Source organism: Heptranchias perlo, chromosome 43 (assembly GCF_035084215.1).
Source record: "Heptranchias perlo isolate sHepPer1 chromosome 43, sHepPer1.hap1, whole genome shotgun sequence".
Lineage (NCBI taxonomy): Eukaryota > Metazoa > Chordata > Chondrichthyes > Hexanchiformes > Hexanchidae > Heptranchias > Heptranchias perlo.
Window position 1 is genome coordinate 4,670,111 of NC_090367.1, and position 60,948 is coordinate 4,731,058.

Genomic DNA, 60,948 nt, shown 5'->3' on the forward strand with positions numbered 1-60,948 from the left:
GTGGGGAGCACAAAAAGGCCGTTTGATCCATGAGGCTCCCTCCATTCAGAGTCCACGGATGGTGATTCTGTCAGAGCCTTCCTTCCCCCCCCACCTCGCATTAAGGACACTATGGTCTTTCTCCTCGCATTAAGGACACTATGGTCTTTCTCCTCACATTAAGGACACTATGGTCTTTCTCCTCACATTAAGGACACTATGGTCTTTCTCCTCACATTAAGGACACTATGGTCTTTCTCCTCACATTAAGGACACTATGGTCTTTCTCCTCACATTAAGGACACTATGGTCTTTCTCCTCACATTAAGGACACTATGGTCTTTCTCCTCACATTAAGGACACTATGGTCTTTCTCCTCACATTAAGGACACTATGGTCTTTCTCCTCACATTAAGGACACTATGGTCTTTCTCCTCACATTAAGGACACTATGGTCTTTCTCCGACCCGCTCCTTGCAAAGACATCAAGCAGTGCTGTTCATATCTCTCGAACCCTCAATCCCTCCACCTCAGCACACGTCGATCCAGCTCCTGTTTGAAAGGTTCGGGCTGATCTCGAGTCAGGGCCGCATGGCCTGCTCCTTCTCCTATTTCTGACGTTCTTTGGGAGTTGATGTGGGATGTGTGTCTAACCTTGCTCTAGGCTTGTGCCTATTGTCTAAGTTACTATGTTTACCCCCACCTCCTGATGCTTTCAATGGCCATGCCCCTCCCAGCAGCAATTAGATTAACCGCTAGAGCCTCTCTTCATAATTCGGTCCCCTCAGGTCAGGAATCACCCTGCTCTCTCCTCGCTGAATCCTTTCCAATCCAAGTGTCCTTTGTAAAGTTGGGTGACCAAAGCCAGACTCCAGAATTGGCCTCTCCATTGATCTGCACCATTTCTGATTTGTAGCCCAGTGCCCACACACCATACCCACTTGGCCTTATTAATAACTGCTTCACACTGACACCCAATGCTTTCAGCGTATGATTAATGATCACTGCCAAATCCGCTGCCAGTAGAAACCCTTTTGTAGAATCATACAGCGTAGCAGGAGGCCATTCGGCCCATCATGCCTGTGCCAGCTCTTTGAAAGAGCTATCTAATTAGCCCCACTCCCTTGCTCTTTCCCCTACAAATTTTCCCTCTTCAAGTATTTATCCAATTCCCTTTTGAAGGTTGTTATTGAATCTGCTTCCACCGCCCTTTCAGGCAGCGCATTCCAGATCAGAACAACTCGCTGCGTAAAATATGTCAGCTAACGGAGCAATGCCAGATACTCGTTTATAATCTATATCATAGAAGATCCAAACTTTTCTTCCTTCACTTTCACCGCCTCAGGACGTCCCAAAGCGCTTTACAGCCAATGAAGTACTTTCGAAGTGTAGTCACTGTTGTGATGTAGGAAACGCAGCAGCCGATTTGCGCACAGCAAGTGTAATAAATTGTATGGCCAGGAGGTGAAGGATAAAATACCAGAGCCTGATCTTCAGTTGCTTCCAAGCCTTTATTCACAGAGCTCCACGTTACATACACCACACCCTCGATAAGCTCTTATAAATGGCTGCGAGAGAGTCCCCAATTAATACCATTAACACTAATTGATATAAATCATATGGATACAATTAACAGCAAGCTCCTACAATCAGCAATATGATAATGACCAGATAATTGAGGGATAAATATTGGCCCCCGGACACCGGGCAGAACTCCCCTTCTCTTCGGAATATTGGCCGTGGGATCTTTAACATCCACCTGAGGGGGCAGTCGGGGGCCTCGGTTTAACATCTCGTCCAAAAGACGGCACCTCCGACAGTGCAGCACTCCCTCAGTACTGCACTGGGAGCGTTGGCCTGGATTTTGTGCTCGAATGTCTCGAGTGGGTCTCGAACTCACGACCTCCGAGACTCCAAGTGCTGCCCACTGAGCCACGGCTGGCACCTGCTGGGTATCGTGCCAGGGGTGGCGGGGTTCTGATTCTCTGCTTTTCTTCGTACAGTACACTCCGACGATCGGGGCCGTGATCGAGATCCAGACTAAACGCATCGAAATCTACAAGGCGCAGTTACAGATCCGCGCGTACTTTACGGGAATAAGGTAAAGTTTTGGCACTGTCTATCGTACTTGCCGACGAGCGAGTTGGCAGATGTGGGGCTGTACGGCACTGCAGATTGACGGGGAGTCCGTGGAAAGGTGGTTGAGCAGGTTCACTGAACACTGTGTGTGTGTGTGTGTGTGTGTGTGTGTGTGCGCGCGCGTGTGTGTGTGTGTGTGTGTGTGTGTGTGTGTGTGTGTGTGTGCGTGCGCGCGCGCAAGAAAGAGGGAGGCAGTTAGCCTCGGCAACCCTGGGCTAGGGAGGAGGGAACGCGACGATTTGTGGCTATTCGACCACGCAGGGCACTGCAGCCAAGCCTGAACCTGCTCTTGCCTGAGCCCGAGATCCAGGTGCGCTGTCCACCTGGCAGGAATCGCTGGCTGGCAATCGGGGGGGGGGGGGTTCCTTGGATATTTGCTCTGTGGGGAAGTGGGGTGCGGGGGGAGGAGGAGTAATTGTGGATGAACACAGAGAGAGCAGGATAGATAGAGCTGAGAATACACTCAGCCACGGCAATCCCAGGAAGACCTGGGATCACCACAGCAAGAGACGAAATATATTCTCCTTACGACTTCTTGCCTCGATCGCGGCCCTGTGTTCGCCCGCAAGTCCAGATCCTTCCCCTCCTACGGTGACTCCCTCCACAAAATGTGCGTCCAGAGCTCAGCAAGGGCCGGTTTGGGCTGGGCCGTGGGGCCCCACACGGTCAAATAGCCCGCCCACGTCGTTTCAGCTCGCGCACCGTGGGATGGGGTGCCGGAGGGCAGTCGGTTACCCCAGCGATGGCCGTCTCCTTCGGGAGATCGGGGGGCGGGGGGGATGGAGGCTGATTTAAAGGATTATCTTGAAGCGCAGGCGACCGCAGCAGCAGCCACTTGGTGCACAGCAAGATCCCACAGATAGCAGAGAGGTTAATGACTGGTTACTCTCTCTCATTTTAAAATCGGTGGAAGCAGGAATGTCGGCCCCAGGACACCGGGGAGAACCGCCGCTGCTCTCCCTCGAACAGTGCTGAGGGGGCAGAAGGTTTTACCCTGACTGCCAGTTGGGTGAGGGCCCCTCTCCAGGCCTCTGCTCGTACTGCTCCAGAGCACCCAGCTGTGAAGCCAAATGCTCCAAGGTGACTCCTTGAACGGTTTTAACCGCTGCCCTCACCAATGGGCTCTGCGCCTGGGCTGTGGCACGTGGAGGATTGAGTGAGGTGATGGCCGACCACTGCCTGTGGAACCCACACCCCAGGGAGAGGGAGGGAGGGAGGGGAAAATAAGGACGTGAATTGTGTTGCTGAAATCTCTCTCTCCCCCGTCTCTGATTGTCTGTGTCCCTCTCTCCCTCTCCCACAGGTACCTCCTGTACAGCTTCCCAGTGACTTCGGCCATTATCGGAGTGGCCACTAACTTCACCTTCCTGTGTGTCACCGTGCTGGTCAGCTACCTGCAGTGGGTCTGGGGAGGCTTCTGGCCTCGGCCATCGAGACCACCCGCAAATCAGCAGCCAGTCAGGGAGCTGGAAGGGGTGAGTAAACTCGGGCTGAGGGCAGGGGATGGGAAGGGGACACAGGCTGGTGAGTGAGTGTCTGGCCATCGCTGCTAATGGGGTTAATCGAAGTGACTAGTACATAGAGTTTACAGAAACAGGCCATTCGGCCCATCTGGTCCATGCCGGTGTTTATGCTCCACACGAGCCTCTTCCCTCCCTGCTTCATCTCACCCTATCAGCATATCCTTCTATTCCTTTCTCCCTCATGTGTTTATCGAGCTTCCCCTTAAATGTATCTATTCTATTCACCTCAACTACTCCTTGTGGGAGCGAGTTCCACATTCTCACCACTCTCTGGGTAAAGAAGTTTCTCCTGAATTCCCTATTGGATTTATCAGTGACTATCTTATATTTATGGCCCCCTAGTTCTGGTCTCCCCCCACAAGTGGAAACACCTTCTCTCCGTCTACCCTATCGAACCCCTTCATTATTTTAAAGACCTCTATCAGGTCACCCCTCAGCCTTCTCTTTTCTAGAGAAAAGAGCCCCAGTCTGTTCAGCCTTTCCTGATAGTTATAACCTCTCAGTTCTGGTATCATCCTTATGAATCTTTTTTGCACCTTCTCCAGTGCCTCTCTATCCTTTCTATAATATGGAGACCAGAACTGTTCACAATACTCCAAGTGTGGTCTAACCAAGGTTCTATACAAGTTTAACATAACTTCTCTGCTTTTCAATTCTATCCCTCTAGAAATGAACCCCAGTGCTTGATTTGTCTTTTTTGTGACCTTATTAACCTGCGTCACTACTTTTAGTGATTTGTGAATCTGTACTCAGAGATCCCTCTGCTCCTCCATCCCATTCAGACTCTTATTATCCGAGCAGTATGTGGTCTCCTTATTCTTCCTACCAAAACACACCATCTCACACTGATCTATATTGAAATTCATTTGCTGATTACAAGCCCATTCTGCGAGTTTATTAACAATGTTTATTAAAAATGGCTGCTGAAGTTTGCCTACATAGTGAGGACTGCACTGAAGTAGAAGGGTACCTAATATAGTGTGAAATGTTTGAGATGTTCAAACAATATGGGAATGCACGGTGGAAAACGGAGTGTTTCTCCCCGTTTGCCCTGAGATTTGTGGGGCTGTCCTAATATCTCCTTATGCGGCTCGGTGCCAAATTTAGTCTGAAGCACCTCTGTATTAACTATAACCCCCTCCAAATACAGGGCCTGCTCTCCCTTTTCCCATCCTAACTCTTTCTGGGCTACGATTACACAGGAGCCCGAGTGCCTGTTCTTCACATGTGAACGCAGCCTATTCTACCCTGGAGGGAATCACAGCCCAGCCCAATATCCTCAGGCTCACCTTTTTGAACAGGGGTCACTGGACAGCGATCGGGTATCCTGGCTGATTTTGATCTCTGTCCCCCCTTCTCCCCGCCCCCCCCTCCCCGGGGCACTGATGCCAATCGCACCCCCTGTCGGCTGAGGTCAGCTCACAACGCAGACGAGTTGAAACCCAGGGCCTTTGGACCTGTGTAGCTCAGTACCAGATGGGGTGGTGCATGAATCCACTGAGCCATCAAAGGGGGTGGGGGGGCACGTTGGGGCAGCTAAGGGACTTGCAAATTTAGCCACTCAGCACCAAGATCTCAATTAAAGCCTGTGCACCCTGCGTAGCCCCAACCCGATCACCCCCAAAACCTCAGCCTATTTGCCGTTCTATGTCCCACTCGCTGGTTCGCCCCGTTTGAATTCTGTGGGCCGGGAGGTTTGGAGTTCTCGTTTTCAAATCCCTCCGTGGCCCTCGCCCCCCCTCCCTATCTCTGTAACCTCCTCCAGCCCCTACAACTCTCCGAGATCTCTGCGCTCCTCCAATTCTGGCCTCTCGCCCATCCCCCGATTTCCATCGCTCCGCCATTGGCGGCCGTGCCTTCAGCTGCCTGGGCCCTAAGCTCTGGAATTCCCTCCCTAAACCTCTCCGCCTCTCTCTCCTCCTTTTAAGACGCCCCTTAAAACCTACCTCTTTGACCGAGCTTTTGGTCACCTGTCCTAATATCTCCTTATGCGGCTCGGTGCCAAATTTAGTCTGAAGCACCTCGGGACGTTTTACATTAAAGGTGCAAGTTGTTGTTGTTGACGCCTCATTATAAATCCAAAATCAGAACACTCCAATCAGAGATACCTGGGAATTACTGGGGACGGGGATTGAAACGTTACATGGGGCCCAACTCCACACCAACCCAGGGAGATACAAGGCTTGGCCACTGCTGTCATTCGGGGTTACAGTCAGGGCCCTCGGATAACCGGGGACAGGTCTATCATTCCGATTTGGTTAAACCCTCCCCCAAATTCTCCTGAAAGGGGGTCTGCTCCCTCACTGGTGTACGCCCCAAGCGGCCCACCCTCACGCGATGGAGGGATATTCGACCACGTGGGGCATCGCGGCCGATTTCCCCCCCCTCGGCGCGGAGACCCCAGCCGGGACCTCCATGGTCCGTATTGGTCGGAGGCGGCGGAGGCATTACCTCAGGGCCACTGGCGGGGGGTGGGGGCAGTGCAGGGGAGGAGATGTGGGGGCTACAGTGGATGTGTATTTGATAAACGGCCGAACCTCGCGTACCCTCCCACATCACCGCGAGAAAGTTTCCCAGAAATGCTTTTGGTCCAGTGCAATTAAACTGTGTCTCTCTCCTCTGATGCAGTCCGTATTCTCATACCGGATGCAGCAACACAGCCCACGGAGACGGCCCAACATGTCTCGTAACACGACGCCTTACTACATGTACTCCAGCACCCCACGCCAGTCACCAGCCTCCAGCCCACACCATTCGCCCATAACAACGCCATACCAGTCGGTGCTAAGGACACTCCAGACCAGTCAAGAGGATGCTGGTAAATACTCACATTGATTCAGTTTTGTGTTCAAAAAATTCTGGTGAATGAAACGCTTTCCATTTAATTCACCAAATGTCAGCATCAAACACTCCCAGGGCAGGTACAGCACGGGTTAGATACAGGGTAAAGCTCCCTCTACACTGTCCCATCAAACACTCCCAGAGCAGGTACAGCACGGGTTAGATACAGAGTAAAGCTCCCTCTGCACTGTCTCATCAAACACTCCCAGGGCAGGTACAGCACGGGTTAGATACAGGGTAAAGCTCCCTCTACACTGTCCCATCAAACACTCCCAGAGCAGGTACAGCACGGGTTAGATACAGAGTAAAGCTCCCTCTACACTGTCCCGTCAAACACTCCCAGGGCAAGTACAGCACGGGTTAGATACAGGGTAAAGCTCCCTCTACACTGTCCTGTCAAACACTCCCAGGGCAGGTACAGGGTTAGATACAGAGTAAAGCTCCCTCTACACTGTCCCGTCAAACACTCCCGGGGCAGGTACAGGGTTAGATACAGAGTAAAGCTCCCTCTACACTGTCCCATCAAACACTCCCAGGGCAGGTACAGGGTTAGATACAGAGTAAAGCTCCCTCTACACTGTCCCATCAAACACTCCCAGGGCAGGTACAGCACAGGTTAGATACAGAGTAAAGCTCCCTCTGCTAAGTCAGAACCTCAGAAGAGCAGCCCCTGCTGTATCACTGTGACACTTGAACATATTCCACACCAGCCAAAATGGCTGCTGAAGTTTGCCTACATAGTGAGGACTGCACTGAAGTCGAAGGGTACCTAATATAGTGTGAAATGTTTGAGATGTTCAAACAATATGGGAATGCACGGTGGAAATCGGAGTGTTTCTCCCCGTTTGCCCTGAGATTTGTGGGGCTGACAATGTGAAGGGTCCGAGGCTCGAGGGACCTCTCTCTAATTTGGGTTATGATTTGTTTGTTAAATGTTCTGGCCTCGCAGAAAGCTTCCTGACGTGTGAAACATCGGGGACTTGTCCACCTGGCCAAAGCCATGAGCCAGGACTAACTGAGCACACGTCCAAACTGTCTGAATGTGATTTGACAGGTATGGATGGGTTCCTGTCATCTAAATATTGTCCATAATTTTCAGGCAAGCCATTGGAAACCAGTGGAATAACTGATCGCTCCTCCCTCATGTCTGAACAACAGTCGAGAATTACAGGTTTGTATCATAGTATGTTACAGCACAGAAGGAGGCCATTCGGCCCATCGTGCCTGTGCCGGCTCTCCAATTAGTCCCACTCCCCCGCTCTTTCCCCGTAGCCCTGTAAACTTTTTCCCTTCAAGTATTTATCCAGTTCCCTTTTTGAAAGTCACGATTGAATCTGCTTCCACCGCCCTTTCAGGCAGCGCATTCCAGATCATGACTACCCGCTGTGTAAAAAAGTTTTTCCTCATGTCGCCTTTGGTTCTTTTGCCAATCACCTTAAATCTGTGTCCACTGGTTACCGACCCTTCTGTCACTGGAAACAGAGTACATAAGAAGCAGTATTGAGCTCTCAGTATCTGACATAAGCTTCCCTTTTTTGCCTTATCTTACTCTGTATGCTCCTTGTCATCCAGGGGGCTCTCGATTTGGGAGTCTTTGTGGGAACATGTTCACTCTGAACCCTCACTCTCTTCCCCCTTGAATGCCTCCCACTGTTCTGACACTGATTTACCTTCAGGTAGCTGTTTCCAGTCCACTTTTGCTAAATTGTTTCTCGTGATGTGGAGATGCCGGTGATGGACTGGGGTTGACAATTGTAAACAATTTTACAACACCAAGTTATAGTCCAGCAATAAAATAAAATTTAAAATAAAATTGCTGGACTATAACTTGGTGTTGTAAAATTGTTTAAAATTGTTTCTCAGCTTAGTAAAATTGGCCTTTCCCCAATTGAGAACTTTTACTCCTGGTCTATCTTTGTCCTTTTCCATAACTACTCTAAATCTAACTGAATTATGATCACTATCACCAAAATGCTCTCCCACTGATACTCCTTCCACCTGCCCAGCTTCATTCCCTGAACTGCCCCCCCTCTTATTGGGCTTGCTACATACTGGCTAAAAAAGTTCTCCTGAATGCATTTTAAGAATTCTGCTCCCTCTGTACCTTTTATACTGATTGTATCCCAGTTAATATTCGGGTAGTTGAAATCCCCTACTATTACTGTCCTATTGTTTTTGCACTTCTCAGAAATTTGCCTCCATATTTGCTCTTCTATCTCCCTCTGACTGTTTGGGGGTCTATAGTACACTCCCAGCAGTGTGACTGCCCCTTTTTTTGTTCTTCAGTTCAACCCATACGGCCTCATTTGATGATCCTTCCAACATATCATCCCTCACAGCTGTAATTGTTTCTTCAACCAATATTGCCCTCTCTATCTCGTCTGAAAACCCTGTAACCAGGAACGTTGAGCTGCCATTCCTGCCCCTCTTTAAGCCATGTTTCAGTAATAGCTGAGATATCTGCCTTATTCACTAGACCCCTTGCACTGAGGTATTTACCATTAAGCGCTGCCAAACTCCTTTGTTGTCTATTTTCTAACCTTTGTATCCTCTGCCTTCCAAACTCACTTACTAATTTTCTGCCTTCCTTTTCCAACTCTGCTTTTCTCCCTTCTGAATCTACGCTCAGGTTCCCACCCAAGCTAGTTTAAACCCTCCCCAACAGCACCAGCAAACCTCCCCGCGAGGATATTGGTCCCAGCCCTGTTGAGGTGCAACCCGTCTGGCTTGTACAGGTCCCCCCCAAAAAAAAACGGTCCCAATGCCCCAGGAATCTAAAACCCTCCCTCTTGCACCATCTTTCCAGCAACGCATTCATCTTCGATTTCTGTACTCGGCCCCCTTTTTCTGTTTCATTTTAATCTCTCTATCTTTAGTCATCCAGGGAGCTCTAGCTTTGGGTGCCCTTCTCTTCCCCCTCGTAGGGATGTGTCTACTCTGTACTCGAACCAACTCCTCCTTGAGGGCCTCCCACTGTTCAATTCCTGTTTTGCCTACCAATTTATGATTCCAATCCACCTGGGCAAGGTCCCTTTTTAACTCGCTGAAATTAGCCCTTCTCCAGTTAAGTATTTTTACACTTGATTTTTCTATAACTATTCGAAACTTAATATTATGATCACTGTTCCCCAAATGCTCCCCCACTGAAACATGCTCCACCTTCCCCACTTCATTCCCCAAAACTAGATCCAGCACTGTTTCCTTCCTGATTGGGCTGGAAACTCACTGATCAAGAAAGCTCTTTTGTATATATTTCAGGAATTCCTGCCCCTCTTTGCCTTTTACACTGTTACTATCCCCTATAGTGGTAAGCCCGAAGATTGGGAAAACTTTGAAAACCAGCAAAGGATGACTGAAAGAATAATAAAGAGGGAGAAAATAAATTGAGAGTAAACAGCAAGAAATATAAAAACTGAGAGTAAAAGCTTCTACAAGTATATAAAAAGGAAGAGGATAGCTAAAGTAAACATTGGTCCGTTAGAGGATGAGACTGGGGAAATAATAATGGAAAACAAGGGAATGTCAGAGGAATTGAACAGATATTTTGTATCTGTCTTCACAGTAGAAGACACTAATAACACACCAATAATAGTAGAAAATCAAGGGGCAAAGGGGAGGGAGGAACTAAAAACAATCACTATCACTAGAGAAAAAGTACTAGGTGAACTAATGGGTCTAAAGGCTGACAAGTCCCCTGGACCTGATGGCTTACATCCGAGGGTCTTAAAGGAAGTGGCTACAGAGATAGTGGATGCATTGGTTGTAATCTTCCAGAATTCACTCGATTCTGGAAAGGTCCCAGCGGATTGGAAAACTGCAAACGTAACACCCCTATTCAAGAAGGGAGTGAGACAGAAAGCAGGTAACTATAGACCAGTTAGCCTAACATCTGTCATTGGGAAAATGCTAGAATCCATTATTAAGGAAGTAGTAGCAGGACATTTGGAGACTCATAATACAATCAAGGAGAGTCCAGATGGTTTTATGAAGGGGAAATCATGTCTGACAAATTTATTAGAGTTTTTTGAGGAAGTAATGGGCAGGGTGGATAAAGGGGAACCAATGGATGCAGTATATTTGGATTTCCAAAAGGCATTCGATAAGGTGCCACATAAAAGATTACTGCACAAGATAAGAGCTCATGGTGTTGGGGGTAATATACTGGCATGGATAGAGGATTGGCTAACTAACAGAAAACAAAGAGTCGGGATAAAAGGGTCTTTTTCAAAATGGCAATCTGTAACTAGTGAGGTGCTGCAAGGCTCAGTGCTGGGGCCTCAACTATTTACAATATATATCAATGACTTGGATGAAGGAACAGAGTGTCTTGTGGCCAAATTTGCTGATGATACAAAGATAGGTGGAAAAGCAAGTTGTGAGGAGGACACAAAGTGTCTGCAAAGGAATATTGACAGGTTAAGCGAATGGGCAAAAATTTGGCAGGTGGAATATAATGTGGGAAAATGTGAAGTCGTCCACTTTGGGAAGAAGAATAAAAAAGCAAAATATTATTTGAATGGAGAAATACTACAAAATGCTGCGGTACAGAGGGATCTGGGTGTCCTCGTACATGAAACACAAAAAGTCAACATACAGGTGCAGCAGGTAATCCGGAAGGCAAACGGAATATTGGCCTTTATTTCTAGGGGGATGGAGTATAAAAGCAGGGAAGTCATGCTACAACTGTACAGGGTGCTGGTGAGACCACACCTGGAGTACTCCATACAGTTCTGGTGCCCTTATTTAAGGGAGGACGTACTTGCATTGGAGGCAGTTCAGAGAAGGTTCACTAGGTTGATTCCGGGTATGGAAGGGTTGTCATATGAGGAAAGATTGAACAGGTTGGGTCTATACTCATTGGAGTTTAGAAGATTGAGAGGAGATCTTATTGAAACATACAAGATTCTGAAGGGACTCGATAGGGTAGATGCTGAGAGGATGTTACCCCTCGGGGGAATCTAAAACAAGGGGGCATAGTCTCAGAATAAGGGGTCGCCCGTTTAAGACGGAAATGAGGAGGAATTTCTTCTCCCAGAGGGTCGTGAATCTTTGGAATTCTTTACCCCAAAAAGCTGTGGAGGCTGAGACATTGAATACATTCAAGGCTGAGTTAGAGAAATTTTTGATCAGCAAGGGAGTCAAAGGATATGGGGAAAGGGCGGGAAAGTGGAGTTGAGGGAAAAATCAGATCAGCCATGATCTCATTGAATGGTGGAGCAGGCTCGAGGGGCCGAATGGCCTACTCCTGCTCCTATTTCTTATGGTCTTATAGAACTACCCTATTGTCTAAATATTGTCCATATATTTCAGGCCTGTCGTTCGACACCACTGGAGAAACTGAACACTCCTCCCTGATGTCAGTACAAGATTCAAGAGGTATGGGCTCCTATCATTGACATATTGTCCATATTATTTATTCAGGCATGTCTTTCACCACCATTGGAGGAATCGATTGCTCCTCCCTCATGTCTGTACAAGATTCAAAAGGTACGGGCTCCTATCATTGACATATTGTCCATGTTTTTCAGTCCTGTCGTTGGACACCACTGGAGGAACTGAACACTCCTCCATCATGTCTGTTCAGGATTCAAAAGGTACGGGTTCCGATCGTCGAAATGTTGCCCGTGTATTTCAGGCGTGTCTTGGCACTCCTATTGGCTGATAGACTGAATCGCGTTGATGGTCTGCGGACCCAGAATGCATCTGAGGGGCTGTGATGTCACCGCTTCGGGTCTGCGGAGGGCCCTGTAACTCGCATATGCTTTGCAGCGACTCCCTGCTTCCAGTAAATTTGGGCGGGAGGGGGAAGGCAGGATGTCCCCTTGGTTTGTTGGGGCAGGGGGGGGGAGAAAGACGGGGGTTCCCCTTGGTTTGGGGGGGGGGTGGAGAAAGACAGGGGTTCCCCTTGGTTTGTGGGGGGGGGGGAGAAAGACGGAGGTTCCCCTTGGTTTGGTGGGGGGGAGAAAGACGGGGGTTCCCCTTGGTTTGTGGGGGGGGGAGAAAGACGGGGGTTCCCCTTGGTTTGGGGGGGGAGAAAGACGGGGGTTCCCCTTGGTTTGGGGGGGGAGAAAGACGGGGGTTCCCCTTGGTTTGTGGGGGGGGGAGAAAGACGGGGGTTCCCCTTTGCTGGGGGGGGGGGGGGGGGAGAAAGACGGTGGTAGCCCTTTGCTGGGGGGGGGGGGGTAGTGGAGGGAGTTCCCCTGGTCTTTGGGGGGGGGGTGGAGGGGGAGCGGAAAGAGGAGGATTCCCCTTGTCTGTGCAGGGGGATGGGGAGAAGAGGGGAGTTCCCTTTGTCATCTGTGACCATTTTTGAAATACCCCGAGTGTCCCTCCCACAGCTTCTACCCCCAGACTGACTGAGCGTCTGCTCTCTTACAGCTCAGCCTGAGCCCATGGACGGATTGGACTCCCTCAGTATTAGGAGTCGAGCACCACAACAGAGCGGGGTAAATGATAATGCAGGTAATTTTCAAGGTGGCTGCTGCCCCCTCTTTCCGCCCACCCACCCCCCCACCCAAGTCAGATGCCAGATCCCGGATGGGTAAGGGTCTCTGGTCCCGTTTTCCCTCCCGCCACCCCCCCCCAAAAAAAAACTTATAAAAAGTGATGGAATCTCCCCAGCATCTCCTGCCGGAAAGCAAACGCCAAGAGCGGGGGGACAGAACCGGGGCTCGGCTGTGATGGGATGCCCCCCAAGGTCGAACAGCTCCCTGCCTAGCCTCGTGCGTGGGTTTGGGGCGGGCGGAGAGAAGTGGGACCCTGAGCTTTTTGGGGGAGGGAGAAAAAGAGAGAGGGTGGGTTCACGAACTATACAGACAACCTCATTAATTTGAAATTTTGATTTTTGTTTTTTTTTCCCCCTCTTTGATTTTTGCAGTTTTTGATCCTGTGATTGGAGACGTCCAAACTCAACCAAACGTCCCGAATGAAGCTCCGTCCAGTCCCACCGATTTGCAGCAACGCTCACCGCCACCGCCACCGCCGCTGATCCCATAGTGCCTCTCGCTCGGGGGCAGAAATGGCTGGGTGGGATTTACTTTTTTTTTTAAATTTTAAGTAAATAATTAAATTTAAAGAAAAAAAAATGGGGAGGGTTAGGATTGTGAATAGTCAGTGCCAGTGACCTGGAGTCAGGGGTAAAGCGTCCCTGCTCTCTGCTGTCGCCCACTTTGCCTATTGGTGGTTCTTTTTTGTACTCAGAATTAAAGAGAGATTGTACAGCTTTCAGCATCCGATTTATTTTCAGGCTTGAGACTGTTACTAGGGCCACCGCTCGAGTGAGAGAGAGCGGGACGATGCAGACCCCCACCGGCCTTGTCGAATATCCCTGGATTCCCCCGCAGTTACCAGACAAAACTTGACTTGGTCATGAGGGGTCAGCTACACTGCCCATCTCACTCTCCCACCCCAGCCTGGTCTATACAGCCTTGGTTAAACACCGTCCCCTTGGTCAAACATTCCTGACCTGACCACCATAAGCTACGTCCCTATCATCCCCACCCAGCACGTCCTCTGCACCTACAATCTACCTCCCTGATGTCTTTCTCCCTGTCCTGTGCACCCTTACTTAGTCAAATAGTCCCCCACTTCTCCACACAAAATACTAAGTTACAGAGAGACCGGGTGTGTGGGGCCACCTTCTGTAGGCTTCTAGCTGTTAATTGCCCCTCAGATATGTTGATTGTCCTCTTCCCTTCAACTAAAGGGCCGGTTCAGAGTGGGGCATTGTCGCATCGTCCTGGGAAACCTGCCTGTAGCTTCCTCCACCACCCTCCAAACAGATCAGCTAGTGTACTGTACCTGCCCTGGGAGTGTTTGATGGGACAGTGTGGAGGGAGTTTTACTCTGTATCTAACCCTGTACCTGCCCTGGGAGTGTTTGACGGGACAGTGTAGAGGGAGCTTTACTCTGTATCTAACCCTGTACCTGCCCTGGGAGTGTTTGATGGGACAGTGTAGAGGGAGCTTTACTCTGTATCTAACCCTGTACCTGCTCTGGGAGTGTTTGACGGGACAGTGTAGAGGGAGCTTTACTCTGTATCTAACCTGTGCTGTACCTGTCCTGGGGGTGTTTGATGGGACAGTGTAGAGGGAGCTTTACTCTGTATCTAACCTGTGCTGTACCTGTCCTGGGGGTGTTTGATGGGACAGTGTAGAGGGAGCTTTACTCTGTATCTAACCCATGCTGTACCTGCCCTGGGAGTGTTTGATGGGACAGTGTAGAGGGAGCTTTACTCTGTATCTAACCCGTGCTGTACCTGCCCTGGGAGTGTTTGATGGGACAGTGTAGAGGGAGCTTTACTCTGTATCTAACCCTGTACCTGCCCTGGGAGTGTTTGATGGGACAGTGTGGAGGGAGCTTTACCATCTACTTGAACAGGGCTTCAGTTTTACATCTCATCAGAAAGACGGCACTTCTGATTGCACTCTCAGTCCTGCGTTAGCCTAAATTGTGAGCTCGGGGCCTGAACCCACGATCTCCTGTGAGTGTAAAGCATCTGTTGTAAACGGTCTGCCCTTTTCTCAAGCTGCTGAACTTGTACCCATTCAGCATTTCCTGCACTTCATTTCAGGTTTCCCCTTAAACAGGTCAAGCTGGCCCAGTTTGAAAGCATGTGTTGATTAGATGCTGCCTGCCCCTCTTGTGGGGCCCAGCCATTTACACCCACACAGCTCTTTTCCCCACAAATGTCTCCTTTCTGCTCTTCTCCCCCCACCCAAAAAACCTACACCCACGTCTCTTCCCCACCTCCATTTAGTGTAAAATGTGGAAGTATCTTCAGAGCATTAGATGCCACTGGCAGTAGAAATGTAGTTGAACCTTGAATATTCAAGATCTTAAGGGCCATCAGTTGACCTTTATAAAAAGGAGCTTGTGTAAAAATAAAACTGTCCCCCACCTTCACCTCTCCTTCCGCTTTTACACTCAGGTTAAAAATTAGATTTGTTTCCCCAATAAGATTCGATGGACTTGGTTCATAGACGTGTCCGGGAGCAGTCAGAGCTCCTTCAGTGCATCCTCGACCCGCGTCACGGCCAAATTCCTCTCCCCCTTCGGATCCTCAGCCCCCACTTCAGAAGCTGCACCGGGGGGGCGGGGGGGCCTGACAATCGATATCATCCTAGAGCTGCTGGTACTTAATAAAATATTTCCCCCACACAATCTCCTAACGAGCCCACCCTGGTTACAAGCACACCACCGCCCGATATAGGTGTGTAGTTAATTATCAACTTTAAACAAACAGTGTAGAAGGCATCATCCCCAAGGGGCTGTCAGGCACATGTTTAACTGCCACTTCAGACATTTTGTCACCATAGATGTGTGTGGTTGGGGGCCATATAAGGGGAAAGTGTATGGAGGGGGTGGGCACAGTAAAAAGACAGAACAGAAAGGAGGGCAAATCAAACCACTGTCTTAGTGTCAGCATCTCTCAAGACATGTTTAAGACCCTGGCCCTCAAGAAACGGCCATCTTCAGGCCTTCACGCAGCGGAGCCCGAACATCTCCTGAGAGGCATAAGTCATGTAGAGGAAGCCGTCGTCCTCCTTGAACTCGGCGTGAATCTCTGCCATGGTCAGGGACACACTGGCCAGGCTCCGGTTGTTCACCATCAGGTAAAAGGCTTGGCTCGAAGTGAGAGACATTCGGTTCCTGAGGGGGTACAGAGAGAGGGAGATCGCCAGTTTAAAGTTCATACACTAGCTGGAGTGACACCAGAAATAGCCTCCCCTAATTTCAAAACCAGCCTGAAACTTCATAGTCAATGGGATGAGGCCAGGTTGTTTGACCTGAAAATTAATCAGGATACAGGGGTGTGTCTAGTTAAATGGTCAAAAGTATTAACTGCGTTATCCTTAAAGCAGACAGTGGAGGACTATCATTTTATGCAACAATCCTCATTGTGGTGTTCAGTGGACTGAAGGCTTTTTGTCCTTCAGAGTTCTCCCATTGCCCAGATTACACAATGAACTACAATTTTGATCATTCACATCAATTGTTGCATCATGAAGGTTTACAAAATAACATTTCACCCAACAATCCCATTGCTTATCCACCAGTGCAAGAGACATCTAATTTTTAAAAAAATGGTGGGGGAGCATTATTATAACCTTGTGGTCCGATTTCAAAAATCATTGCACTAATTCAGTCTCTGCTTCTGTGTAGTTTGTTTTGTAAATAAATCTGACCTACAGTTTTAGCCTGCATGTTTTGGTCTGAGATTTTTCACTCATCAGGAGAGACAGTGGGGAATCCTACGTGACTGCCAGCATAGCACATACTTCGTTCACCAACCCATACACAGTATGTACGAAAGCACAGGTGTCAGATTGTGGGAACGGCCAACTCCAGGCATCCAACAGGGCTGGAATGGACCCAGTCATTCCCAAGGAGGACTCAACATTCAGGGATGTGGCCTTTTCACAGCCGATTAACGACCGATCAAGTACGTTACTACATCCTCAGCACCCGAATCGGTGACACTGCTTGATCGTAGCGAGCATTTCCAGCTAATGATCAAGGCAGATCATCCATCCAGAGACCCTACTCATCCCCTCTTCCCCCATTGCAGCATCCAAAGCTCGAATGTCATTGTGTCTTGAAGACCAGAAGTGGACACGACAGTCAACGTGTGGTCTGACCAGAACCCTGTAGAGTTTGATCACAACCTCTTGGACATGTTGAATTGTCTGTTCCATTCAGGTAGAGACCAGGCTTGACGCACAGTAATCTCTACACCATCCCAACTTCTGGCATTCTAACAGTCTGGGCAAGATTGGCAATTTAGTCCCAAATCAAGGTGCAGTGGTGTCATGGTTCCCACACCCAACAGGAATTGGTTGGAGACTGGCCAAGCTGGATTCCCGTAGGACTCTTGACAACCACTGGGATAGAGTCACAGGGGAGGTGGTAGAGGGGAGGGGGAAATCCAGCTTGGACCCTTGGACAGACGCCCAGTATTTACCCAACACCAGGCGCTAGACTTGCATTTATACAGCACCTGTCATGACCTCAGGACATCCCAAATTACATGTATTTAATTGGCTGTACTGTGGTCACATAGGAAACAGCCAATTTGCACACAGCTTTTTTTTTATAAAGTGATTTGGTTGAGGGATAAATATCAGCCCAGGACACCAGGGAGAACTCCCCTGCTGTTCCTCGAAATAGTGGCCGTGGGATCTTTCACATCCACCCGAGGGGCAGACGGAACTGCACTCCCTCGGTACTGGGGGGGGGCGACAGCCTGGATTGTGTCTGGAGTGGGGCTCAAACCCACAATCTTCTAGTTTCGAGGTGCAAGTGCTACCACTGAGTCAAGGCCGACACCTACACTATATAATGAAGGTGGAGAGAGCGTACACCAGGGTGATGCCAGTGATGGGACACTATAGTTAGGAGGAGAGACTGGAGATGGCTATCGGGAGATTTAGTAAGAGTTTGCAAATGATGAGTTTTGATAAAGTGAATAGGGAAAGATGAGGGAGAGTCGGTGACCTGAGGCCACCAATTTAAAATAGTCACTAAAAAAGTGAGGAGAGAAAATTCTTGAGGGTTACGGAGCACAGAATGGTCTAGCTCCGATTGGTTGAGGCAGGGACCTTTGCAAATTTAAAAAGGGAAATTTGGATAAATATTTGAAGCAGAGGAAGATACAGAGCGATTGGGGGAGAGAGGGGCATTAGTTTTGAATTGTTTTAGCAAAAGAGCCGGCACAGATACAATGGGCTGAATGGCCTCCTTCTGTGCTGCAAACTTCTACATTGAACAAGTAACAGATTAACAAGAGCCCTCCTGTGTAAGGTCAGAAGCCTCTCAGTGGATTACTGTCCATAACTCACTCCCACCCCATCCACAAGCCCAACTCCTGTGCTACTCCCACAGGGTTAGTTGGGTGGGGAGAGAGGAGGGAAAGAGAGGGGTGGGGGGGGAGGTATTTGCTTCAGACTAAATATTGAAGGGATTCCCAGCACTAACCCGGCCTCATTCTTCAGCTTTTCTTCCTTATTCCAGCAGGCACCAACTTGCTGGGGGGAGGGGTGCAAATGTCATTATCGGCAGCGTATTCGACCCAGGGGGGCATCACCCAGCGTCAATAATACACCCTGTTTATCATGGAGGAACACTGAAGGATAGGGACCCCAATCTATTTAGCATCCCCCCCCAAAATAAGAGCTACCAGGGAGCCCAGTGGTCCCAGGGATGATGGCTAGATTTCAGTTCGAGGTCAACTCACCTGATAATGATCATAAATTGGCACAGGCTGAGCTCCCGGGGTACGAGGTACTTTGATTTATCTAACTGAGGCAGGGACCTCTCCCTCATGTAGCGTTCCACAATTACCTGGGGAGGAGACAGTAACCAGTTCATCTGCTTCATGTCACGACAATACTCAACCCACTTCCTCAGGCCAAGTCACAGGGACGGGGAGCTGCAGCGAGTCGGCCCCCTCCCCCTCCCCCTCCCCCTCCCCGTTCATCCACCTCAGGCTCCCGAGCACTGACGGGACGAGCGTCTTTCCCCTCTCGGTGGCAGGGCTCCTTGTGTGGAGAGAGAGTGTTTGGTCGTCTCGGCCTACTCCCACCAGTCAGCGCAAACCTGCTCCTAACTCAGTCAAGAGGCCACAGGATGGCTGGTGTGTGTGGGGGAGAAATGTGTCACACATTGTGCCCGGGGGGGTGGGGAGAATTGTTGGGGCAGTCGGAGGGAGTCACTTATGCTGCACCCAGCCCCGGGCTTACCTGATGTCGACACTGGGTGCCCGAAATGGGAATCGTTCCCCTCCCAGCACAAACATCCTTCATCTCGATCAGCACAACACAGTTCAGAAAGTCTGAGCCAACTCAGGTCCTGTTTTCAGTGGCATTTTGAGGTGAAACTTGTTCTGCCATTGCATCCATTCCCCCCCCTATAAAAAAGTGGTCTTTCCTGTTTATTAATAGAGGAACTGCAGTCAGGGCATACCAACCAGCCAGGGGGAGGGGGTGGCCTGGTTCACCATCTCTTTTTAAACAAAGGATGAAATCAGAACCTTTACGAATAGTGATTCTAACTCAGTTTTCTGTTAGACGTTTGTTCAAAACCCAAATAATGCCAAAAGCAAATCCCCGGCTTTGGGGGGGCGGAGAGAAAGGAGTTCTCCAGTTTACAGCCCTTTCAAAACTGGACCGGTCGTCACCCCAGCATCAGGGACAAGATGGTGGGACCTGCGTTGCTGCTCGACCGTGGGATGGGGGGGGGGGGGGGGGGGGGGAAAGAACAAGCTCAGCTCCCAACCCCCCCCCCCCCCCCCACGGCCAGATCGTAGCCAGTGGGGCTACAGCAGCCCCGCTCTGCTCCCTCGATCAGCTGCCTTCACAATATAGGCACTTGGTGCTGGAGGGAGAGAGAGTGGCCTCCGGAGAGCAGGGCCTTCAGGTCAAGGCCTCCAGTGAATCTCCACCCCCCGCAAAAATAAAACACACGGCCTCTCAGCTCTAATCTCAAACCTCCAGCATCTCAAGCCAGCGAAAATCTCACTTTTTTGACCCTGCCTCCAGTCAGTGAGGTGACTCGCCCGCTAAGTAGGAACAAACTTGCAATTATAAAAGCATCTTTCACTACTTCAGCCAATTAATTACTTTTGAAGTGTAGTCACTGTTGTGATGTAGGAAAAATGTAAGGAATCTTACAACACCAGGTTATAGTCCAACAGTTTTATTTGAAAATCACAAGCTTTCGGAGGCTTTCTCCTTTGTCAGGTGAGTGTGTCTGTTGGACTATAACCTGGTGTTGTAAGATTCCTTACATTTGTCCACCCCAGTCCATCACCGGCATCTCCACACGATGTAGGAAAGGCAGCAGCTAATTTGCACACAGCAAGATCCCACAATGTGATAATGACCAGGTCATCTGTTTTAATGATGTTGGTTGAGGGATAAAATATTGGCCCCAGGACACCGGGGAGAACTCCCCCCCTGCTCTTGTTCCAATAGCGGCCGTGGGATCTTTTACGTCCACCCGAGAGGGGCAGACGGGGCCCTCGGTTTAACGTCTCATCCGGAAGTCGGCACCTCCGACAGTGCAGCACTCCCTCAGTACTGGCACTGGGGAGTGTGGGCCTGGATTTTGTGCTCGAGTCTCTGGAGTGGGGGCTCGAACCCACGACCTTCTGACTCAGAGGCCAGAGAGAGAGCCTCACTGAGCCACAGGCTGGTGCTTTGCAACAAAGCAGTGAGGGAGAGTTGCTCCCTCCCATCTGCAGAGTCCAGGCTTTAAGCAAGGTCGAATCAACCAACTGAGCATCACTGATAGCTGCCAGTTATGTTACATTTAGAAGTACAGATCATACTTGTTGAAGTTAAATTAAAATGCACATTTAAAAACACAGACCTCAGAATAAATTTAATATTTGAGCAAGGCCACTTGCAGGAAACTCAATAAATGTTAAATTTGTCTGCAACACAAAGCTAAAAATGACTTCTATATTTTAAAAAAAAAGGCAGAATTAAGACTCCAACAGGTTTTAAAAGCGATTAATTAATTAATTAATTAAAGCACCATTTATATCCACCCAGGGCTGCGTTTCACAGGTGGCACATCTCACCGCAGGTTTACATTCAGTGGCAAAATATCGGAGTTTTAGGATCTGAGCAAGTTATTTCTAAATCATTTTAGAAACAGGCCTGAAGTCCAATCTAGAATAGGGACAATAGACCAAAATACACAATCCCCTCCACCATACACACCCCTCATACCCCCACCTCCAAATCAACAATTCTACTCCGGATGACGCTCACCGGTAGTTTGTTGGGGAACTTGCTGCGGATATTGGCTACTTCACTTTGCCTTAAAGCTGGGGGGGGGGAAAAAGAATTAATTTTTCTTAAATAAGTTCTGTGAAATTTCCAAGAAACAAGTTTGTAGAAAAATTCTGAAATTTTAGAAAGAAAAAAAAGTTTGAGGAGTTAGAAAGTTTTAGAACTGCGTTAAAAAAAAAGTTCTGAAACGTACAGAGAAAGTTGTAGAAAGTTTGAAACGTACAGAAAAGTTCCAGGAAGTTTTGAAAAGTACAAAGGCTCCAGTTAGAGGAGAGCACCTCACCCAGACTGCGCCGCTCCTTGAAGGGTCTGTGGTCCAGGGACCGCTCGGATGGAGCCATGGTTGGACTGGGATGTTATGGGCTTGTATTTTTTTAACCGGTTTCAACTCTATTAGTCTCTCACTAGAAAGCTCAAGCCGGCGGCCTCTCTTAATAAAATGGTCCTGTCCGGTTCGGCTCGACCTGATCAGACCGGCCACCTGGGCACATCCATCACGGGGTGGGGTCAGCACGATTGGCCCGTGTCTCACCTCACTGACCATTAACCTCATCCTCCACCTGTTAACCCTTTGAGAATGGCCAGTGCTGATTTACCCCGGCTCAATCCGAGGGTTTTAATCCACACTGTGAGGCAGATATTCAGTAATTACACAGAGAGTGTCTGGTACAGGGCTCACCCTGCACTGCACATGTTATCTGCAAAATTGGTGCAGGAAAGGCCATGCTACATCCCTGGCTTGTGCTGAGTTAGACTGACCTCAGCCTGGCCTGTGGTTGGGGTCCTACAGTTGGCTTCAGTTACCCTGCGATAGGGAGGGGCACAGATCAGGTACGAGGCACGGTCGCTGCCCAGTCTACACCCCCGGCCCTCTCCCACTGGGTACGGTTAAAATCCCCTTCCCCTCACTCCTGCTCGCAGGGGAAAGACGGGCCACCTGGGTGAGGTGCCGACTCCCAGGGAACCAGCAAAGGCGGAGGGCGTACACAGGAGCGATTATCAAATAGAATCTGACACCGAGCCACATAAGGAGATATTAGGACGGTGACCAAAAGCTCGGTCAAAGAGGGAGGTTTTAAGGAGCGTCTTAAAGGAGAGAGAGAGAGAGGCGGAGAGGTTTAGGGAGGGAATTCCAGAGCTTAGGGCCCGGGCAGCTGAAGGCACGGCCGCCAATGGTGGAGCGATTAAAATCGGGGATGGGCGAGAGGCCAGAATTGGAGGAGGGCAGAGATCTCGGAGGGTTGTAGGGGCTGGAGGAGGTTACAGAGATAGGGAGGGGGGAGGGCGAGGGCCATGGAGGGATTTGAAAACAAGGATGGAGAATTTTAAAATTGAGGCATTCCTGGACAGGGAGCCGATGTCGGTCAGCGAGCACTGGGGGTGAACGGGACTCGGTGCGAGTTAGGATACGGGGGAGGGGGGGGGCAGAGAGAGTGCTCCTTTAAGGGCACAACCATTATAATAAGTGAACAATTGGTCCAATTAAAGGAACCCGGTTAAATAAAGTAACCTTAACAATTAATATTAGTATCTGTAAAACACTCTATACCCTACAGTACTCACTGGTTACAGAAAGGGATCCAATTCCCGGAGCTTCTAGGTCTGTGTGATTCTGTATTGTAGCTCGTGTTCGCACAGTGCCAGCAGGCTGTGAACGAGGCAAGAATGTGTGAGTCTAAATTATGTATGTTTTGCCAGTGGGGTGAGCAGGGCAGTTCTCAAAGGCTTCACAAGGTGGTGCTCTATTGCAGTGCCTGGAGTTTATTCACAAATCCCTTTTTCCCCTGAAAGAATCAACTGACTCCCTTTTCCTGGGGCACAGTTCTGGTCACCGCAGAGCAGAAAAGGAGGCAATGCAGAAAAGGACAACTGAAATGGTGATATCTGAGCTCTGAGAGGTTATTTTTGTTACGCAAGGGGGGGGGTGAAGGGTTAGGGAATCTAGGCGGGTAAGATGGAGTTAAGGTGCAGATCGGCCACAATCTCATTGAATGGCGGAACAGGCTCGAGGGGCTGAATGGCCTCCTCTATGTTCCTAAGAGTCTGAGATTCTGGAGACGAGATGCTCAGCAGAGAATTTAGAAAGAACAAACTTGCATTTATTCAGCGCCTTTCACATCCACAGGACGTCCCACAGTGCTTTACAGCCAATGAAGTATTTTTGAAGTGCAGTCACTGTTGTAATGTAGGAAACACGGCAGCCAATTTACGCACAGCAAGATCCCACAAACAGCGATGTGATAATGACCAGATCATCTGTTTTTAGATGTTAATTAAGGGATAAATATTGGCCCAGGACACCTGCTCTACTTCCAATGGTGCCATGGGATCTTTTACATACAATATTTATTCCTCAATCAACATCTTTTAAAAAAAAAAAATTGTCTGGTCATTTATCTCATTGCTGTTTGTGGGATCTTGCTGTGCGCAAATTGGCTGCTGCGTTTCCCACGTTACAACAGTGACTACACTTCAAAAGTACTTCATTAACTGTAAAACACTTTTTTTTTTTACCTGAGAGGGGCAGACAGGGTTTAATGTCTCATCCGAAAGACGGCACCTCCGACAGTGCAGCACTCCCTCAGTACTGGCACCGGGAGTGTCGGCTTAGATTTTGTGCTCAAGTCTCTGGAGTGGGGCTCGAACCCACGATCTTCTGACTCAGATGTTCTGGGGGCTTTGCTTAAAATGCAGAATGAGGAAACTTATTTGACAAGGTTTGCACAGTGACCCACAGTCTCATCAGCTCGAGGTTGTGAACGGAGATAACAAGATAGCTTTTTTTTGTCCTTTTTCTCTCTCTCATTGTCGTATTTTTTTAAATCTTGTATTATTTTTGTCGTCTTTCGGTTAATTACTTTGTCATTTTTTAAATTCAATTAGGTGTTGAATGACTTTAACAGGAAACGTCCCAAGATGCTTCAAATCAGACCGAAGTGGAGGCTGAGGAAAAGAAGGAGCGCTGTGGGCCAGAGAGATGGGTCCGATGAGGAAGAGGAGGTAGAGGAGGTGCAGAGGTTCAGGGAGGGAATTCCAGAGCGGGGTCCTGGGCAGCTGAAGGCACGGCCGCCAATAAAAGGACTCCCATGACCTCAGGACGTCCCAAAGCGTTTACAGCCAATGAAGCACTTTTTGAAGTGTAGTCACTGTTGTGATGTAGGAAACGTGGCAGCCAATTTGTGCACAGCAAGATCCCACAAACAGCAATGAGATGATCAGATAATCTGTTTTTCTTAGTGATGTTGGTTGAGGGATAAATATTGGTCAGGACACTGGGGAGAACTCCCCCTGCTCTTCTTCCAATAGTGACCGTGGGATCTTTAACAAACAACCCGAGCGGGCAGACGGGGCCTTGGTTTAATGTCTCATCCGAAAGACGGCACCTCTGACAGTGCAGCACTCCCTCAGTACTGGCCCTCCAGTAGTGCAGCACTCTCTCTAGCTTCAGCCTAGGTTATGTGTTTAAGTCTCTGGAGTGGGGCTCAAACCCACGACCTTCTGACTCCGAGGCAAGTGTGCTGCCCACTGACACCAATAGTGGGGCAAAGTGGGGGTGAGGGGCTGCACAATGCTCAAGAAGCCAGAATTGGAGGAACAGAGAGATCGGGGTGGGGTTGTAGGGGCTGGAGGAGGTTACAGAGACAGGACGGGGTGAGGCCATGGGGGGATTTAAACATGAAGGGGTTCCTTTTAAATCGCAGTCCCAGACTCAATCTCCAGTCTATGCCTGAGCTAGGGATAGGATAAATGAGCCGGGGTTCTCTCTCGCTATCCTGCCACCCTGCCCCTCGTTGGGGAAACGTGATGCCCCTACCGGTCAAATAGCCTATCAACTCTCAGACTCTGGGGTCACACATGACGAGTCACCACTTAGTGAGGTACCAACAGTGCCTGTGGGCTCACGCCCCAGGGTGGGGGCAGAGAGGGCAGCAAAACGGAGCAGGGGAACAGTGATCGGGGCTGATTTTCTGCTCCTTTGCCCAAGGGCACTGAGGGCAAACTGTAGCCACCCTCCACTCCACCCCTTGGTGCTGCCCCGGCCTGAGATCAGCTGCTCCAGTGATCGAGCCTGGGCCCGTCTTGGGTCTGTGTAGGTCGATGCCCCACCGAGCCAATGGCTAGCTCCCACCGTTAACCTCTGACCTCTACACTGTGGGGTGGTGGAATGTGCGAGCACATTCCTCGGGCGCCATGTTGGATTGTGCCAAGACGACTGTCGCCATGGCAACCAAAGCACCTTTAGTCCCAGTAAACACTGGGGGGGGTTAGAAGGTTGTGACAAGTAGCTTAGCCCTTAACTCCTCCTGGATTTCAGTGGCACAGAATCTTTACCCATTGAAATTCCACTTGACGGGTGGTATAGTTGACCTTTGGCCCCTTATCAGCCTGGAACTTTCTGGAATGTGCAGCGCTGCGGTGTCCAGAGTCCGGAGTCCTCCTTCAATGTCCTCCCCTCCTTGCCCGAAAGCGCCGACTCTCCATGGGGTACGGGTTCTATGGGTACCGCGGCCATGGCGTGAGCCCAGACCCGTGAAATCTCAGCAGGCCGTTCAACTGCGCAAGGCATCGCGGTCCGCCCCGATCCTGTCCGCAGACCCAGGTCAGGGCCGGGAAACCTTCGGCTGACTTTCCCTCTTCTCCTAGCCCAGGGAAAGCCGCTGACCGGCCAGCCAGCTGGAGCTCAGTGCAGACCTGGGATCTTCCTGTGTGCTACAGCTCAGTCCAACCAGCCTTCTGTTCTGACCCCATAGACTGAACCACCTCTTCCCCTTCCCTATGCCAGTGTTCTCTACCTGTAATTATATTGTGGAGATGCCGGTGATGGACTGGGGTTGACAATTGTAAACAATTTTACAACACCAAGTTATAGTCCAACAATTTTATTGTGAATTTCAAATAAAATTGTTGGACTATAACTTGGTGTTGTAAAATTGTTTACAATTGTAATTATATTGCCAGTAACTTGCCTATGGCGGTACCTACGGTCACTTGATCAGTTTTTTTTAGTATTCAAGATGGCGGCAGAGTCAGGAGAAACTCACTCCAACGCACCACCTAGTGGCCAGAGCCCGCAACTACACCGTGACCGTTGACATAGCAAAATTGAATGGGAAATGTTGACATGGCTATTTACAATGGGAAATGTCTGCACAAAAGCGTGACCAAAAAGCGTGACCAACTGGAAGTAAGTTTTGTGGACAGGGAGACTTTTAATAGTATATAGATGTGCTTTTCCAAGCACAAAGGGTCAGGGAGCTGCTCCAACAAAGGTTTGTGACAGGGATTTTCACAGAGCAAAGTTGTGATGTTCAGCTGCTAAGATGAGCCGTCTGTAAAATGGCCTCCTCCTTGGAAGTAGGGATGAAGAAAGAGAAAAAGATTGTGCATTTATATAGAGCCTTTCACGACCTCAGGAACTCCCAAAATGCTTTACGGCCAATGAAGTACTTTTGAAGTGTAGTCACTGTTGTAATATAGGAAACACGGCAGCCAATTTGTACACAGCAAGATCCCACAAACTGCGATGTGATAATGAGCAGGTAATGTTTTTAGTGATGTTGGTTGAGGGATAAATATTGGCCCCAGGACCCCGGGGAGAACTCCCCCCTGCTCTTCTTCCAATAGAGGCCGTGGGATCTTTTACATCCACCTGAGAGGGGCAGACGGGGCCTCGGTTTAACGTCTCATCCGAAAGACGCCACCTCCGACAGTGCGGCGCTCCCTCGGTTACTGGAAACCGGGAGTGTCGGCCTGGGTTATGGGGCTCAAGTCTCTGGAGTGGGATATGGGAATGGGAGCAGGCCATTCAGCCCCTCGAGCCATTCGCTTAGTTAGAACTGTAGCTGAACTCCATCTGCCCAATGCTGACCCACAATCAGGGCGCACTGGAGGGGGAGCCTGTACCCCATCAACTGCAGCAAAAAAAACCAAACCAAAAAAAAGAGAGACCCTTTGATCCTCTCCCAGGAGTACACTTCTCATCTCTCCCGCTTCCCCCAGGGGACAATTCACTTCAAACAATGAATTTTTTCCCATCCAAGAAAAAAAGAAAGCGGTGGTTTTTTTGTTGTCTGGCTCTGTCTGTGGGCCGGGGCTGATAATAATGAGATCATTTGAAAAGTCTCCCCAGCCAATTGCAACTTACCTGCTCTCAGGAATCAAAGGGCTGCCAGGCCCCGCCCCTCTCGGGGCACCATGTGATCGGCCCAGCCTATCGCCAGCTGCCTGCCTGTTACATTGTTTCCATTCCTCCCTGAAACTGACTCGATACATTTCACGATTCGTTACATTGTGTCCATTTCCCTCCGTGATACCGACTCGATACATTTCACGACTTGATACATTTCTGATTCGATACATTTCACGACTCGATACATTGTGTCCCGGTTCTTGTTACTTTGGCTGGAGGAGCGAGGTGAAGAAGGGGAGGACCCGGGGCTCATCATGGCTCGGAAGGCGGGCGCCAGCGCCCCCAACCCCGGCTTCGATAGGAACCGGATCGGGGAGAGGCTGGAAGCCAGCCTGGCCGGGCTGCAAGAACTCCGGCTGCTCCGGGAGAAGCACGGGGAGACGGTGAGGCGGGTGCTGGGAGACGCCGGCCAGGGACGGGACGATGCAGCCGGGAGAGAAAGCAGGAGCTGCCCGGGTGGTCTCCAGCCCGTAGGAAGAGCCGGCATCGAGCAGGTAGGAGAGGGGGGCCGGCAGGGGTGCACTGAGCGGCAGAGGGCAGGTTTGGATCATCCCCGGGTTGGGAACAGGGAGTCTGGGGGATGGGATCAGATCAGACTGGGGTTAATGGAAGGAATAGGATGTAGAGTAAAAGTCCTTCTATCCCTCAACAAAGTGCCACTCTTCCAGCTAAGGCGGGTAGATGGAGTTGAGGTACGGATCAGCCATGATCTGACTGAATGCCGGAACAGGCTTGAGGGGCTGAATGGCCTCCTTCTGTTCCAATGTTCCCTCCGCAGCCAGCGACAGACCTAGGAGGTTTGCCAGTCTGGGCTGGATTTGAACCCAGGTCCCGAAGATGTACGGGCAGCGCCTAACCCAGTGGCCCGGCCAAGGCTCCTGAACCTCAATATTGGTTGTATCTGAGATTTTGCGGAGCTCCCCTCGGAGTCGTGGGTTCGAGACCCACTCCAGAGACTTGAGCACGTAATCCAGGCGAGCTCACCAGGGGAGTGCCGCACTGTCGAAGGTGTCGTCTTTCGGGTGAAATGTTCAACTGAGGCTCCGTCTGCCTGTTCAGGTGGATGTCAAAGATCCCAAATAACTAGTCTTTCATCATTGTGGGATCTTGCAGTGCACAAAATGGCTGCCGTGTTTGCGCACGGTTCAAAGTAATTGGTATATTAACGGGATAGAAAAGATAATCCCGGGGAAATACTTCTGGGATAACGGGACATGATGGGTGGTCTTGAGGGGAAGTTTGGAACAGACGCCGGGAAGTACTCCTTTACCTGGTCAACAGCTGGAAAGGGGGCTGGTCGAGACGGGGGCGCTGGGCTCCTTTAAGAACCAGCTCCACGCTGCGATGGGGAGACCAGGGCGCTGGGCTCCTTTAAGAACCAGCTGCATGCTGCGATGGGGAGACCGGGGCGCTGGGCTCCTTTAAGAACCGGCTCCTTTAAGAACCAGCTCCACGCTGCGATGGGGAGACCAGGGCGCTGGGCTCCTTTAAGAACCAGCTGCATGCTGCGATGGGGAGACCGGGGCGCTGGGCTCCTTTAAGAACCGGCTCCTTTAAGAACCGGCTCCACGCTGCGATGGGGAGACCAGGGCGCTGGGCTCCTTTAAGAACCAGCTGCATGCTGCGATGGGGAGACCAGGGCGCTGGGCTCCTTTAAGAACCGGCTCCTTTAAGAACCAGCTCCACGCTGCGATGGGGAGACCAGGGCGCTGGGCTCCTTTAAGAACCAGCTGCATGCTGCGATGGGGAGACCAGGGCGCTGGGCTCCTTTAAGAACCAGCTGCATGCTGCGATGGGGAGACCGGGGCGCTGGGCTCCTTTAAGAACCGGCTCCTTTAAGAACCAGCTGCACACTGCGATGGGGAGACCAGGGCGCTGGGCTCCTTTAAGAACCAGCTCCACGCTGCGATGGGGAGACCAGGGCGCTGGGCTCCTTTAAGAACCAGCTGCACACTGTGATGGGGAGACCAGGAAGAGTCACAATAGACTGAAGGACCTTTTTCATCCAAACCAACCTTGTGGAGTGTCACACCCACAGTGTCGGCCAATCTTTGGCTTTCAAATGCTGATTAGACTCTCTGCCTGTGCCTTTGATTCTATGGCCCAGGGTCGCTGGTTAATCTGCCTGGAACCTGTCCTGGAGAGTGTTTGAATGGGACTGAAACAAGCCACCTGCCCCCCCAGAGGGGAGATTACTTTGCACCTTGGCTGCCTTTGAAAGAGTGGAATTCAACCCGGCTACATCCTCTGGAGGGGGTTCTTCCTGTGCCCACCGATGGTCCATGTAAAGCAGGGACCCCCCACCAATCAGCGTGGGGGGTGTGTGGTTGCTTTGCACGAGGCAGACTGGCTCAGCATCATTCAGTTCTGGGCACTGCCCCTCGGGAAGGATATATTGGCCTTGGAGGGGGTGCAGAGCAGATTCACCAGAATGATACCGGGGCTAAAAGGGTTAAATTATGAGGACAGGTTGCAGAGACCGGGCTTGTATTCCCTCGAGATTAAGGGGTGATCTAATCGAGGTGTTTACATTGATTAAAGGATTTGATAGGGTCGATAGAGAGAAACTATTTCCTCTGGTGGGGGGAGTCCAGAACGAGGGGGCAGAACCTTAAAATTAGAGCCAGGCCGTTCAGGGGTGATGTCAGGAAGCACTTCTTCACACAAAGGGGAGTGGAAATCTGGAACTCTCTCCCCCCAAAAAGGCTGTGGATGCTGGGGGTCCATTGGAGCTTTCAAGATTTGAGATGGATTGATCTTTATTGGGGGAGGGTATGAACAGAAATGGAGCAAAGGCGGGAAAATGGAGTTCAGGTGCAGAACAGCCATGACTGGACTGAATGGCGGAGCAGGCTTGAGGGGCTGAATGGCCTCCTCCTGTTCCTATCAGAAGCAGGGCTATCCCAGTGTTCATAGAGTGGATCACTCGGATACCCCCCACTCCAGTGTGATTCTAAATCAATCCCTCCTGGGGCCAGCCCATAGGACAACCTTTGTGGTGTTTCTCTAACAAGACACTGCTGCCTCCAGACCTCAGTAAATATTTTTCGTCCCGTGTCCATTTGAACTGTGAAAACCCCCCATCCCTGCTCAAGTGTTAGCCGTGACTCAGTGGGCAGCACTCTCTCCCCTCTGAGTCAGAAGGTCGTGGGTTCGAGTCCCACTCCAGAGACTTGAGCCCATAATCCAGGCCAACGCTCCCCGTGCAGTGAGTGCAAAAGACAAGGCTGAAGTGTTCGCAAAGCATTCAGCCAGAAGTGTCGAGTGGATGATCCATCTCGGCCTCCTCCCGATATCCCCACCATCGCAGAAGCCAGTCTTCAGCCAATTCGATTCACTCCACGTGATATCAAGAAACGGCTGAGTGCACTGGATACAGCAAAGGCTATGGGCCCCGACAACATCCCAGCTGTAGTGCTGAAGACTTGTGCTCCAGAACTAGCTGCGCCTCGAGCCAAGCTGTTCCAGTACAGCTACAACACTGGCATCTACCCGACAATGTGGAAAATTGCCCAGGTGTGTCCTGTTCACAAAAAGCAGGACAAATCCAATCCGGCCAATTACCGCCCCATCAGTCTACTCTCAATCATCAGCAAAGTGATGGAAGGTATATTCGACAGTGCTATCAAGCGGCACTTACTCACCAATAACCTGCTCACCGATGCTCAGTTTGGGTTCCGCCAGGACCACTCGGCTCCAGGCCTCATTACAGCCTTGGTCCAAACATGGACAAAAGAGCTGAATTCCAGAGGTGAGGTGAGAGTGACTGCCCTTGACATCAAGGCAGCATTTGACCGAGTGTGGCACCAAGGAGCCCTAGTAAAATTGAAGTCAATGGGAATCAGGGGGAAATCTCTCCAGTGGCTGGAGTCATACCTAGCACAAAGGAAGATGGTAGTGGTTGTTGGAGGCCAATCATCTCAGCCCCAGGACATTGCTGCAGGAGTTCCTCAGGGCAGTGTCCTAGGCCCAACCATCTTCAGCTGCTTCATCAATGACCTTCCCTCCATCATAAGGTCAGAAGTGGGGATGTTCGCTGATGATTGCACAGTGTACAGTTCCATTCGCAACCCCTCAAATAATGAAGCAGTCCGAGCCCGCATGCAGCAAGACCTGGACAACATCCAGGCTTGGGCTCATAAGTGGCAAGTAACATTCGCACCAGACAAGTGCCAGGTAATGACCATCTCCAACAAGAGAGAGTCTAACCACCTCCCCTTGACATTCAACGGCATTACCATCACCGAATTTCCCCACCCTATGGGTCACCATTGACCAGAAACTCAACTGGACCAACCACATAAATACTGTGGCAACTAGAGCAGGTCAGAGGCTGGGTATTCTGTGGTGAGTGACTCACCTCCTGACTCCCCAAAGCCTTTCCACCACCTACAAGGCACAAGTCAGGAGTGTGATGGATTACTCTCCACTTGCCTGGAGAGGTGCAGCTGCAACAACAACTCAAGAAGCTCGACACCATCCAGGACAAAGCAGTCCGTTCCATCGGCAGCCCATCCACCACCTTAAACATCCACTCCCTCCACCACAGGCACACCATGACTGCTGTACTATCCACAGGATGCACTGCAGCAATTTAAAGCTTCTTCGACAGCACCTCCCAGACCCGTGACCTCCACCACCGAGAAGGACAAGGGCAGCAGGTACATGGGAACAACACCACCTGCACGTTCCCCTCCAAGTCACACACCATCCCGACTTGGAAATATATCGGCCGTTCCTTCATCGTCGCTGGGTCAAAATCCTGGAACTCCCTTCCTAACAGCGCTGTGGGAGAACCTTCACCACACGGACTGCAGCGGTTCAAGAAGGAACCTTGGTTAGACCACACTTGGAGCACTGTACGCACCATATTACAAAATGATGTAGAGGCACAGGGGAAAGTACAAAACTGATTTACTAGGATGACACCAGAACTGAGAGGATATCCTGAAAGACTGAACAGGCTGGGGCTCTTTTCTCGAGAAAAGAGAAGGCTGAGGGGTGACCTGATGGAGGTCTTTAAAATTATGAAGGGGTTCGATAGGGTAGACGTAGAGAAGATGTTTCCACTTGTGGGGGAGACCAGAACTAGGGGGCCATAAATATAAGATAGTCACTAATAAATCCAATAGGGAATTCAGGAGAAACTTTTTCACCCAGAGAGTGGTGAGAATGTGGAACTCGCTCCCACAAGGAATGGTTGAGGCGAATAACACAGATGGATTTAAGGGGAAGCTCGATAAACACATGAGGGAGAAAGGAATAGAAGGATATGCTGATAGGGTGAGATGAAGTAGGGAGGGAGGGAGGGAGGGAGGAGGCTGGTGTGGAGCATAAACCTGTTGGGCCGAATGGCCTGTTTCTGTGCTGTTAATACAATGTAACTATTTAAGGCCCACCACCAGCACCTTCTCGAGGGCAGCTGGAGATGGGCAATAAATGCCCACATCCCGAGAAATGAACATAAAAAGAAAAACTCAGCAATCTCACCCCAGGGCCTTCGGGCTCTGACTGCACGACTGAAGTGTGCACATAGCCTGTGGTTTCCCATTCCACAGCCGGCCTGGCTGTGCAGAGCGCGAGGTGGGGGGAGGAGGGAGGGAGTTCTCTCTTAAGTATAGGGTGCCGAGTGACACACCCATCAGGCCTCGATAGATGCTAATCTCTTAATTGTTCGCATGTCTGGTGTTGTCTAGTCAAACATTGATCTGATCGCAGAACCTCAGCCCTCGAGCAAACCTGTGACTGTAAATATAAATTAGGATTTGTGCTGCAGTGCGCTGGGAACTTAAGTATATATTATGAACGCAAGTCTTGAGTCCCCTTGGTGTCGGAGAGGGTGGGGGGGGGGGGGGTCTTTGCCAGTCGGTTGTACGTGCCAGGACGATTCCATTAGGTGTTAGCTGTGGCTCAGTGGGTAGTGCACTCCTCTAGTCTCTGAGTCAGAAGGTCGTGGGTTCGAGCCCCGTTCCAGAGGCTTGAGCGTTAAAACTAGGTCGGCGGTACTGAGGGAGTCGGAGGGGCCGTCTTTCCGGTGAGACGTTAAACCGAGGCCCCGTCTGCCTCCTCTCGGGTGGACGTCAAAGATCCCACGGCCGCTATTTGAAGAAGAGCAGGGGGCCAATATTTATCCCTCGAACCAACATCGCAGATGATCTGGTCGTTATCACGTTGCTGTTCGTGGGATCTTGCTGTGCGCAAATTGGCTGCTTCAAGAAAGTACTTTGTTGGCTGAAAAGCGATTTGGGACGTCCTGAGGTGGGGGAAGGTGCTATATGAATGCAAGTTGTTTCTTTCTTTGCTCCAGGTCTGGGCTGAACGTACCCAGACCGTCACTCCTTACACACGTGCCTTCCATCGTGTCGACCGTTTTGTAGCAGGCGAAATCGTTCGAAAACCGCCCCCCACCCCACCCCGCATTTCACGGCCCTCCGTGACAATCCAGAGGCGCGGTGAGAGTGTCTGTGCAGTTCGATACGCGCTCCACCGAAGCGGGAGTGGGGGGGGGGGGTGTTTGTACCCGTTTCCCCCCACCCCGCCCCGAGGGGCCTGCGCTCAGCCCGAAGAATGAGGCTCATCGCAAACCTGCTGCGCCATCGTATTCCATTGTGAAAGGGACAATGGACTGAGACTGGGACAAAACAAACAGTATCCTTCGAGGGAGAGAGAGCTAAAGTCAACAGCAGGCCGTCCTCGCTCCTGCTGATGTGTTAGCGGGCTGTTGTCGGAGCAGCCTCGGCACATGCTCTGGCAGTTCACCTGTTCCCAGCAGAGACCCGCTTGCTCTGGGAAAGGGGGCGATCGTAGATGGGAACCAGGCTCCTTGCTTGTTCTCGGCGCGCTGTTTCCCGCTCGTTCAGCCCGCCAGAGCTTGTGTACGGCCCCTTTAATTAAGGCCGCACCGACACATGGGTGCAGTGTGTCTCTTCCGGCAAGCCCCTCGTCTGCCCCCTCGTCTGGGTGTCGAAGATATCACTGGACTGTTGGGAGATGAGCAGAGGGACCTCTCTCTGGCGTTCTGGGGGTCGATCTTCCTTCCTCGACCAGCACCAGAGATTGGGTGGGGGGGGGGGGGAAAGAGACATGTGGTAGAATAGGCCTGGAAGTTGTGAATTGGGACGTGGGGAGGTGAAGTCAAAGGCGGTGAAGGGTAAGTCCACGGTGGGCTTTCGAGATAGGGGGCCTGGATTTATAGGAGAGGGGGTGGGGGGGTGTGCAGAGTTCTGGGTGGGTCGGAGTTTGTGTTGGGTGCCGGGGAGGAGCGTGCTGGAGAAACTGAGCCTCGAGGGGGTGATTTCAGCCCCAGTGGGGGTGAGGTAGGGGCTGAGGCCAGAGGTGGGGGCCCCGGTGACTCCCTACTCTAGGCAAGCAGCCCTTTTGGAATCGGGCGCCCAAGCGGAGTGCTATCCCAGCATGCGTTTGGCAGGGCGCAATAGGCCCTGATCGCAGCCCGGTGCTGACCCCACGACCCTGGCTGGACAGTATCGGGCCTGGCGGTGATGCCTTCCACAGTCGAATTGCCCAAACACGTGGGAAGAACGGAAACTTGCGGGGGTGGGGGGGTTTACCGAAGCCTATGAAAAACTGTGCCCTCGTAGGGGGGGGCAGAACGAAGGGGATACAATGGGGTCTGCCAATCTGATTGAGCGAAAAGGACAGGCGAAGGGTTAAAGCATTTAAGTTGTTTAAAAAAAAAATCATGATCTTGGTTGTTGCATGGAGCTAATTTGCAGATAAGAGGTTTCCCATGCTGGAGCAGATGCTGATGAAATAATTACTGCTCTCTATCACGGGGCCCTGTGTTTGTTAAAGCTGCGCCAGTCTGCACTCAACCTCTCACAGGTAAATAAGTGACGATCAGATAAGGGCCCATGAAACTCGGCCGGGGCTGGGCTCGGAGCACCTGACACCACAGAACGATGTGTACCTGGCATCAGATTCAGGCTGGAATTTAATCATTGGTTTCGCATGACTGCTGTAAGTTGCACTCTCCGGCTCTATATATAAACCCCCCGAACCCCTCGATTAGATTCCAGTCTGTAACTCACCCCCGGGTATCTGTTATTCTATATATAAACTCCCCCGAACCCCTCGATTAGATTCCAGTCTGTAACTCACTCCCGGGTATCTGTTATTCTATATATAAACCCCCCGAACCCCTCGATTAGATTCCAGTCTGTAACTCACTCCCGGGTATCTGTTATTCTATATATAAACCCCCTGAACCCCTCGATTAGATTCCAGCCTGTAACTCACTCCCGGGTATCTGTTATTCTATATATAAACCCCCCGAACCCCTCAATTAGATTCCAGCCTGTAACTCACCCCCTGGTATCTGTTATTCTATATATAAACCCCCCCGAACCCCTCGATTAGATTCCAGCCTGTAACTCACTCCCGGGTATCTGTTATTCTATATATAAACCCCCCGAACCCCTCAATTAGATTCCAGCCTGTAACTCACTCCCGGGTATCTGTTATTCTATATATAAACCCCCTGAACCCCTCGATTAGATTCCAGCCTGTAACTCATTCCCGGGTATCTGTTATTCTATATATAAACCCCCTGAACCCCTCGATTAGATTCCAGCCTGTAACTCACTCCTGGGTATCTGTTATTCTATATATAAACCCCCCGAACCCCTCAATTAGATTCCAGCCTGTAACTCACTCCCGGGTATCTGTTATTCTATATATAAACCCCCTGAACCCCTCGATTAGATTCCAGCCTGTAACTCATTCCCGGGTATCTGTTATTCTATATATAAACTCCCCTGAACCCCTCGATTAGATTCCAGCCTGTAACTCACTCCCGGGTATCTGTTATTCTATATATAAACCCCCCTGAACCCCTCGATTAGATTCCAGTCTGTAACTCACTCCCGGGTATCTGTTATTCTATATATAAACCCCCCTGAACCCCTCGATTAGATTCCAGTCTGTAACTCACTCCCGGGTATCTGTTATTCTATATATAAACCCCCCCAAACCCCTCGATTAGATTCCAGTCTGTAACTCACTCCCGGGTATCTGTTATTCTATATATAAACTCCCCTGAACCCCTCGATTAGATTCTAGCCTGTAACTCACTCCCGGGTATGTTATTCTATATATAAACTCCCCTGAACCCCTCGATTAGATTCTAGCCTGTAACTCACTCCCGGGTATCTGTTATTCTATATATAAACCCCCCTGAACCCCTCGATTAGATTCTAGCCTGTAACTCACCCCCGGGTATCTGTTATTCTATATATAAACCCCCCTGAACCCCTCGATTAGATTCTAGCCTGTAACTCACCCCCGGGTATCTGTTATTCTATATATAAACCCCCCTGAACCGCTTGATTAGATTCTAGCCTGTAACTCATTCCCGGGTATCTGTTATTCTATATATAAACCCCCCTGAACCCCTCGATTAGATTCTAGCCTGTAACTCACCCCCGGGTATCTGTTATTCTATATATAAACCCCCCTGAACCCCTCGATTAGATTCTAGCCTGTAACTCACCCCCGGGTATCTGTTATTCTATATATAAACCCCCCTGGACCCCTCGATTAGATTCTAGCCTGTAACTCATTCCCGGGTATCGGGGGGGGGGGGGGGGTGGGGACAGACCCTCCCCCGGTCTGTGCAGCTCATTCTCCTGCCTTAATCTTGCCCCCTCAACGTTGCTCCCACCAATAGTGACCGATCTGTAATCGCCAGTAATCTTGTGCTCAAAGTTCTCTCTCCTGACAATCTGTCGTTATCTGCTGAATGTTTTTTTTAAACCGTTTATCACAGTATGTGCACCCACCAGAACCCTTTAGCGAAATCTATTGCACAAATGCTCAGCGCTCCATCTGTTCCCCTGTTTGTTGAGGTGTGTGTTATACAAAGCTCACCCCACCCCCCAAACCATACCTCACCTCTGGTGGGAGTTTAGTGCTGCAATTATATCTGCACAGAGAAAAACATGGCAGGAAATGAGATTTAGACTTCAGGGCTAATTCTTTTTAACCAGGAGTTTTGTGCATTTATATAGCGCCTTTAACGTCCCGAGGCGCTTCACAGGAGCGATTATCAGACAAAATTTGACACCGAGCCCCATAAGGAGATATTAGGACAGGTGACCAAAAGCTTGGTCAAAGAGGAAGGTTTTAAGGAGCGTCTTAAAGGAGGAGTGAGAGGGGGAGAGGTTTAGGGAGGGAATTCCAGAGCTTAGGGCCCAGGCAGCTGAAGGCACGGCCGCCATTGGTGGAGCGATTAAAATCGGGGATGTGCAAGAGGCCAGAATTGGAGGAGCGCAGAGATCTCGGAGGGTTGTAGGGGCTGGAGGAGGTTACAGAGATAGGGAGAGGTGAGGGCCCTGGAGGGATTTGACAACCAGGCAGCAGTTCCAGCACCTTTTATGGCTGATATTCACAGTGGATCCTCGTCTGTGCCTGTTGGCCGATCGACCGAGGGGGGCATCGCGGCTGAGCTCGATCTTTTCCCAACACCCTCGCACACTTTCTTCCAGCAGGTGTTACTGGATGGTACCCAGGAACCTGAGCTCTTTTCTGCACCCACCACCCACCCCCCCACCCCAACCCAGGGGCACTGAGGCCAACTCTAACACCCCAACTGCTGCCCCGTCTGAGATCGACACTGACAGTGGAGGGAGGGATGGAGTTCGGAACCTTGGACCTGATTGTGAATTAACGAGCTGCTCCTCCGCTATTTTTGTCCCAATCAATCTGCTCCGTTTGCACACTGGTAACTGCACCTTTCACGACCTCAGGACATCCCAAAGCGCGTCACAGCCAATGAAGTGTAATGTAGGGAAATGTAGCGGCCAATTTGTGCACAAACGAGTTAAATGACCAGTTAATCTGCTTTTTGGTGTTGGTTAAGGAATGCTGGTCCCCCCAGGACACCGCGAGGACTCGCCTGCTCGTCCCTTGGGCGGGGTACGGTACTGCGGTGGTTATAGCACTGGACTAATAAAGACCATACGAACAGGAAGAGGCCATTCAGCCCCTCGAGCCTGTTCTGCCATTCAGTAAGATAACGGGTGAGGTGTTAACTCCATCTACCCTTGGTTCGAACACCCTTAACACCCTCGCCTAACAAAAACCGATCAATCTCAGTTCTGAAATTTTCAATTGACGCTCCCAGCCTCAACAGGTTTTACGGGGGGCGGGGGGGGGGGGGGGGTGGGGGGGAGAGTTCCAGATTTCCACTCCCCAAGATTTCCAAGAAGGTGAGTTCAAATCCCACCCTAGCAGTTTGAGAATTTGTTTTCAGTTTTAAAAAATCCCGATTTAAAGATAAAGAGCTGGTATCAGTTAAAGTGAAGCTGTCCGATTGTATTAAAAGCCCGACTGGGTCACTGATGTCCTTTTGGGGGAAGGAAACCTGCCGTCCTCACCCGGTCTGGGCCTATAGGTGACTCCAGTCCCCACACCCGACGTGATTGATTCTTAACCGCCCTCTGAGGGTATCAAACTGAGTTACTACACGGACCGCAGGAAATGCCGGCCTCGCTAGCGACTCCCACCTCCTGAGAATGAATGAAACCAAGCCCTGTCTGCCTTTCTTTTTGTATAAACGTCCCATCCAGAAAACGGCACCTGGGACAGTGCTGCACTCCCTCAGTACTGCACCGGGAGTGTCAGTCTGGATTACGTGCTCAAGTGATGGGAGTGGGACTCGAACCTGTGACCTCAGGATTCGGGAGCGAGAGTGCTACTGACAGAGCCAAGCTGGCACTACTCGTTTGTCTTGCCCCCTGCTTCTAACACAGCTTGTTCTTTTTAAATTGCAGTGTTTCTCAGTGGGACCTGCTGAATTGGAAGGACAGCGCCTTAACCAACAGGTGGCCGAGCTTCACCTGGGCGGCAGAGGGACCCTTGGCTGCATCGGGCACGGCGATGGGCAACACAGCTACGGGGCAGCGACCTCTACCCTGGCTACTGAGCCCCTCGTCCCGGCACCGAACCTCAGCCACCCAGAGACTGCCTGTGGGCCGAGGGGGGCTTCGTGCGCCAACAGGACCTCCGCAGAAGGGGCAGGGGTCGGCTGCCCGCCTATTGCCAAGGGCGACGCCGCTCCGCGTCCCACAGGAGGTCCCGCTGCTCCGGGCTCGGCCCCCGACGCGACTGAAAGCGCCCAAGGGGGGCTGGCGAAGGCGGAGTCCAGCAGCGACGAGCGGACCGCCATGGGCCAGAGCAAGGAGCGCACGGTCCCCGTCGCCAAGGCTCCGAGTCCCCAGGGGGGGCCCAGATCCACGGCCGCATCCGGACAACATCTGGACCTGGAGCGTGGCTCGGGGGAGCTGAAGAGGGCGGGATCGGGGACGCAGCTCGCCGAGGGGCCTCTGGACAATCTGGACTGCGACTCGAGGCCCAGCTCAGGTGACGAAGGGCCGTGGTGTCGACTGTTGGCTCCGCTGCTGATGCTTTTGGCTGAGTTAGGAAATAAAAAGGGCGCCTTGGAGGGGGTGCAGCGCAGATTCACCAGAATGATACCGGGGCTAAAAGGGTTAAATTACGAGGACAGGTTGCAGAGACCGGGCTCGTATTCCCTCGAGTGTAGAAGATTAAGGGGTGATCTAATCGAGGGGTTTAAGATGATTAAAGGATTTGATAGGGTTGATAGAGAGAAACTATTTCCTCTGGTGGGGGGGGAGTCCAGAACAAGGGGGCAGAACCTTAAAATTAGAGCCAGGCCGTTCAGGGGTGATGTCAGGAAGCACTTCTTCACACAAAGGGGAGTGGGAATCTGGAACTCTCTCCCCCCAAAAAGCTGTCGAGGCCGGGGGTCAATTGGAAAACTCAAAACTGAGATTGATCGATTTTTGTCGGTAAGGGTATTATGGGATACTGAACCAAGGTAAATGGAGTTGAGATACAGATCAGCCGTGATCTAATTGAATGGAGGTACAGGCTCGTGGGGCTGAATGGCCTCCTCCTGTTCCTATCTCTGGGCCATGCATCAGTTCTTGGCCTCAAGGTCGCGACCTGTTCCCCGGGGTGGGTGTGGCCTAGGTGTGAGAGGTCGTCTCCTGCCTTTTCCTACCCGCCCGGCAGCCCCGAAGGTGCTCTCACCTGATCCAATCTCACTCTGGTACCCGGAATATTACATCAGAATAAAAGCCAGAGAACTGAGGCCGGAGTTAGGGGACTGGAGATCTGGAGCGTTGGGGGTAAATTTGTGGCTAGAGGCTAACGTACTGGGACGTGTGGCTGATTGGGAATCCAGATGTGGCTGATTGGGAATCCAGATGTAATGAAGGAATCCAGATGTGGTAATTGCTTGTCTAATTAGCATATAAAAATGAGTAATAGACACGGTCGTTGGACATGTGAGAGGGACTGGAGGGGTGGGATAGTGGGGGAGTGAGAGGGACTGGAGGGGTGGGATAGTGGGGGAGGGGGAGTGGGAGGGAGAGGGGGAGTGGGAGGGACTCGAGGGGTGGGGGGGGAATTATTGACCCCTGTTTCAATGTGTGAATCGATTTTCTTTTTCCCGTCCTTCTGTTCTGTTCTCAGGTTTTTACGATGTCAGTGAGAGCACCTCCTGCTCCCTCTCGAACTCCTGCTGCTCCGTGTACAGTGAGTGTCCCTCTAGCTCGCGATGGAGCATGCAGTCACTCTCTCAGCTGCCCCGGGGGAGCGGCAACTGGAGCAGGCCCAGGTCGACCGACGAGGCCACCGTCCGCCTAATGGACCTGCGGTCGCAGAGGTTCCTGTGCAGCCTGGGGGCCCGGGCCAGCGACGAGTCAGCGGGGAGCGGGGCTGACAAGAGGTCAAAGGTCTCACAGCGACCAGTTTCAACCGGTAAGTTTTAAAAAAGAACCACCACCCCATAATTTGCACGGCTGTGGTTATACTGCTAGATTGTGGTCTCTCCTCTCCCAGTGTTGTGGGCACCTGAATGGCATCAGCGACCTCCCCCCAAACCTGTTGCGAATTGAAGCCAAGATGCAGCCTGCCTGCGATGCCCTCTGCAGTAGAACAGCCCGCAGGCCCGGACAGACCACACCTTGATTACCGCGTCCAGCTCCGGTCGCCGGGGGGAGAGACGCTGAAGGAGTCAGGGGCAGCGCAGAGAAGGGCCGTGAAGCTGACCCCGACTGTCAGAGGTCTGAGTTCATGAGGGAGAGACTCGGGCCATTGAAAAGAAATAACCTGCATTGATATATCACCTTTCCCCACCTCAGAACGTCCCAAAGCGCTTTACAGCCAATGAAGTACTTTTTTTGAAGTGTAGTCACTGTTGCAATGTAGGGAACACGGCAGCCAATTTTGCACAGCAAGATCCCACAAACAGCAGAGAGATAACGGCCAGATAATAATCTGTTTTATTAACGTTGGAGGCATGAACATCGGGGAAAATTTACCTGCTCTTCTTTGAAATATTGGCCTTGGGATCTTTTACATCTACCCTGAGAGGGCAGGCGGGGCCTCGGTTTAACGTCTCATCTGAAAGACGGCACCTCCGGCGGTGCTGCACTCCCTCGGTACTGGCACCAGGGGTGAAAGGAAGAGTCTGAAGGGGTTATAAGATGGCATGGAAAAGATGAAAACAGATTAAACAGTGGGAGTAGGACAGGGGAACACCGGTTCATATTCAGGAATGGGTCATTTCAGGACTGATGTCAGGAGGTTCTTCAGGGTTTAGGGAATGGATTCCCAGATAGGGCAACGGGTGGGGGGACCCCTGGAAGAACCAACTGGATGGGTGTTGGGGATGTGATGGGGTTTGGGATGGGATGGACTCGGGATTGGGGGGGGGGGGGTGGGTAAGGACTGAGTTGGGATTGGGGTGAGAATTGGGATGGGCTGGAAGTGAAGATTGAGTTGGATTGGGGAGAAGATGAGGGTGAGGATTGAAGATGGGGAATGGGAGTGAGGATTGGGGTGGAGAGTGGGAGTGAGGATTGGGGTGGAGATTGGGAATGGGAGTGAGGATTGGGGTGGGGTTTGGGAATGGGAGTGAGGATTGGGGTGGGGATTGGGAATGGGAGTGAGGATTGGGATGGGGAGTGAGGATTGGGGTGAGGTTTGGGAATGGGAGTTGGGATTGGGAGTGGGGAGTGAGGATTGGGAATGGGAGTGAGGATTGGGGTGGAGATTGGGAATGGGAGTAAGGATTGGGGTGGGGATTGGGAACGGGAGTGAGGATTGGGGTGAGGTTTGGGAATGGGAGTTGGGAATGGGAGTGGGGAGTGAGGATTGGGAATAGGAGTGAGGATTGGGGTGGAGATTGGGAATGGGAGTAAGGATTGGGGTGGGGATTGGAAACGGGATTGGGAGTGGGGAGTGAGGATTGGGAGTGGGGAGTGAGGATTGGGAGTGGGGAGTGAGGATTGGGAGTGGGGAGTGAGGATTGGGAGTGGGGAGTGAGGATTGGGAGTGGGGAGTGAGGATTGGGAGTGGGGAGTGAGGATTGGGAGTGGGGAGTGAGGATTGGGAGTGGGGAGTGAGGATTGGGAGTGGGGAGTGAGGATTGGGAGTGGGGAGTGAGGATTGGGAGTGGGGAGTGAGGATTGGGAGTGGGGAGTGAGGATTGGGAGTGGGGAGTGAGGATTGGGAGTGGGGAGTGAGGATTGGGAGTGGGGAGTGAGGATTGGGAGTGGGGAGTGGGGATTGGGAATGGGAGTGAGGATTGGGGTGGGGATTGGGAATGGGAGTGAGGATTGGGGTGGAGATTGGGAATGGGAGTGAGGATTGGGGTGGGGATTGGGAATGGGAGTGAGGATTGGGGTGGAGATTGGGAATGGGAGTGAGGATTGGGGTGGAGATTGGGAATGGGAGTGAGGATTGGGGTGGGGATTGGGAATGGGAGTGAGGATTGGGGTGGGGATTGGGAATGGGAGTGAGGATTGGGGTGGGGATTGGGAATGGGAGTGAGGATTGGGGTGGGGAGTGGGGGTGGGAGTGGGTGTGGGGATGGGCCCACCTCGGTCAGGTCAATATTCCCTAACCTTCTTGCCTCTGTATTTCAGGCGACCTGAATTTCCTAAGTCGTTACCTGAGTGTGGACCCTGTCAGCTCCCAGCTCTCCTGCTGCCGCGGCCCCTGGAACCCCGAGCGTCCCGGGCCGGGCCCCGACCCCAAGTACCAGTGCGACCTGGTCTCCAGGAACAGCAACGAGGTTTACCACTACCCGAGCCCGCTGCACGCCGTCGCTCTGCAGAGCCCCCTCTTCACCGCCTCGTCCTGCCGCCGAAGCCCCTCGAAGGAGGACCTGACCAGCCGGGCCGCTGGGGTCAAAACAGCGGCGGGCCTCCCGCCCGAGGCCGTCCCGCTGCCGAGCCAAGGGAGGCTGGACAAGTACATCTGCGGCCTGGTGCTCCGTTTCAAGTGCAGGCCGGCGCCCAGGAGGTCCGAGCTGGCCTCTCACCCCAAGAGCCTGTCCATGTCCTCCGTCTACAGCCAGAGCTCTTCGGCCTTGGGGGCCGCGCCGCTGGTCAGCCCGGCCGGCGGCTGGAAGGTCCGCCGGAGGATCTCCACCTGCTGCCAGGCGGCCGACCGGGCCCGCTCGCCGGACTGGAGCGGCAGCGGCAGCGACGCCTCCTCCTCCTTGGAAGCCTGCCCGCTGTCGGGGCCCGGCCCGAGCGTCGAAGGCCTCTTCCCCCCGCCCGAGGCCTCGGACTCGCCCGCGGCCGCCGACCCCGAGGGCCTGCTGTACCGAGGGAAGCACCTGAGCCGCGAGCTGGTGAGGTGCCCGGCGTCGGGCCTAGACCGGGACACGGGTCGGGAGGGCGGCCGCAGGACGGACCTCTTCAAGCGGATGAGCGCCAGGGGGAAGTCGGGCGGCCGCTCGAGCTCCGAGATGAACCTCCACTCGGCGGCCTGCCAGAGGCCCGAGGCCTTGTGCGGCTTCGAGTGCCGGCCGAGCCCGGCCAAGGGGAAGCAGAAGTGGACGTCGGTGCTCGAGATCCCGGGCCGCTGCAAGCCGAAGAGACCCGGCCTGCTGGGCCAGGCCCAGGCTTTCCTCAGCCGGCGCCACCGGGCCTTCTCGGCGGACTCGCCCGCCTCCTCGCTCCGGGCCGGGGTGCTGGAGGCGAGCCGCGAGGATCTCCGGGCCTGCGGTTGCCAGGGCGACGGTTGCCACGGCCGGGCCGACTGGGCCGAGACGCTGCCCCGGGCCTCCGTTGCCATGGAGACCAGGTTCCACCGCTCCAAGTCCTTCAAGGAGCTGAGGAAGAAGGTGCAGCTCTCCATTAGGCCGTGGTCCCTCAAGGTGAACAACGCCTCCAAATGACCGTGGAGGGAGGGACGAGGCTGCCCAGAGTGGAGTGTGTGTGTGGGGGGGGGGGGGGGGGGTTGCTAAGGGCGGGGGGTGGGGGGAGGAAGAGAGGGGGTGTGTGTGTGTGTGTTTGGGGGGGCGGTAAGGGGAGGGGGGAGCCCACAGATTGCGACCGAATTACTCTTGACAGTAATTAAAATGGTAGTTGTCCTTCTAGAAGGACGTGACCCCCTCAGGTGAGGCAGACCACGGCCTAGTGACGACGGCTGGCCACGAGCTATACCGCTTGAGGAATAGCGTCGGCGAGTCCTGCCCTCGGGGACCCCAATCAGCCCTACGGCTCGACTTTGCTTTTGGGGTACGGTTGCGCGCAAATCAACGGTCGAGGGGACCGTTCTTTGCGGGCGAGCCCGGACGGTGAGCGTCGGCGGGCTATTCGACCAAGGGGGGGGGGGCGCCCTCACCCATTTTCCGATCCGGTGAGGGGGGGAGAGAGACGGCGGACCGGCTTGGCGCCGAGCCCAATTGTAACTGTACGCACGCACCCCCTTCCCCGCTCGTCGCCTCCCCAGCTAACAAAGCACGGTTTGGGCCCAGGAGGAGTGGGCTGCTAGTGTGAGATTGCCTCTCGACGCCCGTGGAATCGGACCCCAGCAACGAGGACAAAAAAAAAACAAACTGGAAATGTTTGGGAGAAAAAAAGAAAGACAAAACTGGGAGATTCTCAGAGGAGGAATTGATGTGAACTGGGACCTAGTGCCTTAAACAGTCCGAATCGGATACTAATCATTTTAGTAAAAAAAAAATTATTTAAAGTATCTTAATGCTGGGATATAATATTTTTGGATGGTGAATGTAGTGTCCAATTAAAGCTATTGGCTGACATGCAGTGCACTTGTTTCCTTTTGAGTAAATTTGTTTGTCAGGATTCAGAGTGTTTTGGGATCAGGAGGAGGAGGAGGAGGATGGCGATGGGAATCTCTCTGCAACATGCTCCGCTGGACGAGGCAGGCATGAGATATTCGGCCGTGGCAGGCATGCAGAAACTAATGGCCGCAGAGAAATAGTGTTTCATATCCACGTCGAGCAAGTGGGGACACTCCTACTGGTGCCGTTAGAACTGTGGGCGGACCTGACTCACTAAAGGCCGGGCGATTGTTCATATTATACAATTTTTTCGCTCGTTCTTTGAAGCTCCTGGGCTGAGAGTTTGTAAAAGGGCCCTCCTTGACTCTGTCACCTCAACAACAACGTGCATTTATATAGCGCCTTTGACATGGTAAAACATCTCGAGGTGCTTCACGGGAACGATTATAAAACAAAATTTGACTCCGCGCTTCGTAAGGAGACATTAGGACAGGTGACCAAAAGTTTGGTCAAAGAGGTTGGTTTTAAGGAGCGTCTTAAAGGAGGAGAGAGAGGCGGAGAGGTTTAGGGAGGGAATTCCAGAGCTTAGGGCCCGGGCAGCTGAAGGCACGGCCGCCAATGGTGGAACGATGGAAATCAGGGATGCGCAAGAGGCTAGAACTGGAGGAGCGCGGAGATCTTGGAGGGCTGTCGGGCTGGAGGCCATAGAGGGATTTGAACACGAGGATGAGAATTTTTTTTTAAAAATTCAGCCTCGTTGCTGGATAAACCCTAGATCAGAACTCCGAGGTCGGTTATTAACAGCGACTTGAGATAAATTAATGGGAGCAGGATTTTAAAATTTCATGACCTCCCAAAGTGCTTTACAGCCAATGAAGTACTTTTAAAGTGTAGTCACTGTTGTAATGTAGGAAACGTGGCAGCTAATTTGCGCACAGCAAGATCCCACAAACAGCAATGTGATAATGACCAGATCATCTGTTTTAGTGACATTGGTTGAAGGATAAATATTGGGAACATCGGAACAGGAGTAGGCCATTCAGCCCCTCGTGCCTGCTCCGCCATTTGATAAGATCATGGCTGATCTGTGATCTAACTCCATATACCTGCCTTTGGCCCATATCCCTTAATACCTTTGGTTGCCAAAAAGCTATCTATCTCACATTTAAATTTAGCAATTGAGCTAGTATCAATTGCCGTCTGCGGAAGAGAGTTCCAAACTTCTACCACCCTTTGTGTGGAGAACTGTTTTCTAATCTCACTCCTGAAAGGTCTGGCTCTAATTTTTAGACTGTGCCCCCTACTCCTAGAATCTCCAACCAGCGGAAATAGTTTCTCTCTATCCACCCTATCTGTTCCCCTTAATATCTTATAAACTTCGATCAGATCACCCCTTAACCTTCGAAACTCTAGAGAATACAACCCCAATTTGTGTAATCTCTCCTCGTAACTTAACCCTTGAAGTCCGGGTATCATTCTAGTAAACCTACGCTGCACTTCCTCCAAGGCCAATATGTCTTTCCGAAGGTGCGGTGCCCAGAACTGCTCACAGTACTCCAGGTGCGGTCTAACCAGGGTTTTGTATAGCTGCAGCATAACTTCTGCCCCCTTGTACTCCAGTCCTCTCGATATAAAGGCCAGCATTCCATTAGCCTTCTTGATTATTTTCTGCACCTGTTCATGACACTTCAATGATCGATGTACCCGAACCCCTAAGTCCCTTTGGACATTCACTGTTTTTAACTTTTTACCATTTAGAAAGTACCCTGTTCTATCCTTTTTTGATCCAAAGTGGATGACCTCACATTTGTCTACATTGAATTCCATTTGCCACAGTTTTGCCCATTCACCTAATCTATCAATATCGCTTTGTAATTTTATGTCTCCCCTGCTCTTCTTCCAATAGTGGCCGTGGGATCTTTTACATCCACCTGAGAGGGCAGACGGGGCCTCAGTTTAACGTCTCATCCGAAAGACGGTTCCCGCGGTACTGCACCGGGTGGGTCGGCCTGGGTTATGGGCTCAAGTCCCTGGAGTGAGACTCAAACCCACGACCTTCTGACTCCGAGGCGAGAGTGCTGCCCTCTGAACCTCTGACTAACGCCGTCAATGCCCTCGGGAGAGGAGAGTGGAAATTAGCGAGAGGAAGGAAACACACGTTCCCCAGACACGGTCACTGATTGTATCCCAGACACCCGGTCCACTCACTGCGTGGAAGAGTTTATTTAACGAGATCTTAGTAACAGAAAAATAGGATACTCCCAGATGTATCGTGCCCTCTCCCCGGTTGGTAAATGAAGCCCTCGTTGTAACAACAGCCCGCAATCGATCTCTGAGCTGTGCTGAGTTAGCTTCGGCGCGGGGGGGGGTTCCTGCTCTTGCTCACCGTGCGGGGACCCCCACTCGTAAAGTGGCCGCGTACGTAGTCCCGTGTGTGAGGACGGGACCGGGTTCAGCTCTGTTGCCCGTCCTGCCGTCACTCACTCCCGAGGTTAGCATGTGGAGAATGGCCACTTTGGGACAGGTATTTTGTGGGGGGGGGGAAGTGGTGATTTGTGAAACCCAGCGAGGGAGTGGTGCCATTTTGTGGGGGGGGGAAGAGAGAGGGACTGGGAAATCCCAAAATCAATAAAAACACTCAACACGCACCATCTCTATATTCAGAAAACATCAGGTGTAGCTTTAAAGTTTAAAAAAAAATCTTTCAACTGGATTAATGAACATCACACACACACACACTCACTCACACACACAAGTGGCATTGGGTGAGGATTTCGAGACGCTCCCTTCCAAAGCTCTCACTAAGGGAGCGTCATCGGGTTAACTTAGAAAAAAACGTGAACCAGGCCCGTCCGCTTTCTCCCGGTGGGAGTAAGTGGGGGAAAATCCAACAGCAGCAAACTCATGGAAAGAGACGGGCGGGCGTGGGGCGTCCGAGAGAGCGGCAGAAGGTCCGATGGGGGGGGGCTCCGTGCGGAGGCGCTGCCGGTCACTTGCCAAACATCCCCTTGTACATCATCTTCTCCCTCTGGTGGTAACGGTTGAGCCTCAGCTCCGTCTCCTGGACGTACCGCTTCACGTTCGCGTCTGCGGAGAGAAAGGGGCTTTTGTTTCAAATTTTATTTTTATTCCCCCCTCTCCTGCCTCGGCCCCGAAGTCGCTGCTGAACCGGGTGCTGGCGTGCTATTCGACCATGTCCGGCGTCGGCAGGGGTCACGGCACGGCGATCGGGAGCGGGAATCTCGGCCGATTTTCCTCCTCCCTGCTCCAGAGGGGACCGAGGCTAGTTGAAGGGTCAGCCCAACAGGTCAGTGCCCTCGGCGTAGAGTGGGAGCTGGTTGAACCTGGGGAATTTCCTGTTCTGCGCAGCTCACCCAATAGGGGGTCTGAGATATGCATCACGTTACATCGAAACTACAGCACAGAAACAGGCCATTCGGCCCAACTGGTCCATGCCGTTTATGCTCCACACGAGCCTCCTCCCTCCCTACTTCATCTCACCCTATCAGCATATCCTTCTATTCCTTTCTCCCTCATGTGATTATCGAGCTTCCCCTTAAATGTATCAATTCTATTCGTCTCAACTGCTCCTTGTGGGAGCGAGTTCCACATTCTCACCACTCTCTGGGTAAAGAAGTTTCTCCTGAATTCCCTATTGGATTTATTAGTGACTATCTTATATTTACGACCTCCAGTTTTGGTCTCCACCAGATGTGGAAACATCTTCTCTATGTCTACCCTATCGAACCCCTTCATTATTTTAAAGACCTCGATCAGGTCACCCCTCAGCCTTCTCTTTTCTAGAGAAAAGAGCCCCAGTCTGTTCAGCCTTTCCTGATAGTTATAACCTCTCAGTTCTGGTATCATCCTTATGAATCTTTTTTGCACCTTCTCCAATGCCTCTCTATCCTTTCTACAATATGGAGAGCAGAACTGTTCACAATACTCCAAGTGTGGTCTAACCAAGGTTCGATACAGGTTTAACAAAACTTCTTTGCTTTTCAATTCTATCCCTCTAGAAATGAACCCCAGAGCTTGATTTGTCTTTTTTAATAGCCTTATTAACCTGCGTTGCTACTTTTAGTGATTTGTGTATCTGTACCCCCAGATCCCTCTGCTCCTCCATCCCATTCAGACTCTTATTATCCGAGCAGTATGTGGTCTCCTTATTCTTCCTACCAAAATGCACCATCTCACACTGATCTATATTGAAATTCATTTGCAATTACACGCCCATTCTGCAATATGCATTTTGACGCATTCTTCCTTTGTATTAACTACAATACCCACCCACCCCTACAATACCCACCCACCCACCCCTACAATTTATGAGGGAAGAATGGAGAATTGAGACACCAGGGTTAATCGGCCTGGAAAGGAGGCGCCTGAGAGATGATCTTATATAAGAGAGAAAGTACTTGCATTTATATAGCGCCTTTCACTACCTCAGGACATCCCAAAGCGCTTTACAGCCAATGAAGTACTTTTGAAGTGTAGTCACTGTTGTAATGTAGGAAACATGGCAGCCAATTTGCGCACAGCAAGATCCCACAAACAGCAACGTGAGAACAACCAGATAATCTGTTTTTAGGTCTTGGTTGAGAGATTAATATTGCCCCAGGACACCGGGGAGAACTCACCTGCTCGAAAAGTGCCGTGAGATATTTTATGAGGGCAGACAGGGCCTCGGTTTAACGTCTCACCCAAAAGACGGCACCTCCGGCAGCGCGGCACTCCCTCAGTACTGGCACTGGATCCGTCGGCCTAAATTTCGAGCTCAAGTCTCTGGAGTGGGGCTCGAACCCAGGAACTTCTACCGCAGAGGCAAGGGTGCTATTCACCGATGGATGGATGGATGAGATTAAGTTATGGTCAGCTTACCGTGCGGGCAGATCTTGGCAGCCTCCGCGAGGTAGTGTTGTGCTCGGTCATAGTCCCCGATGTTGTAAAGTGCCACCCCGGCTCGGTACAGAGCCTTGATGTTGTCGGCCTGCCTCTCCAACACCTTCAGGCAGTAGTCCCTCACCCGCTCGTAGTTCACCTTTTCAGACAGGAGGAGACACGCTGGAGGGGAGGAACGCAACATGCGAATTAAACCGTTTCCGTCCAAGGCCGAGGGGGTCGGGGGGGGGGGGAAGGCAATACACTATTGAGCCGCAGAGATCAGAAATGCTCCAGGTTCCTTCCCTGGTCCTAGATGGGGGATGCGAGGGGGGGGGGGCCTAGAAATGGCCTCAACGCCTCCTGGGGTAGGGATGTGGGGGTGAAAGAAGAAAAAAAAAATCGGGCTCCTGATTGCCCCCTGCTGCTAAGTGTACGGTCGGACGGTGGACGGGGCTTCGCTACGACGTGCACCCACCACCCCCCCCACGGTTGAACAGCCGGTCGGCACCCGCACGTACGGAATGAGCGCAGTATCGGAGGGTGGTCAGTGCCTGAGAGAGAATGGCATGGAATTTGCAGCACAGGTTCAGGCCATTCGGCCCAACTGGTCCGTGCTGGCGTATATGCTCCACACGAGCCTCCTCCCACCCTACAAGCGGAAACATCTTCTCCCAGAGCACCTTTAGTTGGGGGGGGGGGGGATAAGGGAAGGGGAACCAGGCGGGAAAGCTCAGCCAAACGTGGAAACGAGCCCAGTGCAGTTCAGTAGGGCGCCGTTCAAAGGCAAGTGTGACCCTCCTTCCAGTTGGTCCTAGCATCGGGCCACTGCGGAAGATCAGGACGTGCGTTACGCCCTCGGGTTTGCTGTGGATATCTGTACACGTCGCCCTGTATCCAGTTGTACGGCAGGGGGACCCGGGGGGGGGGGGCGGGGAGTAACGGTGGAACCTCCTCGTGACCCGAACCAGACGCCCGTGTCCGCGGAACGTGCGTCTCGCTCCGAAAGACGGGCTGAGCTAAACAGGGTTAGGTGAAGCTCGATTCGAATCGTTAAGCTGCTTCATTCCACAGTTCGGTGAAACACACAGAGCAACGGGTACGGTCGGAGTCACTCGGTCCACATAACGATACCAAAAGAAAGAACGTGCCACACTATCCCACATCAGTGTCTTACTTGACTCTATCAGAATAACTTCTCTGCATTATCAGAACCTCTTCTCCCTGCAGTCTCCGGTCTTTTGCTGCCCGACTCTGTCCTGGGTCCTGCCTTTTTGGATGATGACGTTCTGGTTTATTCCTGACTGCTCACGAGGATAGACCACGGTCCACCTAGTGTGCCTTTTACCATCCTGGTAGTCGTGCGATACAATAATAATGGATTTGTTGATTAATCAATCTCCATCAATGAGTCTACAACAGACCCAGACATGAGGCGAGGTAAACCCCCACAGTGGTGGAGAGATTTGGGAGCCACAGGCCCGAAGTCCTCTGTTCCTCCCATGGATTCTACACTTAACACACATCATGTCTCCAATTACTCATATACTGTGTCCCAAAATATTTTACGAAGGAAATCTATCTCATTTGCTTTTGAACGAATCAACACTATCTGTTTCCGCTGTCTGCCTAGGGAGCTTGTTCCATAGATTGACCAATAATAAAAAAAAAACAGTAAAATGCTGGTCAGACGGCATCAGTGGCGAGAGAGAAACAGAGCTAGAGTTTACGGGCGATGACCTTTCATCAGGACTTCCACTGACCTGAAACATTAACTCGTGTTTCTCTCTCCACAGATGCCGCCCGACCTGCTGAGTGTTTTCCAGCATTTTGCTGTTTTTATTTCAGATTTCCACCATCCGCAGTATTCTGCTTTTGCCATAGATTCACCGCTCGTTCGGTGAAATAATCTTAAAAGAGAATTTTTTTTCCTTCTTACACAACGGCTGTGAGGTTTTTATCAATTGCAGAATCAAGCCTTCAAATTGATTATTGCTTATCTGAGGAAAGATAACTTCCGATTAACATGGCAAGTGCCTTACTTTGGATTCACATTCCAATCTGAGGCTGTGCTGAGAAACTCAGCCCTTTTAAAGCAAGCTTTAACTAACTTAAAGGCACATTTTAAAATCGCTCCTATCTGGATCCTTTCTGTGGTCAGAACAGCCCAGTAGTGTGGACTGCGGTCATACAGCATCGATCACGCAAACGTCTGGGCAAGGCGAAGAAATTTTAGATGTGCAGTGTTTTGCATGTGGGCAGGACAATTGCTCAACATACATACATACACCCTTCAGGGAAAAGCTTTAAAGCAGGTGGAGAAAGAGCGAGATCTGGGCGTTCGAATGCACAGATTGCTAAAGGTTCACGAACAACGCCATGAAGCAATAGCTGGAGCGAATGGGGTGTTGGGGTGCATTTATAGGACAATTAACTACAAGACAAAACATACTATTTTGTCCTTGTATGAGACCTTGGTCAGGCCTCAGTTGGAATATTGTGTCCAGTTTTGGTCTCCTCACATGGTGGGTGATATTGAGGCTTTGGAAAGGGTGCAGAGGAGGGCCATGGACTAATTCCCAGCTTAAAGCACCTTAGTTATCAAGATAGGCTAAAAGTGCTGGGACTCGACACTTCAGAGCAGCGTAGACTATGGGGTGATCTGACCAAGGTTTATAAGATGATGACGGGAATAGATTGTGTTCCAGTTGAGAGTTTGTTCCAATTAAACAGGTTAGGGAGGACCAGGGGTCACAAGGTCAGATCGAGGTTAGATGTCAGGAGGTGGTTCTTTCCCCCAGAGAATAGTGGGTCTCTGGAACAGGCTGCCGACTCGAGCGGTGGACGCCGATTCTCTGAATTCCTTCAAGCGAGAGCTGGACCTGCTTCTGGCTGGGGCGGAGATCACCTCCTACAAAAGGTGGGTAATGAATAGAATTATCGGGGCCAGAGTGACCTCCTGGACTAGTTTCGGAGAGGGGTCGGAGAGGAATTTCCCAGATTTTTTCCCCCCCCAAACCGGCCTGGGTTTTTGTCTGATTTTGCGCCTCTCCCAAGAGATCACATGGTTTCGGGGTGGGGTGGGGAGCGTATATATTGTGATACATGAGGTATCATGATTGTGGGGGACAGGTTGGATGGACCAAAGGGTCTTTTCCTGTCCGTCATTGTCTCATAAAAACAAGACAGAGGACAGAAAACAGCGGCAAATGCAGAATCGCTCCGTACCAGCCAGGTTGTTGTAACAGTCGCACTCGGTGCTGTGCAGTAACTCCATCTGCTCAGGGCTGAGTTTAATCTTCTCGCCCCCAAACGCCTGCAGGGGGTTGGGCTCGTTGGGGTCCAGGCCCCGCAGGTGCATGAGCGCCCAGTGGTACCTGCTGATGGCGTCTCGCACTCTCTTCTGCTTGTAGTGCTGGTTCCCCTCCGTCTTGTACTGGATGGCCTGCTGGATTCGCGTCTCGAACTGCTCTTCCGGGCGATTCTAGGCAAGGAACAAGGAAAGAGGTAGCTTGGAGCGGTGGCAGAGATCTCAGAAACAGTCTGCCCCCGCCTCCCCCCGCTCTGCCATTGAATGGCGGAACAGGCTCGAGGGGCTGAATGGCCTACTCCGGTTCCTACGTAGCCCCCTACCAATTTATCGCCCCCTCCTGATTCCTTGCTGGGTTACGGGTCCCTGTGGGTGCCAACAGCCAGCCAGTACCTCGCTCAGTGGCCATCAGTCACGTGCGAGCCCAGAGGGCCAACGCCGACAGTTTATTCGACCGTGGGGGTCATCACAACTGGGACCAATGTTGTCCTCACCCAACCTGCACTTTCCAGCAGGAGGCAGCGGATAGCGATTGGGGGCGCAAGTCGGCTGCTGCGTTTCCTACATCACAACAGTGACTACACTTCAAAAAGTACTTCATTGGCTGGAAAGCGCTTTGGGACATCCTGAGGTTGTGAAAGGTGCTATATAAATGCAAGTTCTTTCTTTCAATGAGAGTTTTTGCTCAGGAGATCATTATTTAGCTCCCCCACTACCAAGCCCTGCCTGAGGGGCCATGGCACCATGGAGGAGGGGCTATCCCAGCATGCACAGTGGCAGTGAAAGTCCTCTATTAAAGTGGCCGGGCCTATAGAGGGCTGCGAGAGGAAAGTGCATCAATGGCACTTGCCCGGAGCCCAGCAGCCCGTGGGACGAACCCAGCTTACTGCTCTTACCCATGTTTACGTTTTTTTTCCGTGCAACTCAGGGCTGAAAACAAAGAAAGCCTGGCTTTTATACAGCTCCACCTCATCAGGCCTCTGAGAACCACTTTGCAAAAACTACTTCTGAGGTGCAGTCGCTGTAGGTAAACGCGGCAGCCATTTTGTGCACAGCAAGGTCCCGCAAACAGCGATGAGATAAACGACAGGCGGGCGGGGCCTCTGTTCAACGTCTCACTCGAAAGACGGCACCTCCGGCAGTGCAGCACTCCCTCGGTGTCGGCCTAGACTTGAACCCACGGTCTTCTGACTCGAGAGGCCAAAGTGTCCCCACTGAGCCGTGGCTGGAAATCTCCCAGGTAGAATTTAGCCGACAGGGACAGCGCCGGACAGACCCCACGCGGGACGGCGCCGGACAGACCCCACGCGGGACGGCGCCGGACAGACCCCACGCGGGACGGCGCCGGACAGACCCCACGCGGGACGGCGCCGGACAGACCCCACGCGGGACGGCGCCGGACAGACCCCACGCGGGACGGCGCTGTAACGTGACTCTGCGTGTGCAGTCTGTGTCACTCCGCAGGTAAAGAGAAGGAAAGGAATTGAATTTATACAGAGCCTTTCACCACCTCAGGACGTCCCAAAGCGCTTTACAGCCAATGAAGCACTTTTGAAGTGTAGTCACTGTTGTAATGTAGGAAACGCGGCAGCCAATTTGCGCACAGCAAGATCCCACAAACAGCAACGTGATAAATGATCAGATAATCTGTGATTTTGGTTGAGGGATAAATATTGGCCCAGGACACCGGGGAGAACTCCCCTGCTCTTCTTCCAAAAGTGGCTGTGGGATCTTTAACATCCACCCGAGAGGGGGCACAGTCCACACTCTCCCCCTCCTCGATCTCTCCCTTCCCTCTCCTCTCCCCTCCCCCCTCTCTCTCTCACCCTCTCCCTCCTCCATTCCCCCTCCTTCCTCTCTCCCCTCCCTCCCTCCCTCCCTCCCCTCTCCTCTCTCTCTCTCTCTCTCCCCTCTCCCTCCCTCCTCTCTCTCCCCCTCCCTCCCTCCTCTCTCTCCCCCTCCCTCCCTCCTTCCTCTCCCCCTCCCTCCTCTCTTTCTTTCTCCCTCCCTCCTCCCTCTCTCTCTCCTCTCTCTCTCTCCCTCCTTCCTCTCTCTCTCTCTCCCTCCTTCCTCTCTCTCTCTCTCCCTCCTTCCTCTCTCTCTCCCTCCTTCCCCTCTCTCTCCCTCCTTCCCCTCTCTCTCCCTCTCTCTCCCTCCTTCCTTCCTCTCTCTCTCTCTCTCTCCCTCCTTCCTCTCTCTCTCTCTCCCTCCTTCCTCTCTCTCTCTCTCCCTCCTTCCTCTCTCTCTCTCTCTCTCCCTCCTTCCTCTCTCTCTCTCTCTCTCCCTCCTTCCTCTCTCTCTCTCCTTCCTCTCTCTCTCTCCTTCCTCTCTCTCTCTCTCTCCCTTCCTCCTCTCTCTCTCTCCCTCCTTCCTCTCTTTCTTTCTCCCTCCCTCTTTCCTCTCTCTTTCTTTCTCCCTCCCTCCTTCTTTCTCCCTCCCTCCTTCCTCTCTCCCTCCCTCCTTCCTTCCTCTCTCCCTCCCTCCTTCCTTCCTCCCTCCTTCCTCTCTCTCTCTCTCTCCCTCCCTCCTTCCTCTCTTTCTTTCTCCCTCCCTCCTTCCTCTCTCTCTCTCTCCCTCCCTCCTTCCTCTCTTTCTTTCTCCCTCCCTCCTTCCTCTCTTTCTTTCTCCCTCCCTCCTTCTTTCTCCCTCTTTCTTTCTCCCTCCATCCTTCTTTCTCCCTCCCTCCTTCCTCTCTCTTTCTTTCTCCCTCCCTCCTTCCTTCCTCTCTCCCTCCCTCCTTCCTTCCTCTCTCCCTCCCTCCCTCCCTCCTTCCTTCCTCTCTCTCCCTCCTTCCTTCCTTCCTCTCTCTCTCCCTCCCTCCCTCCCTCCTTCCTCTCTCTCCCTCCTTCCTTCCTTCCTCTCTCTCTCCCTCCCTCCCTCCCTCCCTCCCTCCCTCCTTCCTCTCTCTCCCTCCCTCCCTCCTTCCTCTCTCTCCCTCCCTCCCTCCTTCCTTCCTTCCTCTCCCTCCCTCCCTCCTTCCTTCCTTCCTTCCTCTCTCTCCCTCCCTCCCTCCTCTCTCTCTCTCCTCTCTCTCTCTCTCCTCTCTCTCGCTTCCTCCCTCCCTCCTCTCTCTCTCCTCTCCCTCCTCTCTCTCTCTTCCTCTCTCCCTCTCCCTCCTCTCTCTCTCCTCTCCCTCCTCTCTCTTTCTTCCTCCTCTCTCTCTCCCTCCTCTCTCTCCCCCCCTCCTCTCTCTCTCTCTCTTCCTCCTCCCCACCCCCACAGTCAGACGAGTTCACACCCTCAGGGTCCAATAGACTGCCCGAACCCTGTGCCTGCTGCCTGGCAACCGGTTCCCAGGAAACCCCCACCGGCAGCCCCTCGTTAATGAGGCCTAGAGCCCCCCAGTGCCTGGGCAGAGCCTCCCCCTCCTGCCCACCCCAGGCCTTTCCTCTCACCTGTGTTGCCATGGCTCCTACAGGCACCCAGCAACCGTTCAAACCGGCTGCGACCTCTCCTGCAGCCTGACCTGGAAATGAAACCCCTTCCAGTGCTGAAGCTCACCCTTGTCATGTGACCAGGGCCCACTGGCCCAGGCTGTCAAACCTACTCTTTATTGTGTCTTTTCCTTTTTTTTTTGTAGAAAAGACACCTTTTTTCTTTCTCTTTCTCTATCTGGCTCCCAAAATCCGTGCTTTTTCAATTCAAAAATTAAACCGGGGTTTTTGTAATCAGGAATGGGACTAACTGGATTGCTGTTACAAAGGGCCGGCACAGGCTCGATGGGCCGAAAGGCTTCCTTCTGTGCTGTATCGTTCTACGTCTACAATAGTCACTGCACTCCAAAATAAAAGTTATTCGTTGTGTGAGAATGCTTTGACAATGCATTGAGGCATTGTATAAATGCAATCATTCCCTTTACCACATTTAAATCTGGACGGCGAGCCATTGCGACTAGTTTCTGTAAAGAAAGATACAACTTGCATTTAAAGCACCGTCTTTCACGGCCTCAGGATGCCCCAAAGGGCTTTACAGCCAATGAAGTACTTTTTGAAGTGTCATCGCTGTTGTAACACGCGGAAACTGTTGTAATGTCACAGCGGAGAGGGTTAAAGGGAGATTCAACAAAGGTGCTCAAAATTATGAGGGGTTTCGATAGAGGGAATAAGGAGAAACTGTTTCCAGTGGCAGGAGGGTCGGTAACCAGAGGACACAGATTTAAGATAATTGGCAAAAGAACCAGAGGGGAAGATGAGAATTTTTTTTTAATACAGCGAGTTGTGATGATCTGGAATGCGCTGCCTGAAAGGGCGGTGGAAGCAGATTCAATAATAACTTTCAAAAGGGAATCTGATAAATACTTGAAGAGGAGAAAGTTGCAGGGCTGTGGGGAAAGAGCAGTGGGGGGGGGAGTGGAACTAATTGGACAGCTCTTTCAGAGCCAGCACAGGCACGACGGGCTGAATGGCCTCCTCCTGTGCCGTGTGATTCCGTGTAGCTACCTTGTCACGTGCTCGGTGGCGACCCTTACTGGGAGTGCAGTCAGGAGTCGGGAGAATGGGCCTGTGGGTGCACATTGGAAGGCTGCCCGTGCTCCCATGTAAATCATGTGACCTAGTCCCGTGCCAGGAAATGTAAAGCAAAAATTGAAATATGCTTGTGTTCAGCTGTTTTAATCCCAAAAATCTGTCACAAGTTTGTTTTGTGTACAATAAACATCATCCCTGCACTGGAGTGTCAGTGCAGTACTGAGGGAGTGCTGCACTGTCGGTAGTGCCATCTTTCGGTTGAGACTTTAAACCGAGGCCCCGTCTGCCCCCTCAGGTGGGTGGAAAAGATCCCACTGCAATTTTTCGACGAAGAGCGGGGGGAAGCTTTCCCCGGGGTCCTGGGCCGATATTTATCCCTCAATCCAACATTAAACCGGGGTTTTTGTAATCAGGAATGTGACTAACTGGATTGCTGTTACAAAGGGCCGGCACAGGCTCGATGGGCCGAAAGGCTTCCTTCTGTGCTGTATCGTTCTACGTCTACAATAGTCACTGCACTCCAAAATAAAAGTTATTCGTTGTGTGAGAATGCTTTGACAATGCATTGAGGCATTGTATAAATGCAATCATTCCCTTTACCTCATTTAAATCTGGACGGCGAGCCATTGCGACTAGTTTCTGTAAAGAAAGATACAACTTGCATTTAAAGCACCGTCTTTCACAGCCTCAGGATGCCCCAAAGGGCTTTACAGCCAATGAAGTACTTTTTGAAGTGTCATCGCTGTTGTAACACGCGGAAACTGTTGTAATGTCACAGCGGAGAGGGTTAAAGGGAGATTCAACAGAGGTGCTCAAAATTATGAGGGGTTTCGATAGAGGGAATAAGGAGAAACTGTTTCCAGTGGCAGGAGGGTTGGTAACCAGAGGACACAGATTTAAGATAATTGGCAAAAGAACCAGAGGGGAAGATGAGAATTTTTTTTTAATACAGCGAGTTGTGATGATCTGGAATGCGCTGCCTGAAAGGGCGGTGGAAGCAGATTCAATAATAACTTTCAAAAGGGAATCTGATAAATACTTGAAGAGGAGAAAATTGCAGGGCTGTGGGGAAAGAGCAGTGGGGGGGAGTGGAACTAATTGGACAGCTCTTTCAGAGCCAGCGCAGGCACGACGGGCTGAATGGCCTCCTCCTGTGCCGTGTGATTCCGTGTAGCTACCTCGTCACGTGCTCGGTGGCGACCCTTACTGGGAGTGCAGTCAGGAGTCGGGAGAATGGGCCTGTGGGTGCACATTGGAAGGCTGCCCGTGCTCCCATGTAAATCATGTGACCTAGTCCCGTGCCAGGAAATGTAAAGCAAAAATTGAAATATGCTTGTGTTCAGCTGTTTTAATCCCAAAAATCTGTCACAGGTTTGTTTTGTGTACAATAAACATCATCCCTGCACTGGAGTGTCAGTGCAGTACTGAGGGAGTGCTGCACTGTCGGTGGTGCCATCTTTCGGTTGAGACTTTAAACCGAGGCCCCGTCTGCCCCCTCAGGTGGGTGGAAAAGATCCCACCGCAATTTTTCGATGAAGAGCGGGGGGAAGCTTTCCCCGGGGTCCTGGGCCGATATTTATCCCTCAATCCAACATCACTAAAACAGATTATCTGATCGTTATGTCATTGCTGCTTGTGGGATCTTGCTGTGCGCAAATTGGCTGCCGTGTTTCCTACATTACAACGGTGACTACACTTCAAAAGTACTTCATTGGCTGGGAAGCGCTTTGCGACGTCCTGAGGTCGTGAAAGGCGCTATATAAATGCGTCTTTTAAAATCCCTGGGCTAGAACCCGGAAGGGCAGAGTTCCTGCTCCTAGTCGCTAGCCAGTGACAATGCTCTCTCTCTCTCCCATCAGCCCGGGGCTGTGCCTGTGTGGATATCAGAGCAGGAGTGGCTGTGATACCATCTACAGTCAAATAGCTGGTCAACTTTCTGTCTGGCTCACCCATGAATGATGGGCATTTGGGTGAGTAACCAGGGGGTGTGTAGAGGATGGAAACCCAGAACTCATCGAGAGAGTGACTCCCTCAGGAAGGACAAAAATTGTAATCAGTGTGATCCTCACCAGTTATTCATATCTGAGCCTAGCCAATAAATCTCAGTCAGCTATTCAACCATAGCAGCATCACAGAACCCAATTGTCCTCAGCTGACATCCACTTGCCAGTAGGGGTTACTGGATAGATTGGGGGGGGGGATGGGGGGGACATAAATGCGGATTTCCCCCTGCCCACCTTAGCCCAGGAGCAGTGAAGCCCCAACCCCGAGCACAAAGTGGGGAGTTAACCAGCAACCTTCCTGGTTTGTACAGCTCAGCACAGCAGTTAGCGACGGAGCCATTAGGATTGCATTACTGCCCCCATTTTACAGTCTACGGGTGCGGAGGCTGTCTGACCTCTGCCAACACCACTTGACGGAAGCACCCAGGGATTGATACACCGAGCAATCCCCTGTTTCTGGCAAAAGTCCACGAAGCAGCCGAGTTTGGGAACTCACCACGCACGGAAACCACAAGCATAATCGTGCATCGTGCCAACATATCGGGTCAGAGGTGAAAGGAAAGCCCAGAGTGCACACCACGGTGTCCAGAGGGCAGTTACCCATCTGGAGACACTGCCTTCAGTTCTGGGCACCGCCCCTCAGGAAGGATATATTGGCCTTGGAGGGGGTGCGGTGCAGATTCACCAGAATGATACGTTCCCAGGGCGCTTCACAGGAGCGATTATCGAA

The 60,948-nt window shown here is 51.6% G+C and overlaps 4 protein-coding genes across 6 annotated transcripts in view; 2 read left to right on the forward strand and 2 right to left on the reverse strand.

Annotated features, from left to right (window-relative positions):
- The window catches only part of bscl2 (BSCL2 lipid droplet biogenesis associated, seipin), a 73,620-nt gene extending 56,940 nt beyond the window's left edge, over positions 1–16,680 (forward strand). The window contains exons 6-13 of one of the 2 annotated variants that reach the window (XM_067975657.1): positions 1,983–2,080; positions 3,422–3,593; positions 6,270–6,459; positions 7,582–7,653; positions 11,793–11,858; positions 12,011–12,076; positions 12,861–12,944; positions 13,360–16,680. In XM_067975657.1, the coding sequence (XP_067831758.1) occupies positions 1,983–2,080; positions 3,422–3,593; positions 6,270–6,459; positions 7,582–7,653; positions 11,793–11,858; positions 12,011–12,076; positions 12,861–12,944; positions 13,360–13,478 (867 nt within the window). In that variant the 3' untranslated portion in view covers positions 13,479–16,680. The remainder of the gene's footprint in view (positions 1–1,982; positions 2,081–3,421; positions 3,594–6,269; positions 6,460–7,581; positions 7,654–11,792; positions 11,859–12,010; positions 12,077–12,860; positions 12,945–13,359) is intronic. The other variant, XM_067975658.1, reaches the window with a different exon arrangement.
- Positions 13,705–21,801, reverse strand: LOC137306449 (microtubule-associated proteins 1A/1B light chain 3C-like). Its single transcript, XM_067975660.1, has 4 exons — positions 21,564–21,801; positions 21,260–21,315; positions 18,718–18,824; positions 13,705–16,133 (listed from the first exon to the last, which is right to left on the reverse strand). The coding sequence occupies exons 1-4, from the start codon at positions 21,619–21,621 to the stop codon at positions 15,956–15,958; spliced, it is 399 nt and encodes a 132-aa protein (XP_067831761.1). The 5' UTR covers positions 21,622–21,801; the 3' UTR covers positions 13,705–15,955.
- A 5,671-nt stretch (positions 21,802–27,472) lies between these two features.
- LOC137306445 (uncharacterized) lies at positions 27,473–44,746 on the forward strand. Of its 2 annotated transcripts, none has more exons than XM_067975655.1 (4): positions 27,473–27,964; positions 39,260–39,848; positions 40,986–41,273; positions 43,445–44,746. In XM_067975655.1, exons 1-4 carry the CDS (start codon positions 27,725–27,727, stop codon positions 44,704–44,706), a joined length of 2,379 nt encoding a protein of 792 aa, XP_067831756.1. In that variant the 5' UTR covers positions 27,473–27,724; the 3' UTR covers positions 44,707–44,746. The 2 variants fall into 2 exon arrangements, with proteins under 2 accessions (XP_067831756.1, XP_067831757.1); XM_067975656.1 differs by lacking the exon at positions 27,473–27,964 and adding an exon at positions 35,347–35,447.
- A 3,016-nt stretch (positions 44,747–47,762) lies between these two features.
- Positions 47,763–57,222, reverse strand: LOC137306517 (tetratricopeptide repeat protein 9C-like). Its single transcript, XM_067975785.1, has 4 exons — positions 57,145–57,222; positions 53,668–53,923; positions 50,440–50,622; positions 47,763–48,645 (listed from the first exon to the last, which is right to left on the reverse strand). The coding sequence occupies exons 1-4, from the start codon at positions 57,154–57,156 to the stop codon at positions 48,548–48,550; spliced, it is 549 nt and encodes a 182-aa protein (XP_067831886.1). The 5' UTR covers positions 57,157–57,222; the 3' UTR covers positions 47,763–48,547.
- Between the last annotated feature and the right edge of the window lie 3,726 nt (positions 57,223–60,948).

Bases quoted from the DNA above. Each gene is read 5' to 3' on its own strand.
- LOC137306449 (XM_067975660.1), bottom strand. From the start codon at position 21,621: ATGGCTCCATCCGAGCGGTCCCTGGACCACAGACCCTTCAAGGAGCGG. The intron at 21,316-21,563 runs GTGAGGTGCTCT...CCCCCCCCCCAG, and splicing joins CAAGGAGCGGCGCAGTCTGG to CTTTAAGGCAAAGTGAAGTA. The intron at 16,134-18,717 runs GTGAGTTGACCT...GTACCCCCTCAG, and splicing joins CAATTTATGATCATTATCAG to GAACCGAATGTCTCTCACTT.
- LOC137306445 (XM_067975655.1), top strand. From the start codon at position 27,725: ATGGCTCGGAAGGCGGGCGCCAGCGCCCCCAACCCCGGCTTCGATAGG. The intron at 39,849-40,985 runs GTGACGAAGGGC...TTCTGTTCTCAG, and splicing joins CGACTCGAGGCCCAGCTCAG to GTTTTTACGATGTCAGTGAG. The intron at 41,274-43,444 runs GTAAGTTTTAAA...TCTGTATTTCAG, and splicing joins ACAGCGACCAGTTTCAACCG to GCGACCTGAATTTCCTAAGT.
- LOC137306517 (XM_067975785.1), bottom strand. The intron at 50,623-53,667 runs GTACGGAGCGAT...CCTCCCCTCCAG, and splicing joins CTGTTACAACAACCTGGCTG to CGTGTCTCCTCCTGTCTGAA. The intron at 48,646-50,439 runs GTAAGCTGACCA...TTCTCTCCGCAG, and splicing joins TGCCAAGATCTGCCCGCACG to ACGCGAACGTGAAGCGGTAC.